We start from the raw sequence: 71,469 nt of genomic DNA on the forward strand, positions 1-71,469 counted from the left end.
GCTTCTCTCATCCCTTCTTTGCACTAGCTCATCCCTAGCTCTTGTAGTCTATTCATATTATCTTATTATACATATTCTAACTTTATAAGGTGTATCAATCAGTACTGTAACTATACAAAAAGCATTTGGTGTATTTGTACCTCATCCAAACATTTGATTTTTTGTTTTTGGCCACTTTTGCTGGTGCGTGGTAGCTGGGTTGCTGACTAAAACGCATCATAGCAGAGGATTTTTTGGGGTTACTGAATGGCAGGACGACTTACAAAGTCGGCCGGAATCTCCAAATCTATCGGATTAATTGCCCTGAAAATAGTAAGAAGGGGACTTGTAGTGCACTCCATGGAATTAACGGCAGAGGCGTCCATGGTGTTAGCGTTCTGTTGGTGTCAACGCAAACGTTGGTACCGGATTCGATCGATACCAAGCACCAGGCCCAGCGTTTAGGAAAATCGAAGAGAGAAAAAAAAGAGGATTGAGATCTAGAAATTTATTCGGTCTCAAATAGTTCGATTCCCCGGTTCATTCAATTAAGTTCCTCGTTAGCAGCAAGACCAAATTAATAAAAGTGCCCAAATACAACCTCCATGTCCCATAAGAGTAAACTAATTTTTTAGTTCCTATAAATTTCAATGTTCCCTCCCAATTAGCTTCACTAAATCTCTCTCACCCTCATCTTTTGTTCTCTTTATGCTTATAAGCCAAATTTAAATATTTAACTTCAAATTTTAAGTTTATTTTTAGATTTTTCTCATCATAATTTATTCTCATTTTTTTCTTTTAGATTACTAACAATACATATATAACAATTTCATTCATAAATTATTTTGTCTGCAAATATATCATTTAATTTATTTTTGCTAAAAAAATGAAAACAGCTAGCCCTCTAATGGCACGCATTCAACTAATTTGGGCCTGACCCAAATTGCTCCCACCCAAACCCTCAACAAATCCTCAGCAGGCCATGGGACATTGGACGCAGCCGAGCGACGTACGTGATGGTGATCCAGTCCGGAAATGCGGCCTGCTGCACCGTATCTCCGTGTTCTACTTCCGTTCCTCCTCGCCAGCCACCGCCATGTCTCTTTCCCACCAAACTTTATTTGGATCTTGCCTCTTTAATTCGATCGGGAGGTCATGATCCATGAGTGAATGAGATTAGCATTGATTGCATAAGGGACGGAGCTAGAATGAAATACAGCGCAGTGTCACTTATTTTCTTTTTAGTGCTTATAGTTAAGTTTATGTTGCTACGGATGTTTAAATTTAAATTAGGAGGGGTGCTTATATGGTAAAAATATATAAACTTTAGCTAAACAATTTTCTAGACCGAGTTCCTGAAAACCCTCTATCCTACATATAGCTCCGCCCCTGATTGCATCGACACTGATGCCTGATGCCTGCTTCCCCTTGTGCCCCGAGGGCTATCAGTGTCAGTTTGAGATCCTGCATTGATAAGCCCTCCTCATCATTGCTAAAAAGTATCAATGGTTGAATAACCGACACCAATGAGTCATTTGAAACCGACACTAATAATAGTTTTTTTAGCACCGTTAAGGCGTTAACGTCATTCAGGTGGACGTGTTGGACAAACAAACCGCCATGCATGGAGGCCACCATGGACAATATTGTCCATACGTGCCATCAACAACGTCTACTCAATTTCCACATGGATATATAATTTCCATAATCAAATGTGGATAAGCACTACATTGACTAGAAATAATCTCAGATCTTCATCGTAGAGCCGAGCCAACAACATTTCAAGGAAACGATCCATATATTATTTCGTCCATGATTATTACAACCACTTCATGACAACCAAAGCATCAACAAAGGCAACAGGGAACAAATTAAACGGATTCATCATTCATGGACATCTCGTACGTATATACGTGAGCAGCGGCGGCCGGCGGCGCCGGACGGCCGGAGACGCCAGCCTAGCTGACGTAGTACATGGGGTCAGGCAGCTTGAAGGTGCGGCTGCCCTCCGGCGCGCCGAGGATGTCGCTCCACTGGTCGCCGATGTTGCCGACGATGGCGTAGCCGGCGTCCACCAGCTTCTGCCGCTCGCCGGACTTGAACGCCGCTCCGGCCTGGAGCGCGCTCGTCGGCTTCAGCAGCAGCTTCTCCCACATGGAGTAGCCCTGCTGCCGGAGGTTCTTCTCCGTGGCGTCCCTCAGGTACTCTCTCCGGCCGGTCAGGATCACCGGCTTGATGCCGAGCTCCAGCAGTCGCTGGTACAGCCGCAGTGTCTCCGGTAGCGCCGGCGCCGTCCCCTCCGCTGCGTAGTTGATGAAGCTTGTGTGGTTGAACGGCTTAGCTCTAATTAAAGAGATTAGTAAAAATAATCAATTAATATCTCCGTATAAACACATTTAATTTCATAATTAAGCCATATACTTTCTCAGTACCTCGTCCCCAAAAGAGCGACTACTTTAGCTAATTTCAGACAGATCATTACTAACGTGCTCTTATCTCGTATATATAGATAGATATCGGTGCTGCTTTCGTCCTATAAAAATTAAATTTAAAAGGAGACATAACCACTATAAAAATTAAATTTAAAAGGAGACATAACCACTGAATACAACAAAATCTGGATTGATGATTTTTTTTTTCAGATTCACTGTACGAGGATGTCCTCGCATCCTCCAAAATTTGGTTTACAAGGATAGGAGCACGTAGCTACTGTAGCTGTCTGCAGGTCTCACGTCGTGTTAAGTGCATGTTTGGTTCCCTCGATTTTTTTTAAATTCCCGTCACATCGAATATTTGAGGAATATTTAGAGATATTAAATATAGACTATTAATAAAACTCATCTTATATTCTGGACTATTTCGCGAGAGGAATCTATTGAGCCTAATTAGTCCGTGATTAGCGAATATGATGCTACAGTAAATATTTGCTAATCATGGATTAATTAGGCTTAAAAAATTTGTCTAATGAAATAGTCTTTATTTATGTAATTAGTTTTATTATCAGCTTATATTTAATACTCCTAATTAACGTCCAAACATTCAATGTGACAAGAGACTTAAAAAAAATCTCTCATCCAAACAACCCCTAAATAGACTACGTACTCCCATCTTTCCTCAACACTATCAGTTGTCAGGTCCAGGTCCAGGTGGTAGCAGGGTCTAATTCACCCTTGGCCGGAGCCTACGACAGCATAATTATACGGACAAAATATTTTCTATCTTATTGACTTAATTTTTTAATTTTTGATAAATGTGAAATTTCTAGCTATTTGTACCTATAATTATTGTTGTTGTTGTTAGGTGAGCCATCGATTAGTATATATTTACACGGTATGAATCCAATTAGACAAGGAACTGTAGGAATTATTTGACGATTTTTTCAACTTTCACCGCATCGCATTTTTGGTTTCTTCAATATATACTTGTACACAAGCACAAAACGTAGCTAGGCGCTGGCCGGTTTCATTTTATACGTTTATAAATTGTATTCACCTACGCACTATATAGTTCATCATTGTTTAACCCTTGATTAGCATGCACCAGCCAAAATATCTTCGCTGTTCATATTGTATTGTGGGTGGAGAAACAACATGGTCAGTCTGTAAAGTAAATAATCTGCACACAAATACACGAATTCCATACAGTGTGTGTCTATATATATATATATATATATATATATATGTGTTTTGTTGTTTTTTAATAAGCAGTAAGAGTTCTGCAAGTGGTTGCTGTGTGTAGGGTAGCAGTTGCGCGCCCATGTTTATCTCCCAATGTTTGCAAAAAATTGAAGTGTAAGCTGGTAATCCCAGCAACAAATTTCTATGCTTTCAGTAAAAGCTGGGCTCATCCCGAGCCTTTTTATCTAAAAAAATAATTTGATGTACTGCATAGGGTATATATGTACGCACCCGAAACCGTAGTTGGCGTAGTAGGGGAGGTTGGACAGTGTGGTCTCGTCAACGTCGAAGATCCAGACCTCCTTGCCGTTGCCGGCGAGCTGGAGGGTCTCGGCGTAGGCGACGGCCTCGTCGACGACGACGGCGGAGTCGCGGCGGTAGTGGCCGCCGAGCATGTAGTGGCCGACGTAGCCCTCGCACTTGGCCGGCACCGTCTCCCAGTCGATGATGTTGTGCGCCTCCACGCCCAGCCTCCAGCTGTCGCAGGGCAGGCCGGCGAGCTGCCCGGCGCCGGAGCCCAGCAGGGGGCGCAGCGCGTGGATTAGCGGCGCCACCACCTCGTCCTCCAGCCTCTCCGTCGGCACCCGGATGCTGATGTCCCACGCGCTGCAGCTCGCCGCCGCGGAGGCCAGTAGGAGGAGGAGAAGCAGCCTCGCCGTCGCCATCGCCGTACTTTTTTTTTGTCGCGTGGTGCTAAGCCGCGCTATGAGTTCTGAAGGAGAGGGCGTGATAATGCATGGTTTATATAGCAGAGGAAGGAAGAGGAGAGGATGGTGGAACCCACCTGTCAGCACATGAAGCGAGTTGGCTTCTCTATTACTTCCTCCGCCTTATACCCGTACATTATATTGGCTCCGTCCCTAAACGTTTGACATCGTTAACTTTATTATATATATTTCACTATTTGTCTTATTTAAAAAATTTATATAAATATTAGTTATTTTTTGTATCATTTCATTTATTATTAAATATACTTTTATGCATATATATAGTTTTACATATTTTATAAAAAAATTGAATAAAATAAATGGTCAACATGTGTGAAAAAGTTAACGGCATCAAATATTTAGGTACGGAGAGAGTATAAAACTAGTAGTCATGCACGCACTATGCATGTTGATGTAAAATTTATCCGTGGAGTCTTATGTATTAATAGTTATAAAACAATAAATTCTTTATAAACCACTTATGTTGACATAAAAAATAATTGAAATGAGGGTTATATTCAGTGACAAATAAACAAAAGCCATCCTGCAGGATCCCTTTCGTTTCCACTGCCATTTCAAAACGAAAATATAAAAAAACACTAAGATTCACTTCTCACTTATTTTAAAAATAAATTATTATGTACCATCACAAGTTAATTCTTCATAACTATTTCTTCTAAAACGAGCAAGAGTCATCCTCTCATCATAAGTATTGACTGTGAGGCAGCTTAATCACAGGGGAAAAAAAAGAAGAGATGACAGTTCTCCATCTGAGATACAAAGAGAGACTTAAAAATATGCATCATGAGCTCAGGAGCCTTCTTTGCTACTTTGGTTCTTCCTAATTATTGAAGCCTAAACATGGGTGACAATTTTGCAATAGTGAAGACAAATTTGCATCATGAGCTCAGGAATTTTCCCAAATAGCATCTAGTCTTCAGTTGTTTGCAATTTCTTTTAAAAATTTTAATGATATGAACATATTATATACACTTGTTCTTTTTTCGTGGTTAAAATTTGGCTACTTTATGGCCAAGAACAGATTATATACACTTGTTCTTTTTTTGGTTAAAAGTTTACTGTTTTGTGCTCATAAATAGATTATCTACACTTGTTTTTTCTTTCATGGTTAAAAGTTGGCTGTTTTATGGTCAAGAACAGATTATGTACACTTGTTTTTTTTGAAAAGTTTACTGTTTTGTGCTCATAAATAGATTATCTACACTTGTGTTTTTTTCGTGTCTGCAGGTTTCCTGTTTTCTCGCGCAAATGATGGTACTTGATGCATACTTTCTGAGCAAAACTGAGGCCATACCTTAGTACAATCATATTCTAAAAAATATAAAATTAAATGTTCCAAAAATGATAGAAGGTTTGTAAGCGTTTTGACATAAATAGACCATGACAACGCCCGTCGTATCCCCGTCGTCCGCGACGCCACCGAGGCAACAGACAGAACCCGACCAAGCTACAGAGGAGGTCAGGGGAGTTGAACCCATGCCGACAATGTCAGTGCTCCAGGCACAAGAGGACCCAGCTGTGGAGCCAGTCCCGGTAGGTCAACCATCGACGACGATGGCAGGCGAACAAATCGAACCTCAAGGTAAATTATAAGACAAATTTGCAATAGTGACAATTTTGCAACACCAACGTCCTGTTTGTGTTATAGGTGCACCGCAGGAACAACAGACCTCGATGTCGGGGGGGGACTAGTGCAATTAGGTCGAGTAGGAATCCTCGGACACAAAACAAATGGCCCACGACAGTGCAGGTGATAAGAGAGGTAGATGTTAGTGGTAGGCCCACAGCGCCGAGAACTGTCATAGGATGGTCTAACTACTGCGGGGTGGCGGCCCGTGAAAATTTCGGCATCCTACATAAGGATATAGGGAAGGTCTCGGAAGCCGAGAAGGAGCGAGCTTGGACGACTATGGAGAAATGGTTCACATTTCCGGATGAAGCCAAAGACAGGCTTAAGCGGAAGGCAATCCAGAAGATGGGTAAAGCTTGGAAGAATTGGAAGTCTAAGCTCCTAAACTAGTACGTCATCCCGCCCGGCAATCGTCTGCCATTCGTCGAGTACCCTCAAATTACGGATACAGTTTGGGAGCAGTTCCGCCAACTGAAGAACACCGACGAGTTCAGGGAGTCAAGTGAGGCACATCGCCGACTAGAATAGCGGAATGAGCACCCGCATTATCTGGGCACGGCCGGGTACATCGGCAAGGAGCAGATATGGGCCCAAGAGGATGCCGCCGCTGCAGCTGCGAATCTCCCCGCCCCATTCTTGGACATTCCAGAACCATGAGCTCGCAACTGGGCAAGGGCAAGAGTTAAGGTCAACCCGGAGGGCTCCATCACATTTGACAACAAAAATGATGCCGTCGTCTATCGAGACCTGGTAAGATCATACCTTAGCATAAGTAATTCCCGTTTGTACGAGGTGAAATATTGTAACAACCTTTCTTGCTTTTGTACAGTTGAATTTGGTTGCCGAACAAGCCTCACAGAGTGAGGTGGAGTCTGTGCCGAAGATGCGCGAGGATGACATTCTAACGAAGGCGCTCGGAACCAAAGAACATCCTGGCCGGACACGGGGAATCGGCGTCGACGTGCCCTGGAAGCATGACCTGCCACAGTATAGCTCGCAATATAGGAAACGAAAAGTCCAGAAGGAAGAGAGAGACGCTCGTTTAAAGGCTGAGCTTAAGGTGGAGGTTATTCAAGAGCTACAGGTAAGCATGGACGCCAAGGTGAAAAAAAGACTTAAACAGGTCCTGGCCGACATGAACATACCCCGAGGCACACCACAAGCTGTTCATCCTACTCCTCGGGCACATCATGATGCAAGCCCTATCCCTGGTAGGAGCAGTTGTGCATCCACGGAGGTGCCGGCCCCTGGTGTACCTATTGCAGCACTAGCGGCAGTGGACAATATAGAGGTAATTGATGTTTTCCTATCCAAATGTACTCCAACACCTTTGCATGTTCAAATATTAATTTGAAACTTTACACATGCAGAACATATCGCAATGTGCCCTATTGGTGAGGGTCCACCCAAATTTTGCTCAGGAAGTCGCTGAGGGCATAGCTTTCAAACCCTCCGTGACAGAAAAGATCCATGGCGCAACCCTACTATCTAGGTATGCCAAGGTGTCCATCGATTCAGTAAAAGATAACTGGTTAGCCTATCCACTACATGTGCCCCCCAACGATGAAATCATGACCTTGGGTGATGCGTGCAAGACATTCATACAGTGGCCTAAGGAAGCCATAGTTGTCAAGATGACTCCTCGTCCAAGTCGACCGACAGAGCTCACACCTCCCAAGTCTCCCAAGTCAAAGCTTTCTATCGAGGCTCCGCGTGGATCGGCAATGTCGTTACCGCATTCACCGGATGCACCTGATATGGATTTGCGCGATATTACTAAAAACATGGCTCCGATCAAGACCACAAGAAAGGCCGATAGCTCCCCACCAGTTGTCAAGGGACCACACAAACATGACCGCGGGGGTGCTAAAGGCAAGGGGAAGGTCGAGGAGTCAGCGTCGGCACCCAAAAGGGGGTAGGCTGCAACTTCAGCGGGAGACACCAAATCGAGGAAAGTCGAGAAGGCGTCGGCCCAATTTGAATTGGGCAAGCCATTGGTGGATGACCATATATTAGTCATGATGGGCATTGATTGCAGAGAGCTACATAAACAATACATGGAGCTGAGCAATGCCAAGCAGAAAATGAGGGAGTCATCCATAGTTGGACATCACGACCTCCAGCCATTCCTGTCGTCGCCTGCATATGTAACTATAGGCTTTGATGACCTCTTCGACCTGTTCAGGATCCAGAAGTTGGACACCAGACTTCTAAAATGCTACTCCTTGTAAATGCAATCCTTACTCATTTCTTAATGAACTGTCTCCTACGTAGATTAGTGCTAATACGTACATGATTTAAGCTTGTGTTGGCTTGAGAGTCGTCGCCTTGGTAACCTAGTTGGGTTCCTTGATCCATCGATGATCAATGAGGTAAATTTACGACACAGCTTCGACGACGTAGTTGAATATATGAACCGGTGTTTATAGGCCCACCAAGACAAGGAGTACATCATGTGCGCACACAACCAACAGTAAGAACACAGTACCCTTCGTGTATATTAAGTCTAAAGTTAAGGTTCTTAGTACTAATGCTAGATATCCACCGTGCAGGCAACATTGGGTTCTATTAGTTATCGTACCTAAATGGAATAGGGTCGCCTATCTTAACTCCAGTAAGACCAAAGAGTATGATTTCACTGAAATTATTAAGGCCTTAAATTCGGCTTGGGGCCCATATGTGGCAAAGGGTGGTAGGCACAAGGATGACAAGAACGAGTTATATCATGACACCAAGTTCGCATGCGCACAACAGATCGGAGACCAATGTGGTTTCCATGTGTGCCACAACATATCGACACTCCTAAGAGCGGTGAAAGATTTCGACCCTGAGATTGTTTCTAATGGCAAATAAGCTTATTTCAGTATCAATTTTATTTTTTTGAACATTTTAACCCCTGACTTATTGAACAGAAAGGTAAAGCTGGCACGAAGATTGTACCCATCAACCCCCCCCCCCTCCCGCGCTATTAGAGGAGAAGTGTGCGGCTTCATTCTTGCTGAGATAATGAACAAGAAAGGACGTTTTCACGCCACTTAGACATTTTAACTTGTTTAATTCAATGTGATGCATAATTAACCATAAACTTGTGATGTACATTTGAGCACAATACAAGTTGTCCTTGTTTTTATATTTCTGTGGTATGAATGCAATGTAATTTACTCTCATATGTATAATATTATGGTTGTTTGTTAAATTTTCTTCAATTTTGATCAAATACTAATTACGTTGGACTTTTCCATTTGTTTCTCGAATTTAAATACGACAGGTCATACATATAAAAGGTATGAATTTGTGGCTTTCATGCATTTTGCTGGGCAAAATTGTGGCATTTCAATTGTATATACAAGGTATGAATTTGTGGCATTTCAATTGAATATGTTGGGAATTACTGGTATATGTGAAGTTGGGCAATATGTCAAGTTGGAGAGAACATGTAAAGTTGGGCAATATTTGAGTATTTGTGACTTACCTGTGATTTTTACTGCTATGTATATGTCTATTCTTCAGAGGGCATGGCTAGCGAATTCTGAGGCTAACCAACTTTTAGCATTTATTTTTTTTCTAAATTTAACTTATCACTGACGGGTTAGAATTAAAATCCGTCATAGGTAGTAACTCCTCTGATGTGTTCTCGCTAACGAACCGTCAGAGGTGACTTGTCTATGACGGTCACTACCCTTTGGGCCTGTCACAGGTGTGTTACCTGTGACGGGTCCTAACTGGCAGAAGGGTACGGGCGATCAACACCTTTGACGGGCCGGAAGGTATGTACCCATCAGAGGTGTGAATCACCTCTGATGGCTTTCCACCCGTCAGAGGTGACTCCACTTACCAGTGACCACTGATCACTGACCATGACCAAAACCGTCACAGGTGAGGGTTTGGGCCTGTCACAGGTGATCATGTCCAGTGTAGTGCCAGATTCTTTTGGAGAAATACCAAAATACTTATACGTTATTACAGAGTAGCACTTAGTTTGTTTAGTTCCCAAAAACTTTTCCAAAAACATCACATCGAATCTTTGAACACTTAAATGAAGTATTAAATATACATGAAAATTAAAACTAATTGTACAGTTATGGAGAAAATCGTGAGACGAATCTTTTGAGCCTAATTACAACATGATTAGCCATAAGTGCTACAGTAACCAACATACGCTAATGATGGATTAATTAGACTCAAAAAATTCATCTCGCGGTTTCCAGCTAAAATCTAAAATTTGGTTTTTCATTCGTGTCAAAAACATCTTCGACATCCGATCAAACGTTCGATATGATTTTTTGTCAAAAGTTTTTGCCAACTAAACGCCACCTAAAATTGGAGACACCGACCGAGGTGATTGGATTGAGACAATTGAGACAGACATTTGAAATGTCATATCTCATGAATACTCCAATAATTAACATTTCAATTATTAGGTGACTAGTACCTATAGTTTTCTAGGTACAGTATATTTCTTGAGAAGCGTGGCTGTTATTATTTCTCTATTCTACCAACCGATAGTACGGTAGGAGATATGGGAAAATGCAAATATATATTTTTCTGGATGCAAGATATATCTGCCGCTAGTGTATCTACCGCGAAAAGGAAATCTTATTTGTTGAGGGTCAGCGTAATAGATATGCCACACACTCAATATCGATGCATACATATATATATATATATATATATATATATATCAAGATTAATATGTGTATCACTTAGTATAAACTATTCTACACCCCGTCACTTCCAAGGCCTCCCAAAGCCCATCTCACCCACCCCTCTTTTCTAGGCCCAAAAATCACCTCACCTTAATTAAAGGTTGGTCAAATAGTTCACCAGGTGGGTTAACCCCTTATGGGCTTCCTCTCATGTTTATCTAAGTCCAACCCTCGTCTCACAGAAATTCTGCAGTAACAGAAAAGGAAAAATAAAGTAACACGATAACTAATTAATTTGCAGTAACAATGTCGAAGTATACCCATGAGGGATTTTTTTAAAGAATTTTTTTCTACCAATGTGGTACAAACGTTTTTAAAAAAATAATATATGAGGTGAGAGATAAAGTTGTTTAAAGTTTGAAATCTTAAGAAATATCTATATGATTTGCATTAGTATACACTAATGCTATGGCAATAGTTGCAGTAACAATATATATTCTATGTAGCAATAACTCAAGTTACTATAAAATATGTGTATTGTTACCGTATAATTAAAGTAACACAGTGATATAATTGCAGTAACATGTGCGTTGTTACTGTCCAATTACAGTAACATCGTGATATAAGTGTAGTAACATCATGATCAAAGTATAATAACACGAGGTGTCACTGCATACTCCTGCTACAATACAACCAATACATGTGGGATAGCTAAAATGTTCTATTCCAAATCTTTAAAGAGCAATATCTCGTGTGTCTTATATTATTTTCTAAAACCGTTTTCACTACCGTGGGTAAAAAAATATGATTTAAAAAACTAGATCCATCATGATCGATGTTGTTAATATAGTTTATAAGGCATGTTATTGTATTTTGGATTCGTGTTATCGTACTTTTCAGATAGACGAGACTAGACAAAGGTGGGTGTGGAGAAAGGTCAAAGGACAGGTTTGACCAGCGGGCGAAGGCTTTGACCTATATATAAACTAATATGTGCACCCCTTTAGAATAAGCTATTTTATACACCCCTCTCCTCATAATACCCAAACCCACGTCCCACTCCCTTTCAGGGGCCCAAAACCTCTCGACTAGCCTCGTGTATATATATATATATATATGTATATATATATACACACACGACACCCGATATACCGTTAAGATTATTTGGAATGGGACATTCAACTATGCATAACAACCCATACAAGAAGAGAAGTGTCTAGAATAAAGGAGTAATCCATGGTTTGACCCAAGGATGACAAGATATCATTCCCTTGTTTCATACATAGGAGTTTTCTGAGTATTACTTTGGAAAAGAGTCAATCATGTCCTATCGTAACACTCCAACGAGTAAATCCATACATCCTACTCTACATGGTGAGTGTGCACATATTGTACATATATTCACATAGTATCTTACTTACACTTTTGTCATCGTTTCACGTAAAGTGTTAAACCAAATATACTATCATGTAAAATGAGTATGTAAGCCAACATAAATATATCTAAATTTTCCATGTGAGACTAATCCCAATTACAGAACTCCTGGGCCTGACGACCCTAATAGGTCGAACCAAAACGAGAACACACCAAGGACCACACTCTCCCCCCTTCAGTGTTGACGAGCTCCACATCTTACTATCACATCGCGGTGTTGTGTTTCTCTACGGGCCAACACGTATGCACACCCTTGCAGGAGTTGAGGCTTAAAGGGTTAACCCGAAGGTGTTATGCTTTGGGTGAACTGGGTATATAAATCGGATCTAACATATCTAAATTTTTCATGTGGGGCTAGTCACACCTACCAAACTATTGGGCCTAATGGCCTAATAAGCCGAAGTAGGAGAACACATATGTTGAAACACTATCTATGGGCTAGGGTATTACACTAATCCACACAGCCCACTCTACATACTGAGTGGACTATATGAACTTGGGAGCTGGGGTGTTACATATGTAATACAAGACCTTCTACAGGAGGAGGGGATGACACACATTTATATATAAGCCACAATACATTCTACACCGAGAACACTTAGGATAGAAGCGTCTTGCTAGCTGCCAATTACCCCTCCGAATATTCCGCCTGAGACTAATCTGTAGTGCTAATAATATGTGTCTTTCTTGCATATTATATTTGGTGTCATGCACCCCTGATCAATATTTTTATAAAATTCCAGTGTCATGATCCCCTTTCAGATATTCAGGTATATCTTGGTACCAGACTACCTTTCATTCTCAAATATCATACCGAGGATCTCAAATGCTGACATTGAACTAGTGACTGATCTAAATTAGGAGTTCTATGTTCTAAACATATTTTTACGCACATTAAAATTTTAAATCTTTTACACTAGAGATAGTTTTTTTTTTGTCATGTAGTTTTTGTTTGTATTGGGCCCGCTCCTTGGGTGCATATATAGTCCTCCAACACCTTAGAATCTTTGCTAAACGCAAATGTATATATATAGTATGTATTGGCAATCCTGCATGGCATGAGGTACCCAATTGTACATGTTCCCGTCCTATCATCCTAGTGGAATGAGAACTATTTGGTTTTGGATTAGCGCATGGGAAATCGGGTGTCCTCTCTCACTTTGTTTGTTTCCTTTTATAACGCTGGTGAAGATCAGGGGCTTATCTTGTAGTAATTAGTTCTAAAGATTGATTCTACTGATCACACAATAAACTCTATCTCTTATTTTTTTAATTGTTAAAATTTACCTCTTATGTTTATTTCGTGTTAGAGGATGATATTATGAATATTTCTCTCTTTCTAATTGCAATCGTATATAATCAATAAAATCCACAACATCCAGCACCTCCTGTATGGTGCCCTTGTTGGCATGATCCGGATCAATGGGAGGAGGGCTGAGAATATGGGGAGTTGTGTCAGCATATCCACCAAGTTAATTTGGTCAAATTCATCGGCTGTCCCATCGCACCATCAGTCGGAATGCGATCATCGATAGAACATTTTCAAAATGCGGCTAGTTAACATTAACAAGATCAAAGCCCTTAGGCCACGTTTGATATATAGGGTGATAAGTTAATTTATTCGGCACGAAAAACATAATAATAGATTAGTACATGATTAATTAATTACTAATTATTAAAAAATATAAAATATATTAATATGATTTTTTAAAACAACGTTCTATAGAAATTTTTTGTAAAAAATACACCGTTTAGCAGTCTGAGAAGTATGCGCGCAAAAAACAAGGAGGATAAGTTAACTAACCAGCACCAGCGAACCCGGCCCAACTCTGCTTGACTCACGAGCTACTTCATTAAGCTCGTTAGACTTGTTAACAAGCTATAACATATTTAAATGATCTCTATACTTTACAAATTTACCATTTCACCATATATTAAGATAAAAATAGACACTGACTAATAAATTACTCACTAAACAAAATAGTTTGGATATGAGTATAACACAAAGCACTGGTTAATAAACTACTAAATATATAAATACATAGTGAAATTTTGTACTGACAAGCTAAACGGGCAGCTCATGCATGTGCTGGTTTGTTAACTCACAAGCTAGTAACTTAACTCAACTTGACTCATTAAGACTATATATTCAAGTCAATCCAAGCCACAAGCTACGAATTTTTTGCAACCCCTAGTCAAACCTGAAGAATTCTAACTTAAAACAAACATAACAACTTGCTAATCCCATTTTTTGCATTTGCATATGCTTATAAGCGAATATTTAAAGTTTAAACCTTAAATGTGGAGTTAATTTTAAGGTCTTTTCATCCATATATATTTATTTCCAGCTTTGGCTTTTAGTCAATATGAACACGTATATATAAGTTTTACTCGCAAATTATTCTCCGTTTGTTAATATGTCATTTGCCCTTTTCTTTTGAAAACGCAAAAGATGAACCCCTACATGAAACAGAGGGAATAGATAATTAGACTTCATGTGACATTGTATTAGACGTGGATTTATGTCATGTCTAAATCTTAGATCTGCAGCTCATGGTAAGATGATAGTAGGTGAAATTTTTATTTTATGTTTAACCTTTTTATTTTAAAGCTAAACCTACCAAAACTTATTTGTTGATTTGAACATTTTTTTAACCATGCCTCCCTGCCTGTGTGACCAAAATAAATGTCAGATCGGTGTAAATGGTATGATAAAGTTATTGGGCAAGCATGGTAGAAGAACATTGCCATGCTAACTCCTCGTTGCACGATAGTGTTATTTGACCATACTAATTGAGGTAACATGGTTAAAAGGCTCAGTTATGAAAATAAGCTTGGAAGGGTTTAGTTTTAAAATTAAAAACTAAAAGTTTCACAAAGTTAATAAAAATCTCGTGAGTGGGATGGGTGTGTATACATCCAAGTGTGGTAATACCAACAACTAACATGTTTCTTCCTGCGAGAAGAGTAAGAACTAAGTCGAAACAGACGAATACAGGACGACATCTTGATCGATTAATTCCATCATTGTTTAGACTGAGATGAAGACAACAAGCTTGCTCAATGGTACATAGATCGACAATTCTTGTACCACTCTCAACCACGTGCTATTACTTATTATAATCGCATCTAACAACAGCTAGTAGTTGAACGAAATAAAGGATAGACCTTGAAGACTATCAGAAACGCAGTTCATGACAAGCATCAAGATCGATGAAGAGCACGTGTGACTAGAATTCATGGCAGCTCGTCACCGATGGCCACCGGCGCCGGTGGCGATCGATGACCTAGCCGATGTAGTACAGCGGGTCGGGCAGCTTGAAGGTGCGGGCGCCCTCCGGCTCGCCGAGGATGTCGCTCCACTGGTCGCCGATGTTGCCGACGATGATGAAGCCGGAGTCCTTCAGCTTCTGCCGCTGGCCGGACTTGTACGCCACCGCGGGCGCGTGGAGCCCGCCGGCGGCGCCGTGCACCGCCGGCTTGAGCAGCAGCTTCTCCCACCCGGAGTACCCTTGCTTGCGGAGGTTGGCGACGGTGACGGCCCTCTGGTCCTCGGTGCGGCCCGTCAGGAACACCGGCTTGACGCCGATCTCGAGCAGCCGCCGGTACAGCCGCCTCGTCTCCGGCAGCGCCGGCGCGCTCCCCTCCGCCACGTACTCGCGGAAGCTCGTATCGTTGTACGGCGTAACCCTGCCAGTGGATTAATTAGTGAAAAATCATTAATCAACACAGCTATGTATAATCGCGTGCATCGCTTAGCAAACTTTACTCGATTAATCACTAATCACTAGTTTGAGAGATCATTACAAATAAAGCACAATCTTTGGATAAATATATAATATTTAGTAGCTTTCACTCGATTCATCTATCGATAAATATATACTACCTCCGTCCCATAATAACCTCATTTTTCGTTTTTCCGTGTTCAACGTTTGACCATTCGTCTTATTTGAATTTTTTTGTAATTAATATTTTTATTATTACTAGATAATAAAATATGAATAGTATTTTATATATGACTAATTTTTTTAGGTTTTTGCACAAATTTTTTAAATAAGACGAATTGTCAAACGTTGAACACGGAAAAACGAAAAATGAGGTTATTATGGGACGGAGGCAGTATAATCTGATAAGAAGAATGTGTGAATATTTTTAGTACATGTTACCTACCTAGTTGTAGGGCTATTGCTAGATCATATGGTTAGTAGTAGGGCTATTGCTAGATCATATACTTACTTCCTAGTTTATTACTCACTCTGTCCCGAAACAAATCAGCTTTTTAATTTTTAGATATAATGTTTGGCTCTTCGTTTTATTTAAAAAGTTTACGATTATAATTTTATTTTTATTAGATAATAAAACACGAATAGTATTTTATATATGACTAATTTTTCTTTAAAATTTCTAGAATTTTTTCAAATAAGACGAATGGTCAAACGCTTGACACAGAAACCAAAAGGTTGGTTTTTTTGGGATAGAGGGAGTACGACACAGAAACCAAAAAGTTGGTTTTTTTGGGACAGAGGGAGTACGTGCTATACTATTGCCCATCTCTAGAATATTTGTGAAGTACTGTCTCCATCTCTAAATATTTAAGACCATTGAGTTTTTAATATACATTTGACCATTCGTCTTATTCAAAAATTTACATAATTACTAATTATTTTTATATCATTTTATTTATTGTTAAGTATACTTTTATGCATATATATAACTTTACATATTTTAAGAATTAAATAAGACGAATGGTCAAACGGTCAACGGCGTCAAACATTTAGGGACAGAAGGAGTATATGTTTATGCTCGCCGGATCCACTACTCCACATCTATGTGATAATTAAACTTTGGATTGGATGTATGACAGATAAAAATATGTACTACTCGTACCAATCAGCAGCAGATCTTATATATTTATAGTGTCCATATGCATCATGCATGGCTCCGTTCAAAACTAATTATTTCTAGCTTATTTGACAAAGGATTAGGTGGAGAAGAGAAGACTGCGACATCCCTTAATAAATGGGAAATACATAGGGTCAGACCGTAAGATGGGGATGAAATGAAAATAATTTTGAATGATACGTGATCGATGATTAAGTTGTATTGTGAAAGTATAAAAATGCTTATATTTGGTAGAAAATTCAAATCTCAGAAATATTTATATTTTGGAACAGATGGAGTATTTGATATACCTCCTCCGTTCTAAAATATAATTATTTTTTAGATTAAACTTTATGCTACAATATAAGCATTTATGTATAAATTCTTATGATTCCAATCATTATTATGATTCTAAAATCAATCAGGTGCTTGAAAAAATAACCTAATAAATTTAAAATTTGATAACTAGATGACTGCAAAAGAATTTTTGACCTTTTCATAGTTTTTACTTAATAACTGTAAATGTTTATATTTTTGGATGAGGGTAGTATATAAGTTTTTCTTACCTATGACAGCTTGGTATGGTACTCATATTAATTACTACTCCTGTCTTATCTGCCTAAAAATGGCCACAATGTGATATTTTTCTTACCCTCGCATAGATATTATGCTTAAAGCATAGTTTATATTATGCTTTGTGATGGCATGGAATATCCCTACGAATCTCACCCAGTCCTACCATATTACTACAGATATACTCTTGCTTGCACATGTACATGTTTTTTCCTACAGTTTTCAGAAAGTTTCGGTGGACTTTTTCTGCTTTGACTTCACATTTTTAATGTCCATTTTTTTCAATAATGCACAATGTAGGCCGACCTGTTGCATTTTTTTTATACCGTGTATTTTGTATTCGCATTATTAATTCAATAGTTCATCATAGTTTAACACTTGGCTAATTGTCATATCAGCGAGCAATTCAGAGTGCCGTCTCGTTTGCCTTTCATATTAATATATTATATATCCTGTCACCAGTTTGTCAGTGGATAAATGTGAGTTAATGTCCAAGCTGGAGTAGAGCGTATGTACGTACCTGCAGAAATAGGCCTTTTAATACATTATACTCAATCCGTGTTTTATACGATTACTTTTTTACATATTTCACCGTTTATCTTATTTAAAAAATATCTATAATTACAATTTATTTTAATTTCATTGTATTTACAGCTAAATGTATTTAAGTATAACGTAAATTTTTTAAATATATTATTTATTAAAATACCGCCGGAGTATATAGATATGGTGTATATGTGTGTGTATATATATTTATTATACGTACCCAAAACCGTGCTTGGCGTAGTAGGGGAGGTTGGAGAGGGAGGTCTCGTCGATGTCGAAGATCCAGACCTCCTTGCCGTTGCCGGCAAGCTGGAGGGTCTCGGCGTAGGCGATGGCCTCGTCGACGACGACGGCGGAGTCGCGGCGGTAGTGGCCGCCGAGCAAGTAGTGGCCGACGTAGCCCTCGCACTTGGCCGGCACCGTCTTCCAGTTTATGACGTTGTGCGCCTCCACGCCCAGCCTCCAGCTGTCGCACGCCACGCCGGCGCGCGCCGCCAGCTGCCCGCCGGAGCCCAGCAGGGGCCGCAGCGCGTGGATCAGCGGCGCCACCACCTCGGCCTCCAGCCTATCCGCCGTCGGCATCCGGATGCTGATCTCCCACGCGCTGCAGCTCGCCGACAGGAGGAGGAGGAGGAGGAAGAGTCTCGCCGTCGCCATTGCTGCTGTGAAGTGGCGAAGCGGGAGGAGGCCGTGGAGTTTAATAGAGGAGAGAGAGGAAGCGGGCAGCCGCTGGGTGGTTGGTGGTGGGGCCCACCTGTCAGCAGGGTGGAACACGTGGGGTGAATCTTAATTATATTCAGTGTAAAGGCTGGGCAGGTTTACACTGGACTGGACGACAAGAATGTCATCGTTATGTGCATGCTGCGTGGTGGTGATGCTCCAATAATTCAGGCCTTTTTTAGCTATAACAGCGCGGTGGTGATGCTCCAATAATTGAGGGCTTTTTTAGCCAGTTATAGCTATAGTTCCCAAGTATATATCTGCTTAATTGCTACTGCCTATGTTTCATATTGTAAGACTTTTTAGGTTTGTCTAAATTTATTAATTGATAAATATATATAATTTATATATATGTCTAGATTCATTAGTATCCATATGAATTTATATAAGGGTAGAAAGTCTTACATTATAAAACAAAGCGAGTATCATATAATCCCTCTGGTCAAAAAATAACCCTTTAGGTTTAAATCTGTATATAAGTTGATATTCTTTTGGTACTGGTAGCCATTTTGTTTCTTTAATAAATGATCCTGACATTGCAAACATACACATACGTATGATTATTTGTATATTTATTAATAAATGAACCATAATAAAAATAAATAATAATAATAATTTGAGGATTTTAATAAGACCAATATGTTAAAACCACATCTAAAATTTTGACTCAAGGGTATCTTCTTCCCCAATAAAGCAGCATCACATCCATCTTGTCTTTAACACCCTAAATTTGCTAGAGAAAAACTAATAAGATGAATACAATATCTCATCCTCTTACGAGATCTTGATGGTACCTATCCGGTATCAATGACAACAATAATGGCTAGTCTTAACTTATTTATATTCCTATAAGAATGCGCGTGAGGGTTTACGGCGAAGAAAATGCGTGTGCAGCAACAATAGAGATAAATGTAGGCCTCAAAGAAACTCAGTACAAATAGTTCCGAACATATTTCCCTAGATAACAAACTTACAAGAGATGCGTGAATCGGTGAATGAATGAATAACTGAAAATTCGTAGCAAGTTAGGGCTTTTGTTAGCAGAAGGTGGCTGCTGGGAGTTGATCGAAACTCGTGTCCAAACGTTTATCTTGGATGTGATATATAGTTTTAGCAAATACTTGATTAACGTAACAAAATAGTCTTTGGTACGTTGTATTAGAATCTAGACTAAATAGAGTGATTGTTTGGCTTTTACCTAAAAGCTAAATGGCATATTTATAAAAGAAAGATAATATATAAATAAAACTTTTATATACGTGTGTTTTAAGACAAAAATGAACGCCAATTTTTCTCCGGCTACAACGGCGGGACACATGATTCCGGCCTGTAAAAATATGTTAGTTGTACTGGCTAGCTAATACTTACCGATCGGTTGCAAGCTGCATTGAGATATTTAATCTAGGAACATGTCTGATTGGCCGGTAGTGATTAGATTATGATAATCGAAGTGGACAAGAATTGTCATCACGTTCATTCGTGGCCTTGTTAAGCAAGCTACTGGTCTCCTAATTAAGTATCTATTCTCTGCAAAATACTCCCCCCGTCGATCTATGGCTTTTAGATATATACCCAAAAGTATTCCGTCGTCTTTAATAGACACCATTAAATTCTTAGCACATATTTAACGTTAGAAATAAACATGCCATGAAAAAGCGTCCCATGCGTGTGCGTCGCGCCGTGCGCGTGTGGGTGTGTGACGTGTGTTCCTGGCCGTGTGAGTCCATGGGTCGCGTCGCGTGTGTCGCGGCAGCGACACGTCGTAGCGTCCAGTTAGCTCGGCGGTTGCTTCAGCTAGGTCGGGTCCGTCCAATAGCGTTATCGTGTGAAGGAGCGAGAGGCTCTCGACCGGATGCTGCGGACCGTGGCACGAGAAGGCCGGACATGGTGATTAGCTCCTGGCAGTCCGTGGCCTATTTGTAGCCACAGTGCTCCGTTGTTATTCTGGGTTGAGTCCATTTCATCACTCCAAAAGGCCTGTTTGGAGAGTTTCTCCCAGCTGCAGCTTCTTCCAAAAACTGCTTCTGTCATAAGCTGTCTCAAATGGTCCACAGCTTCTAGAATCTGTAGTTACAGATTCTGCAAAATGAACTAAGAATCCAGAAGCTGGAAAAGCTGGGTTTAGGAGCTTTTCTAGATTCCCAGAAGTTGGCTATCAAGCAGTTGCTTCTCAGAATCTAAAGCTCCCCAAATAGGCCCATACAGGCCATTCGAGCGGCCGGGGTGTTCGTCACCATTTATGTGTGTGTGCACTGTTCTTCTACCACATCCCTCCGGCGTGAGTGAAACAGAAAATCGAGTGTTCAATTCTAACATTTAATAATCTGTCATTAAAAAAGTCTATTCAAAATTAGGGGCGGACCTAGCCAAAAAATCAAGTGAAGGCACTTATTAGGATGGTCAGTATGCTGAAAACTTTTTTACACTTTTTTTACTTAATTACGCGTTAGTAATACATAAAGTATTAAATTTAAGTGGGGTCCTAGGACCTCACTCAGTATACTGTAGATCCGCTCATGTTGAAAATATGAGAAAATGTTAGCTATAGTTGAAATAAGTTCAGTAATGAATCCCATCACAACAAAATAATTAATAATCATGTATTTTTACGATTAAAAAATGATCAACCGAGTGTCTAAACAATCAACAAAGTCATCTATTCAAATACGAAAGGAGTAGTATATATATTTTATCAAGCATCTATGCATACATACCTCGTGTGTATTCAAATGGCCTATGCATCTATAGTGAGCTATGGATTCATCGAGTATATATGCTTCCACTCTCATTTTGTTGTTTCCTTATGCTATTCCCAATTGCAAGTTTCATTTTGTCGTTTTTAAGATGACACATCAGCTCAAGAGCTATAAGACCATCAATAAAATCACCCCTTCCGATGTGTAGTTTCATTTATTTTTTGTTGTTTCCTATGAAACTTGCATTTAATTTACCACACAAGTTATGGATTGATTGGGCGGAGAGAAGTTAAAATGAAACTAGCTATGCTCCAATGCCGGTTTCAATCAGTTTTAAAGTATTGGAAGTGGTGCACCACCAGTTTTATCTAGGTAAAAGTGATTTCATCTCTCTACTTATAAATCTCATGACATGTCATCAGTTGTGCTGATATGACTCTATACTTGTTAAAAATAAAACCAGCATTATGACTAACCTTAGTTGAACTGGTGTGAACTGATCAAGGCGGTTTTTAGCGTAAATCAATGAACTGAAAATATCGACTCATCATGAGCACCCATAAAACTTGGCCTCCTAAAAGCCCATATACAACAAAATAACCACCAGTTGGATGGTTGAGTGGTTGTGGTATAATCCCTGCGTTGCATCATGGGTTAGATTGAGATCTGTCCCTCTGCTCTGAATAAATGCATGGTCCACGTTTTACACACCGTACGTGCGAAGAACTAATCGCACGTACGCACTTACTGACGGTTTTAATTAGAATGTTGGAGGCACAGCAAATTCTCGTAGGACGTAAGAGCATCTCTAACAGGAGGCTAAAAATTAGTTCCTAAAAATCCTAGATTGGGGGCTAGCCAATAAATTTTGGGATCAAAAAACATTCCTATCTCCAAGAGTTGCCTAAAAACAGTCCTCAAAACTTTTAAATTTTCCTCATCATCAATTAATTGATGAATTCACTTATATTCTGCACCATTGAAACAAAATTTAGCATAGCTCGATTGTCTGAGATAAATTTAGTATCGTGATGGCCATAGAAGTCCCAGCATATTCTGATTTCTGAGTAATGCATCTCATGACAAATAGAATAGTAAAATGAGATTCCCAGTGCAAAGAGAAATGACATTTTCTGTTAACAATTCAACTGCCTTATATACAAACTAGAGTAGAAAGTGCCTTCTAGAATTGATAAAAAAAAGTAAGCAGATCCATTTAGAATAGCAGAATAGAACTGCCCAGCCACACTGCAGACTTCAGAAATCCCATCTTTTTCTTCACCTACATATACATACCTGCCGACAGGAGGACGTGGAGCAGCACCCGGCTGGGAGGGGGACGTTGGAGCAGAGTTGGACGGGAGGGGGACGGGGCGGCGACCGAGGAGGAGGGGTTAGCAGCTAGCCAGGCGAGGGCCGGCGGCCGACGGATGGAGGAGATGGCATCGGCGGCCAGCGGTGGGTGGAAGGTGAGGGGGAGGGGCGGTGGCCGGTGGATGGAGGTGGAGGCACCGTCGGATGGCGGGTGGAGAGGGGCATCGGCGCTCGGCGGTGGGTGGAAGGGGAGGGGGGTGGCGGCCGTTGGTGGCCGATGGATGGAGGTGGTGGGGGGGGCCGGTCCCGGCGGATGGAGGAGGAGGCGAGGGGCAGTGGGCGAGACGCCGGCGGCCGACGGGTGGAGGGGGAGGCGCCGGCGCCTAGCGGTTGGTGGAAGGGGAGGGGGGCGGCAGCCGCTAGCGATCGGCGGATGGAGGTGGAGTGGGGCGGCGGTCCCGGCGGATGGAGGAGGAGGTGAGGGGCGCGGTAGATTTTCCATGACTTTCTGGTGCGGACGCGACAAGAAAAAGCGCGAGCGAAAAAAAATGGCGCATATGTGATTGGGAACGCCAGGCCGAAACGTAAATTTGGGTCAAAAAATACTATTACTTGGGGATGCTAAAAGATTGGGACTTTTTTTGCCAGCTGTTGGAGCGTATCTTTTTCCTTTAATACCAATATTTAATTTTTGGGATCATATTAACCTCTTGTTGGAGATGCTCTAATTAATCTCTCTGTCTCATTGTGTAAATGCATATTTTACTCAGCAAAAAGAATTAATTAGTTGATGGAGCAAACATGTATGATGAAAACTACGTGAGATTACGATACTTAATCTATTAATTAAGGGTTTAAAACACTGGTCCCTAAGGTTACTACTACTTATTAGTAAGGGCTAAGTACAATTTAACCATTTCAACTATCGTGAAAGTACGATTTTCATATCTAAACTATGATATCAGAGAATATTCGTATGAAGGTGCTATCGAGAGTAAGCAGTTGACTATAAGATAAGGTGAATGAAAAAAAATAAAAAAAGAAGTACTCTATACACATAATACAAAGACGAGGGGAGTAAATAGGAGATGATAATTATAGTGAACCTTATGAATAATTTATTATATGTATTAACTCTAATATAAACTTATAGCAAATTAACTTTATGGTTTATCATGTCGTTATCAATAGTATCGTGTCATCAAAACATACTTAAGTGGACAATGAGCATGTGCTATCCATGCAAAATTTTACTTCATAGTTTCATATGCTAATATATATATATCACTTAAATATTACATCCAAGTAATTAATATAAGTTGATTAGATACGTGGAGTTAGAACGAATTACTCTCAATATAGGTGTGTGCACTGTTTTTTTCCACCTCCGTCTGGCGTGAGTGAAAGAGAGAATCGGGGCTCAAATCTAACATTAATAATTTGTCTTATTAAAAAGTCTACTGAAAATCGGGGGCGGACCTAAAAAAAATCAAGTGGAGGCAACTTATTAGGATGGTCAATATATTAAAAATCTTTTTACTTAATTACACATTATTAATATACTAAGTATTAAATTTGACTCAGTATACTGTAGATTCGCTCATGTTGAAAATATGTGAAAATGTTAGTTATAGTTGAAATAAATTTAGTAACGAATCCGATCACAACAAAAAAAATTAATAATCATGTATTTTTACGATAAAACAAATGATCAAACGAGTGTCTAAACGATCAACGAGGTCATCTATTAAAATACGAAAGAAATAGTATATATACTTTATCGAGCATCTATGCATACATACCTCGTATGCTATGTATTCAAAGGACCTATGCATCTATGGTGAGCTATGAATTCATCGAGTATATATGCTTTTCACTCTCATTTTGTTGTTTCCTTGGGCTATTCCCAATGTCAAGTTTTATTTTGTCGTTTTCAAGATGCCACATCAGCTCAAAGTGCTATGAGACCATCAATGAAATCACCCCTTTCCAATGTGTAGTTTCATTTTTTGTTATTTCTTATGAAAATTTGCATTTAATTTACCATACATGAATTATGGATGGATTGGGTGGAGAGAAGTTGAAATGAAACTGGTTGTGCTTCAATGCCGGTTTCAATCAGTTTTAAAGTGTTGGAAATGGTGCACCACCCGTTTCTTCTAGGTAAAAGTGATTTCATCTCTCTACTCATAAATCTTATAGCATATCACCAGTTTTGCTGATATGACATCATATTTATTAAAAAATAAAACCAGCGTTATAAGCAACCTTAGTTGAACTGGTGTGAACTGACTGAACTAGGGGGTTTTTAGCATAAATCAATGAATTGAAAATATCAAGGACTCGTCGTGAAAGCCCATATAGAATAAAATACCCACCAGTTGTATGGTTGAGTAGTTGTACTGTATATGGTCCCATTATATACCGCCTTTGCTTTTATTTACCACCGGTAATTAATTATATATGTTTGATTGTTTGTCTTATTTAAAACCACGTGAATCCAACTTTTACACACATATTAAACTTGCTCCGAAGCCAGCTGACTGCAACAACTATGAGGCGAAAACTTAGCACGGCCATGGCCTTGCTCTACCTTTAGTTACTGGTGCAAATGCTATCAAGCATTCTTTCCCTTGACAACTAATTCATGATATTATTCTCTATGGATTATTGTGGGCTTGCAATTTCCATCCGAACCATAGTTTTGAGAGTTTGGCATCTCCATAAGATCGAGAGATCAGAGAGAGTTAGAAACAGAGGAGGTTAAGAGGAAGAGGGAGATGAGTAGACGGTACCTGTCAATGGAATTAATCAACTGTGGCTCAACAATTATTCAATGTAATTAATTACTGTCAAGCTGGATGAACCACGCATGCACGTGAGGCACACACACCCTTATTTTTGAGCGGATATTGCCACTTTGCCAGTATTATATTCAGGTTCAACGTGCACTAATTAATTGATGCTAATCATTGCAGGAAATCAAATTAATAGTCTTAGTCTGCAATGAAGATATCAAGTTCGATCTGATTGGATTTCTAAACAATATAATTCTCTTGAGCAGTGAGTCCACCCAATAACTAATTCAGATTTTTTTTTTGGCACAGAGAACGGAGGATATATCGATAAATTAACGGCCGAATGAGCGCACCGTGTTAAGTTATTAAGTAACTGTCTAATTCGATATATATATATATATTATAGTCCACATGTGATCCATGCGTCAACTTTTGATGATTCAGCCGTACGTACCACAGGTTGCTAGCACAACCTATCAGCCTCGTCATTTCACTTCTCGTTATACAGTGCCAGTGGCAGACACAACTTTATTTTATGAGCGAAGATATTAGATGAATACAACTAAATACAACATAAATCGTATATTGTATAATAAAAACAAAACATAATCAAAGTAAAAAAATTCATCCGAGATAGTAAATCTCAATTGAAAACAAAGCAAGCAATAATCTTTGCACAATATGTAATTCATTAAATAGAAAGATAATGGTAAACCTACCAATTAAAAAAAGTTTAATTTACGAAACATGAGTAATAGTATAATAATCAATAATCTTTAAAAAATTAGATTAGTATATGAGAAGACATATACCGCTAATAAATCACTAAGCATGTTCAGATATAGTAGGAGAACAATATCTATGTTCTTTAGGAGGGTTGAGCAAATCTATTCTCTGGTCATCTATGGCTTGAAACCTCTTCTTATCTTTACTATAATCAAGTTCTTAAAAATTAATTTTTATTATATCATAATTGAGAAGGGTCTTTCAAAACATATTAATGTAACTGATAAAAGCACGGGTAATTTTATAAGATGATATATGAAAATATGTACTTATGTTTTAATTATTTTTAAGGGCAAACTACTAATATCATCATAAGTTTTGAAATTATCGATAGTAGGATGGTTGTGGAGGTGTGAAGCGACGTGGATTGTAGCTGGGTCGGGCGATCCACCCTGCCCAATGGGTGGGTCCGTCCATGTGCTTATGTTTATAAACCAAAATTTAAATTTTCAACCTGAAATTTAAAGTTGATTTTGAAATTTTTTCATCGTAGTTTATTTTGCATCATTCACTTTTGGATGAGCAAGAACACGTATATAAAAGTTTTATTCATAATTTTTTTTTTAACTTCTAGAAGCCAAACAATGATGACCTATATTGTTAGCAACCCAATTCACCAATCTCTTAGTACGTAGAAGAGGATCAAAGAAAGGGAACTAACAACATACATGTTCCAAAGAATACCATAAGCTTCTAGAACTAGCTAATGTACAGGAGAGAGATCGACACGGTTCAAGCTCAAATGAGGTTGCTGCCGATGGCCTCTCTATTTCCTTCCCTCTCCTAACAGTGCTGTCCTTTTGCTTATGTATTATGTATGTTGGACCTGGTTGAGAAACCTTGGGTCTTGGGCTGTGTCATGGGCTGGGCCCAGCGCTTGCCAAGAAGCATAGTGGGTTCTTAGCATATATCAGCGGTGTATCGTGAAAATATGGACTAACTGCAGGTCTAATATCTAGCACCTAAAAAAAACTAATGACAATATCAATCAATATATTACTTATATCACAAAGTATAGCAGCATAACAAGAATTGTACCGGTTATATAACTATCACTTGAAAAGCTATATTCTTTTAACATTCTTTGAAATAACATTTTCAATGATATATTCATAATCAATCTTCTCCAGCATTGCGAAAACACTCATATCGCTTCAAAAAAAATTTAGAATTTTGATCGGGCCTTTATTTTCTTGTGGAATAAAATCTTGAAGAACTAAACTATTATATATATATACTTAGTGCAGAAGACAACTTAGGCTGATTTCTAATTAAAAAAACCTAAAATTATTATATATACTTAATATATTTTGTAAATCTTGGGGCACATTTTTTGGGCCCTGTTCGGTAGCCAGCCCACACGGACCAGGGACGCCCCTGCATATATGTATTCTTGATATATAAGTTTCTAAAATACTATGGAAGTACCGCACATATCATTCTGGATGCATCATACCATTAGCATAATTAACCGGAGCGTCAACAAGTTATATATAGAAGTTAATTGAGATTACCAAACCCGGCTAATTTTTTTAACCATCAATCAACCCCCTTATTAGATAACACCAGAACACACGATATATATTAACCAGGTTCAGTCAAAACCTACGTCCCCAAGACTCTTGACTTGTTACTGATTCTCCCAAATTAACATGGCACAGTTAGCTTCTATATTTAATACAGGATCTACTTTGTATCACTAATTATGTTTTATCTTGCTTTAACATTTTGCCAGTGATACGCTCAGCTTAAGATGCATCGATATATCTCTATGAACTTTTATGTTTTCCATTCCTCTTAATTCTGAAATGACCGTGGCATGATCATTCTTGTAGTAGCCTGAAAATTCTTGGTTTTTGCTCCTGCCATGTTAACCACGTACGCATCTAGCATAGCAGTCGCATCAAACAACTTCATGTATCTGCTTTGAGAACCATAAGTGAGGCCTTAGTTTATGTTTCAAAATTTTTTTTCAAAAATATCACATCAAATCTTTGAACACCTAAATAAAGATAAATCAAAAAACTAATTGCACAGTTACGGAAGAAATCTTAAGACGAATCTTTTGAGCCTAATTAGAAAGTGATTAGCCATAAGTGCTACAGTAACCAACATATGCTAATGATAGATTAATTAGGCTCAAAAAATTCGTCTCGCGGTTTCCAGCCGGAATCTGAAATTTGTTTTGTAATTAGACTACGTTTAATACTTCAAATATATATTCGAAAACTTGATGTGATGTTTTTGTAAATTTTTTTTGCAAACTAAATACCACCTGAATTGAAACAAGGCCTCAGCTAGGCATGGAGCAAATTTCAGAATTACCCTGAAAACGATCAGTAGGAAGTTGAAGACAACATGGGTTCGTTTGTCCGAGCAGTTAGGGTGAAAACTTTCCTTCCCTTTCCGTAAGCACCTTTTCTAACTTCTAAACATTGTATTTTTTATTTAAAAAATCTATCTAAAAGTTGTTTAAAAATATGTTAATTATTCTTCAAGTTTACGACAACATGTCTTTAAAATGGCTAGCATTCTTCCCAGGCCCAAAGAGCAACCCAAAGCACCCTAACAAAATGCTCCATGAATCTACCGAAGAAACAATCGAAGGCTGCTTTCTGGACAGCGGTTTGGAGTTTGTCAAATAGCTGCACGAAACGGCAAGTATGATTGGCTTATGATTAATTAAATATTAGTTATTAAATAGTTAAAAAATATATATCTATATTTTTAAAGTGACTTTATATATAAAGTTTTCACGCGAAACATATAGTACAGCAATTTGAAAACAATGCTAATGGAAACTGAGTAGCTATCCATAAAAGCTAATAAAATGGCCCGAAAGACTTCAAAACACTGTCGGACACGAACACACTTGTTTGGGTTTTTCAGGTAAAAAGCCAAATAGCATATTTGCAAACTAAAAATAATTTATGAATAAAACTTTTATATACGTATTCTTAGCGATTAAAAAACAATGCTACAAAATAAACTTCGATGAAAAACCTCTAAGTCAACTTCAAATTTAAGATTGAAAATTTAAATTTTGGATTATAAATATAAGTATGAACAAAAATATAAGATCTTAGGCTAATAAGAAGATCGATTAACACTCTAGACCACGTCCAAACAGTTAAATTACTAACAATAAGTAGTATTATACCCATGTTAATGCAATGGCTCAATATAATAGTAAAAATAAGATATCAAAACATCTTTCAAATGCAATCATATGGACCAAACATTTGAAGTTGTTTGTCTATCAAATATATGTTAATATGATTATTATTTTAAACAGACTCTAGCAAAATAGCAGCAAATCACCCATTAATAGTGACTATTCTAATTTGCGTATTCAATATAGGTTGGCATGCATTGCAATTACGAGTTTTTCAAGGTTGAACTGTAATTCCAGACCTATAAGATCAAGTTCACACATTACAAGGATAATTTTAATTAAATAATTTATTTACCTTATCTAAAATTAACACAAAATTTAAACTCGATAAGGCTAAATTTAATACAAGTTAATTTATACAAACATGTTTTACCTCCAATACAAACGTCATGTTTTCTTATAATAAATGAAAATTTATTGACGTCTGAATATTTCAAATGAACAAAATAATTGTGTAATTTTGAAATAACACGTAATTGAAAGTCTAGATTTTTTATGAGTTTAAAATCAAATTTCATTCTGTCTCTTATATTACATAAAAGATATTTAAATCAAATACTAAGTGATCACATAATACATAGCAAATATTTTTCACACGATTCTTTCAGTTTAAAAATATATGAAAACTTTTAACTAAGTGAAATTACTAATTATATTGTCATTGGTTGTGCTTCCATTTATTATTATTAGGAAGTACACTCATATTTTAATGATTAAGAAAATATTTTACAATGATGCATTATTTGATAGATCAAAAAATTTAATTATTTCATGTAAAAGTTGTGTTAACAAAATATTTCTAGCCCCAAATACGCATTCCTATTTATATCTACCCTACAGTGCACTAACATATTTTACTCATTATACAACTTTCATTCATTATTTATTCAATTTCTAACAACTAAAATTATCTTTGTAGATCAAATAGCTAGGATCCACATCTCCTTGTGTAGACTTTTCTTATATCAGAGATTTCCTAAAATAGAAATTATCTTAGAAATTATAGAGTTTCGATGTTAAAATTATATTTCTAATTAGAAATAAGACAACTACTTTCTATATATTACACTTTATATAAAGACAAATATATAATTCTTTAACTATTAGTTCTCTACAAATATGCAATGTATACCATTAAAATCAAAGTTCAACCTCTAATATATAATTTTATTGATGTTAGTTCCGTACAATTACAAACAAGAAACATACACACAGCAAAGTCATTCCCAATAAGAACAAACAATACTACTCCCAAGGGGTCTAAGAGCGTAAGAAACAGATTAGGCACTATCTGAATCTGCTGAAGATGTTATAACAAGAATCTGCTGTATATTCAACACTACTAAACATTTACCAGCAAAGTTCATCTACTGCGGATCTAGTAGGATGCTATCCATGTTGACCTTGGTAGTCAGGATTGTCAGGAGGCCAGCGTTGGTGAGGGGAATCCACCTTCTGGAGTTGATGAATTGAAGGTTTCTGCATGCCATGAATGAAACAAGTCAAATACTGAATTTAAACTTCGAATTTCTAAACGAAGTGTCACGATGTTGAATGATTAATGGTAAAACAACATAATCTCAATGGAAACAGAGCAGTGGTGTATAGTGTACTAAAGTTTTCACAAGAACTGGAAGCAGTGTTAAAAGTTTAAGCAACTTTTCAAGAGTATATAGGTAATAAACATACTCCTTTTGTGATTTCTTTCTGGCAGGCCGTTATCAGTTCTTCCAAGTGAGCAGACCTTTGGCCAAGTTTTTGCTGAAGATCATTCTGCGTCTCCTATTATTCATGTTGAAATGGAATAACAGAATCATTTTATATTTACATAAATATACAAATGGAAGATAATACTAGTGATTTAGCTATACGAAATAAATCTGATCCTGAAACATTCCATTTCTACTAGTATGCAAGGAATGGGCAATGTAACCTAATTAACACATTATTCTTTTGAGTAGTCCTGCTTTTCTGGAAAGCAATGTAGCAGGGATTGAGGTAGTTTCACATGGAAATTAAGATGTTCAATTTCTGCAAATGGGGAACACATGGAGTGAATTACCTACATGAAAATGTTCACCTTGGAATAGCATCACAGGAGAACGAAACTGGTTGTCGATGACACGTGGAACCACTGGGGTGTGCTGCACTAAAGGCGATGCCACGGTGGATCCCGAGCTCGTCAGGTCACTGGTAGAGAAGGAAGTGGGCACTGAAGCTGCGTCCAAATGGAAGCTGCCATGGCTGTCACGCTGCTCTCCACCCCGATCAACTCTCACTTGGGTTACAACGTCCTGCAATGCCATGTGTGTAGAAGTATACTCATGCGAGTGATTTACAAAGTTTTTGTGCACCACTTGTAAATTACTCTCTCATATTTTTTTTAGTTACCGCCGTCGACTTTTTTATTTACATTTGATCATTTGTTTTATTCAAATATCCAAAATTATAAATCATATTTAAAGTTACTTTAGTACTAAATCAAATCATAACAAAATAATAAATAGTTATATAAAATTTTAAATAAAACGAATGGTTAAACGTTAATCTAAAAGTCAATGGCATCGACTTAAAAAATGGAGGAAGTAATAAAGATGAATGCAGCTGGAACTATTTTCAGCAAACTGTTGGATGAATCGAAGCTTGCTAAATTACCTCATGCAATCTCTTCCTGGTAGGCACAGAGACGAATCGGCCATCACCCTGCTTCGGCTTCGGCACCTGCTGCTTCTGCTGCTGTCTCAGTACATCCATGGCAGCAGCACCTGAGCTGGCCACACATCCATGGAGCCCATCTCGTATCGCCGCCGGCGCCTCCGGCTCTGCTGCTGACGTTGCTGCTGCGGTGGCGCTCCGAGCCTGCGTCTGGTAGAAGACCTTGGAGACGATGAGCTCGCCTTCTCTCTCGTCCTCCAGCTCGCCGAGGTGGTACTGGTGCATCACCCAGTTGGTCTTCTCCGACTTGCGCTTCTTGCCGAAGTTGGTGTAGAGCACCAGGATCTTCTTGCACCCCCTGGGCTGGCCTCGCACCATGATCGCCCGCGTCTTGCCGGTCTTGTGCCACCGTGTCTCTGCGGCGGCGACGCTGCTGCTGCTCTTATTGGCCTGCAGTCGGTCGGCGGCGTCAGGCTGATCGGCGCCGGCGGCCAGGACCTTCCTCCGCTTCCTCGTGCCGGTGGTGTAGGCCTTGGCTGACCGGTGGAAGAAGTGCTTGCTCAGGCCATCCCTCGTCACACCTATTTTGGTTAATGGTCATCAACCATAAAAGTTATTTGAGAACTCCGGTTATCATCCCAAAATAAGTTTGTTTTTGAGTTTTTATACAATGTTTGATTATTCGTCCTATTTAAAATTTTTCTAGGATTATTTTTTTGTTATCAGATGATAAACATAAATAGTACTTTATGTATAACTAATTTTTTAAGTTTTTCTAGAAATTTTTAAATAAGACGGATGGTCAAATGTATGTTGGACATAGAAATCGAAAAATAAAGTTTTTTGGGGTCAGAGATAGTACTGTTTTTGACATCAGCAAGTCCTTCCATATGCAATTTTTATTGATAATTTCAATTGTAAAACATCCATATATAAACCTTTATGAATTATAATTTTATGAGAATACTTTTCACCTCAAATCAACACTTTTGACTTTTTCGTGTTTTCAGCCCGAGTAATTAAAAAGATATTGATGTTTAAAAGATTTTGAAGTTGGACTGGAGATCGACCTTGATAATTTTGGTGTAAACTCTAGCTATTATATACACCGGCTGGTTTCCTTTTTGGTGGTAGATATTCATGTCTTAGTATTATTTAGTTTGTTTATTATTTTTTATTGTTAAAAGTAGTTTAAGTATTACTTATAAATTTTTATATTTGTACTAAATTTTTGAATAAGATGAGTGGTCAAATATTATAAATAAAAAGTCAAAATCCCATATAATGTGGGACGGAGGGAGTATTTGGAAATTGATAAGCACAAATTTGTACTTTTTTTTCATGCATTCAATCCAAGATTTAGAAAGATATTGATTTTCAAGAGTTTACGAAATTGGACTTAAACTAGGTAAGATTGTTGTCAACTCCAGCTACTACAGTGGCTTCCTCTATGATGATAGATATTCATGTCTACTGGCTCCTTCCAATAGTGGCTAAAGCCTAATTAGATAATTTAAATTGAGAAAAGACTACAGCCTCACTAGCTGCTACCTCCATTCTAAAATATTAGAATAAGATCAGTTTTGCCTATTCTAACTTATCCTTAAAAAGCTTATTTCTAAGTAATTATCGCATTGAAGCCTATGAACGCAATAAATATATGTATTAGAAACAGATAAAATATAGCATATAATTATATTAATATTTGCTAAGTTGGAGGACATTTAAGCATTTTATCTTTTGTACTGTTATGTGTGTGATAAGTAAAAAATAAAGTTATTTGGGACAGAGAGAAGAAGCACGTAAAAACTAAAAGCTGTCTAGGCACAAATCTTGCATAGACAGATAGTATCTTTGTGCACAGCAAGAAAAATTTAGACAGCCTAAGGGGACCTCCCTTGTTTCATAAGTACAATCCAATTAGGTACAACAGAATAAAAAATAATTTATAAATTTGACTGGTAGTGGTAGATGAATGTCGCATCCTAGCTGTTTCATCAATAGCCACGATGTTACTAAATAAAACCGGTGAAATATTGAAAAACCTTGATGAAAATTGGGTTTTTGTTTGAAATTTTTTCACTTAGCCAGTTTATCGAATGGATTCTAGATGCAGACAGGCTCGACAAACTTGTAACAGTCAAAAGAAAGTCGAGATATAGTAGCTACAGCAAATTTTAACAGGCTCGATAACCGATCCAGTCATTATTGTTTCATTTTGATACCTACGTGTTGAACCATGCTGCCTCTATCCCAGGAGAGAATTCTTCATGAGAAATAACAGTCGAGCAATACATACTACAGTAAGCACCTACATTTTAATTGATCTCATTGATAAGGTCGGTCAAATGACAAAGGGTGTGTTCATCTCTATTTTTTAGCCTGATGCTTAACGATTCTAAATCACAAACCGACTTACACAATATAGCTCTTTATTAATTGATTAATTAATTAATTAATATCCAAAAGCTTCTTTCAATAGCTAACCTATGCATTGATCTAACTAATCAACTTTCTTTTGACTTCTGTCACCGACATAAATCAGAACACATGTAGCAAGTAAATTTCCTTTTGGATTACTCCATGCCGACATAACATTTTTACAGCTAGCCAGCCTAGCCTGCCATGCAGCTTCCAGCACGTACGTGCTTGCACACTACGGTAGTGAAATTCAGTTTGACTTTGATATCCTAAAAGAACGAATTAATAAATAATATCCAGCACACACTCTGAGAAGATGAGGTCGATCGATCGATCGAGGTATTGTATTCTCACCTGGGAGGTTCTCAGGATGGGTGTAGCAAATGCCTTCTTCTCCATGAATGGTGTGTATGAACTCGTCGATGAGAGGGTGCGCCCCTGAGCCGCCATCCTTCACCTTCGACTCCAGGTGCTCGATCAGCTCCTGGTCCGTCGGATCGAACCTGACGCCGGCCGGCAAACCGGCCATGTCGAACTGCATGCAAAGAGACATTATATTCAGAGCATATAAGTCCATGAAACTATTAACATCAGATCCAAGAGAGGACGAACAATATCCGTCATTGCATATGAACAGAAATTGATCGTCCCAGTTCAATTTTACATGTGTAGGTTTGCTAATCAATAAATTGTTTGTGTAATGGATGCATGCATATTGTGTGATGTGTGTGTATACCAACCGGCTTGTGGCGGTCAGCTGGCTCGTGGCCGCAGCTGGGGCAGCGCCGTGACGCCGCGGTGGTCGGCCGGCGGTCGTCGTGCTCCGTCCCGATGCTTACGGAGACGCTGCTCATTCTTGCTTTGATTCCCTGCGGCCATTTCGTACGTGCATCGTGTACGTGTTAGTAAGGAACATGGCACCGTTCAAGAACGCAAGCAAGAAGAGCACTGATAGATCAAACAGATCGATCAAGGCATGCATTACTGGGTGTACAGTGCCTGACAACCACATCAACTGTGCGATGGACAGGAGAAACATATATCTCAATCTTTTCGTTTCTGCTTATATTTATAAGTTAAAATTTAAAATTTAAATTTAAAATTTAAAGTTAATTTTAGTGTTTATTACCGAAGTTTATGTTTTGAATATCACTGAGAATACGTATATAAAAATTTTATTTACAAATTATTTTTGGTTTGTAAATATATCGTCTGATTAAAAAAATCAAATTATTTTAATACCTCCCTCCGAGCACATGAATTTCATAGGAAGTTCATGCATAGATACATATATTTAATATTTATATGGTGCTTTTGTTTGGATCGATTATTTCAATTAGTCTAAAAGTTGAGAAAATTCTCATGTTTCCAAGAATGCCTAATTTATTTTTTGAGAACAAGAATGCCTAATTTATAGCTTGACATCTACACAAAAGAAATCATTTTTGTTTTTCGGAAACAAGAGAAATCATTAGAGAAAAGGCTAGCCAGATCAGGTTTTGAGTAGGCTTGCCCACTTGTATGCCTACAGCCAGTTGCCCAATTGCAAGCAAGGATCAATTTTTCAGTGTTTTTTTTTCATAAAGATATTCTCCCTTGCTCGGTAAGAAACTATTTTGGCTGTAAAATTCAAACAACCCACCAAGGAAATTTTATTTAAATTTCATGGATAGACCCAATTAACTTTTCTGATCTGAAATTCTCGAATTTCGAATTTTCGTTTGTGTTGATCAGTGCCCCAGATTAATACAGCATTATTTATTACCAAGACAAGAACCCTGCAACTAATTAATGTCCATCGTGTACATTTCTCATCAAGCCCTATATACAAATCATAAGACAGTCACATATATGACGTGCCAAAAAAATGGCTTGAATTAATCAAGTAGCAAAAGAAAGCTAAGACCTATGCACAAAATTCGTGACTAGTGGACCAGCTCACTGCATGCCTTAATTTGGGCATGGCCGCTGTCTAGCTCATTGTTATAATTAAGTAACACCTGATCTGATATATTGCTTCTCAAGCAAGCAACATGATTGTTTTTTTAAATAAAAACTTTAATTATTAAGCACACATATGCAGAGATTTTTTTAAAAAAAAAAGAAAAAAAAGAAAAAGAAGAAAAGGAAACAGAGGGCAAAGGGGGAAGAGATGCTGCTGATCGATGATCAGCAAGATCCTGGGTGTTTAAGGAGTGTGTCAATCTCTTAATTCTCAAATCTTAGAATTCAGCGATGCGATTTCAAATACATATGTATACATATATACGTCGTAACATCGACCGAGACGTGGATGCAAATAGCAACAGGATCCAAAAAGAAGAAGAAGAAGAAATGAAGAACTGAAAAAGTTCAGTACCTGGCAAGCTCGATCGATCTGATGTACAGAAATTGGGAGGGCTTGTTTGTTTGGCAATGGAGAATCGAGAGCCGGAGAAGCAGCAGCAGTAGTACTCACGTTAATTATAAACGAGACAGAGAGAGAGAGACGCGGTTTCCTGAATTGGCAAGGGGGGTGGGGGGGGGGGGGTATGGGTGAGGTTCCTTGCAAGCCAAGCCAACACCAGGGGGTGGGCCCCACTCGAGCAGCCGAGGCTTCCGCAGCAAGCAGCTTCAGTGGGCCCACGTCACCACGCCAACATGACGTTGTTAACTTTTAGTCTAGACATTCGTTTTATTTAAAATATATATATAATTATTAATTATTTTATTATAATATGATTTATTATTATAGAAACTTTAAGTATGCATTATAATTTTGCATATTTGAATATAAATTTTGAATAAGATGAATGGTCAAATGTAATTCTAAAAGTCAATGGCATGCGTTAAAAATATGGAGCGAGTATACGTCAAATTTCTGCGCGTTCGCACGTATTGTATGCAGGAGTACGTATGTATGTACTTGTTTCCTCCGTTTTCAAATACATAACTATTTCCTATGTTCATGGTATATTATATTATTCTTACTGTTATTTATTCCTTGATCACAGAATAAACAAACTACTTCGGAGTGTTGTTTTTTAGATAAAAGATGATTGATTAGTTGATTTATTTTAATAGTAATTTAATCGTATAAACAATAGAATTAAATATTATAATAAAAATCTACTTCAAATATGTGAGATAATAAATGACATATTTACAAAAGAAAAATAATATATAAATAAAATTTTTATATACATATTGTTTGTAGTTAAAAATAATGCTGAAAAATAAACTTCGATGAAAAACCTGAAAATCATTTCCAAATTTAAGGTTAAAAGTTAAATAACATAGCAATAAGGACATGCTAAGTGTGAGATGCTCTTGCCTGACATTCTCACACTTAGGTTGTGTTTTTTGAATCATATTTTAATTTTTTGCATGCATTCTGTCCAAACTAAAACTATTAAACATTAAACATTGTACTTTTTATAAAATGTTTTTATTTTTTATTTTTAAATTGATTTTTAACTTTATAGTTTTTCATTATATCTATTAAATAGATATCAAAGAATCAGATAGTGTTGATCTTTTATCTTCATTTAGGAAAATAACACAAACTCAATACTTTCAACTTAAAATCATATACTTTCTATTGAAAATATGAAACTTTCATCTTAAAAATCAAAACTTTTATATTGGAACCCTTTAATTTTTAATCAAGTTTCTACCCAATCTCAAAGAAAATTTCAAAACTATCCACACATACTTCTAACTTCCAAAGTTTGTATTTGTGCCATCAAACTTTCAGCTGAAAATAAAACTATTACAAAGTTGCTTGTTAACACTACAGATAGCAATATTTCAATTGTAATAAAAAGGAATACGCAGGCATGGAGACCTCAGCCTACATGTGGCCCATACATGACCTACGTGGCCTTAATCTGGATCGGCTGGCCCTAGGGAGCTCAAGCAGACAACACGCGGAGCGCTAGTTGAAATCCTCGGGCGTACGCGTGAATCACCTATCTCAACGAATTCTCCGGCGTTTGATCATCCGTTTTATTTGAAAAATTTTCAAAAAATTAGAAAAAAATTAGTCACACGTAAAATACTATTCATGATTTATCATCTAATAAAAACAAAAATATCAATCACAAAAAAAATTTGAATAAGACGAAAAATCAAAAATTGAAGGTAAAAATGAAAAATTGGTTTATTTTAGAACGGAGGGAGTACTGCGTACATTAGGATAGGGATGTATTATATTCGTTATGAAAAACGAAACACGAAAGATTATCTGATTTTTTTATACCTATATAATGATATAAACGATGAAATTAACTACTATAGTATTAAAAATATATACTCTAGAAATATGAGATGGCGAACTTGTACATAGAATTCTTTTGGAAAAAAAAACATCATTTACTAGTTCGGTAAGCACGTAGGCAAAAGCCAAGAAAAAAAAATCAGTATGGTATGTCACAAAACAAACGCAGCACTAAAGTGTTACAGTGGAATATCCTCAAAACCACTTATTTCTAAAATTATTGGAAATTTCAGCGGTCTTCTCTATAAATAGGGATATCCACATGTAATTGTAAGAGACATGCATCCCATTGTTCAATCTATGACTAATAATATATGGTCAAAATAGAGATATAACCAAAAGATTATTACAAAACAAAACCACCACATAGATTAAATAATATTATGAAACTAAAACTATAGTTTAAATTGTGTGTAACTATATATAAGTAAACAGTGATGCTATTTTCTGGTCATGCATGCTAGTCTCATTGTGTAGACATAAACCAAATCAACACAAGTAAAAAAATAATTAGAAAGTACAATACAAAACATTAAAAAAAAGACAGAACATATAGTGAACAAATAATTAATACAAATATAGATTTCTTTTCTTTCAAACTGGAATTGTTTTATTTGAAACAAAACACGGGAATTCAAAACAATGGTTACCATGAATTGAAATAGTAATTTCCATCTTAACAATTCTGAATACACCATTACCATTTATGGGTAACTCTAAGTAGGCAGATCAATGCTTACCCACAGTAACATGAATAAATGACCAAATTGCACATGCATGACTCCTATGGAACATGAATTATTTAACCAGCATAAATATTGAGAATATTGAAATAAGATTAACACCATAAACATCATACCAACTTGAAACATGAATAGCACAAAACCATTATCAAAACATATACACACATGAATGTAATACATGAGGAAAAATAAACAAGAGTTCATGCATCACAGTCAACAAGTTCGCTATGCATGTGCCTATAGCGGTAGTCCCTATACTGTTTCATACATAACCTTATAAATAACCAAACAAAACGTGGCAAATAATAACTTTGTGACATACAGAAAAAATATCTTATTTTTCTCTTTCTTTCGCTTTAAATAAAAATCCATGTTAAAAAAAAGAGAAGGAAGAAAAAAACACGGACAGATCTCCACTTGGACACCGTGGATGCGCCCTCCGCTTTCCTTGCCGACCGGCGCCGCCACCCCAACCATTGCCGTCCATCCTCTCCCCATCGTCTCCAGCAGATTAATTCTTTGCTTTACCAATTAATTTGTTTCTGTGTCTGCTATGGCCGATTCCTTGCGTTCTGATGATCAGCTGTACCATTCTTGATTTGCTATTGCCGTGTGAAAGGGCACGTAGTCTAGTGATTACAGTGACCTGAGTAACACCTAAGGTCCTGTGTTTAAATCTCTATAGGAACATGAATTTCAGATTTGGGTATTTGAGAGGCTAAGTCCTCTATCTGGGTTAAGTTCCCAAAGTTCTCAAAATAAAAAATGACTGCATATATCCGAGTGGATACAGAGGCCGGGTAAAAATACTCTTCTCTAAAAAATATATATCGATCAATGACCAGGTAAAAATACCTTTCTCTAAAAAATATATATATATATCGATCCCCGTTGCTGCTACTCCTGATCGATCTTTTCTACTGCTGCTGCCATACGTATGTTGTGAATTCATTCTTTGATTTTGTCAAAATTTAGTGGACCACACTACAAGAGTAATCCCTGGATAGAAGCTAGTTGCGAATAATTTAAATGGAAATCAACTTTATTTTCTTTGACCGGTAGGATGAATCAAAGTTTAATGTGGTCTAAAGTAAAGTTGTAGACCTTATCATTATCATTCTAATGCTAGAAAACTTCACTGTGGACCTAGTTAAAAACCAATAGATAATTTCATAAAATTTTGTTTATAGACACTCTTTGTATTTATTTGGTTTTGTTGTACAAAATGAGACCAACGTGCATGGGCATGAATAACACCATTGTTTACGTACATCTAGGTAGAAGGCAATTTAAACTATAGTTTTAGTTTCATAATATCATTTAATGGACATGGTGGTTTGATCTTGTAATATATATATATATATATATATATATATATATATATATATATTGTCATGTCTTAGCGTCTATGTTGATTATATGGTGCTAGTCGTAGATCGAACAATGCGGATGTTCCTATTGTTAGTTTCTCTTACAACTACCTATCATGGATGAACCTACTTACATAGGAGACTGTCAAAATTTCTAATAATTTTAGGAGTTAATTTCAAGCATGTTTTAGTGTAGCACTCCAGTTATGTGGATACCTGGTAAATTATAGGAAATGTACTCTTCTAGCTTATCCAACAACAAAGCAAGTAAACAATGAAGCAAGTAGGGAGGTGGCTCCTTGTATCTATCATATCCAACTATAAAGCAATTAGTGAGCGTGACTCCTTATATCTTGGATCAATATGACTTATGTTTGTCTTTGGATTTTGCATACACTCCCCTCAAAGGAGGTCATTATATTTATAACGACAAGTCACTTCTTCTAGAAGTAGGAGTCAAACAGTCTCTCTTCTCGATGCAAAAGTCATGCAGGAGTTAAATACTAAGTCTTTAAGCAATATGACCAGATAGGTTGAATCATACCTAGATTATACTATTTATCTGATTATTATGTTTTCTTTCTCTATCATGTGATTTCGAATGTATAGGAAACTTTACCATGTGATTTCCAAGTATAGGAAACCTATCCGTATCTGCTAAGGTAGGTGGTATTTTCAAAGGCATGTCATTCCACGTATATAAGGTATGCAATATTCATGACACTAACATATTATGTGAAACATTTTAAATAACCTGTCATAACACAAGAACTTAAACGTGCAACCAAGTTGAATTTCAGTTGAAACATTCATTTCTTGGGTATGAAACATCGAATTTTAATGGTTGAAATAATTTTTTCATCAAAATATAATCATGCAAGATTTTGTTGTAAAGATTTGATTATAATAAATATAATCAGATAACTAATTTAAGAGATAAAATCGTTTGAAGATTAAATTTGAAGTCATCGTCCTTTCATGCTGTAAGGAAGAGGCGATTTTTTAGCGTAGGCGCTTCCCAAACTATTAAGTATTAAGTTATATGTTTTTTATAATTTTTCTGCAGACAAGTTGTTATAGAATTTAGACTAATCTATTTTAATTTTTTTATTAATACTTAATTAATTGTGTGCTAATTAATCATTATGTTTTGAGTGACGCCCAGACAGGGCTCCCAACCCCTCCTCCCAGATGCCAGCACGCAATCGGTGACGATTAAGGTGCAATGCGGCTGGTAGCCAACACGCATGCAGTGACGATTGAGGTACAACGTATTAACTAATAGCCGGACATATACAATTCAAAAATAATTTGTAGGCAAAAATTTTACATGTGTTCGTATCGTACTAAAAGCAAAACCGTAAAATGAACTACCATAAAATGAACTGTGATGAAAAAAAAAACTCTATAATCTACTTCAAAACTAAGTTTCAAATTTTAAATTTTGGCTTATAACCATTAACAAAAAAGATGAGAGCATAAATACCAGCACAATAAAAAAATCAATTTGCCAAATGCTGAGTAGAGTGGAATACAACTTTAATGCTTAGTTATTACCAGAATAAACAATATTGAATTTTGGGAAAGCCATTTTAATATTAAGAAATTTTGATAAGATGAATGTGAACATAATGCTTGGTTTAATAAATTCTTTTATGCTGTTTTAGGGGTGGAATTTTCATTAACTACCGTAATTGGTAGGTTTAAGATCGTTATAGTATGCTTTTGTTTGTGGTATTACCAAAAATTGCTAATGCCAAAATTTGATATTTTTTAATTCAACAAACCAATCATACCCAGTATTCCGTCAAATGCAATCTGCTTATATATATATGTTCATTGGGAAGAACCAATCTAAGCCCTCGAATGTATGGACCAGATAAAATCCCGTCCTATCCACATGGATGGACCAAGATTGAGACCCATCCAAAAGAGGGCAAGAGCTACGACATGCGAGTAAAACACTACTAGGGTAACCGAACTCACTTTTACATGAACGGTCATTGTTTGGCTGAAATTAAGCATATGCGAAATACGTTATAAACAATTAAATAATAATTTAGGGGTAAAACCTTTTATATTACATGTTCTTGACGATCTAAAAACAAAATGCTAAAAATAAACCACGGTAAAAAAAACCTCAAAATGGACTCCAAATTTCAGCTTGAAAATTCAAATTTTAGCATGAACGATGTAGGGTGCAAATGAATTGATCAGATAACAGGTAGGGAGGGAGGGGCCGACTGACCAAATAGCCTGTGCTTTAATCGTTGTTCATATGACGTGAAGTACAACAACATGCATTGCATCCGTATTACAGGGCTGCCAGTGATCAATCAATTTCTTTCAGCTGAAACGCTCTGCAACTGGTATAGAAAAGCCACAATGCTGCAGAACAGTACAGGTGGCCTGCCGTGTGCCACGAAGGACTCTTCATATCATCAAGGGGAGTACATGTATGCTTTTCTTCCAAAAGTATTTACTGCCTTGGATAGGAAGGATATCAAGAATGGTCTGGTGCACCGGAAACAACATTTAGAGAAAATGCATAGCAAGGATAATTGGTTAAATAGCATGTTACCACTGGAAATTGCCATTTCTTTCTGTTTTTGTGGGGCATAGCATTGCCTTTCTGGACTTGCAAAAACTATTATAGGAAAAGCCTTTCATTTTATTTCGCAGCAAAATTATCACCGTAAAATTTTGCAAACCCCCCCCCCCCCAAAAAAAAAAAACCAGCAAACATGTTCATGTCAAATAACTTAATTTAAACAGCCATGGAATTCCTGGCAAGAAAATTCACTGATGTTTAGTAGTTGCCCTAAACAGTTAATAATGTCTAAACGGCATTCACTATCATAAGAAGATGAAAACAGCAAACTATATTTGGAAACATCACAGTACCTCATGAATCTACAGCAATTGGAGTTGCAATGGAAGCTTCATCCTTGGATACTTCAGCCATTGCATGCGCATGGATGTCATTTAAATTTGGCATCTCCTTCTCCCTCCAAACTGCATGAACTTCATCTGTTCGGAATCTTTGAGTAAACGTGGACTCCTCCAGAGGAGTGGTCATACCATGTGCATATGCCAGCAAACCAGTGTATGCAATCATTGCTCCGTTGTCAATACAGTATCTATCATCAGTTGCAAACAGCCTACCCCCTCTTTCTGCACACATTATCCTCATCATCTCTTGCAGCCGTTCATTGCACCCAACACCACCAACAATAAGAACATCCTTCGAATCACAATGTGCCATGGCACGTTCAGTGATTTCAACAAGCATAGCAAAGAGAGTTTCCTGGATAAATTGGCCATTAAGAATCTTAATTAAAATTTATATGACTTTTCTTCATTAAAGTATCATAATGATCTACACAACCAATGATAATAAATATATATCCCAGGGCAAGAATCTTAATTAGAATTATAACATAACTATTATGCACTTCTCTTAGTACAACACACATGTACCTGCAATGAGTAACATAGGTCTGCAGGGGTGCACTCATTATTTTTAAGCTTCTCAACTGCTGTAGCTTCAATGAAGCTCAGTATGCCACTAAATGACACATCCATACCCTTTACGACATAAGGGAGATCAATGAACTTCTCTCCCTTCTTTGCAAGCTGAACAACAGAAACACAGGTTCAACACAAAATGGGAAGTCAGAACAATACAATACATTTTGTTGCACAGCTCAACCTTGGTTAATGATTCAAAATAATTCTCTCATATGTATTACATGCAAAATAACTTACATTGTTATCAGGGTTAGTTTAAAATTAAGACATGTTGTAATAGACCATCTCTTTAGAAATAAATATAATAATCCAAATATTTTAAACTGCTAAAAAAAGGAAGATGAGTTAGAACTTAATATGGTTTATTAATGTACTCCTGAACGTCATACAAGCAACAAAAGAGACAATGAAACATAACTGACCCAAATTGATCAAGATTTTCTTGGTGGCTGATGACTGCATTGTCCAACAACACAGAGGATACTAAATAAGGCTTAAGTAGTAATCAAGAGCGCACTCAAACTTTAAAGCAATAGAATCAAACTATGGAATGCATGTTATTTGTGCTGATTTTGCTTGAAAAAGGGCATTGGTGGATATTTGTAAAATAAAACTTACATTGATTTCAAACCTAACCAGAAGCCTTACACAAACAAAACTCAAATAAGCAAAGGCAGCCTTTATTATTACTCTAGAATCTTATGCCAGTCAAATATCAATTAAAAAATATTACACTAGCCCAATTCCATACTGTTTCTTTTGTTTGAACATATGATGTTCTCATAGAAAAGATGTTTTATTCTAATGTTTTCAATAAATTTAGGGACACATTTGTAAATCTAGGACAGGCAAATGGATTTAGGTGAGTGTTGACAAAATACTAGGGCTACCTAGTAATCAGCTAAAGAAAACTATGAATAATATCTCCAACCAATGATATATCAAGAAACCAATTTGTCACATAGGTATCGATTGTCCCTCTGAACACTATGGAAGGCAGCTAACCACCAGTTAGCAAAACAAATCCAGCGAAAACAGGCACCAGGGAGGGTTATGGTGCATGCAGTGTGCTGATTGAAAATATAATGCAGATGAAAAGATGCCAATTATCTCTAAGCGGCTTCATCATGCACTCCATTCCTTTTTGTAGCATCATCTCACATGGCTACATTCAGCATATGCAGTAACAAGTGCTCCTTCTCAATCAAATAAGTTAGCTCATACAAGCAACCAAACAACATCTCATAACATTTGAGACAACTACTTATGGTTAACAAAACAAAGTGCAGCCAAAAAGGTAGCTTAGCTTCCATGATCTCAGGATGAAGCCATATATGATCGCATACCAGTTTTAGAGCTTCAAGGACTAAACATCCAATGAATATATTAATCCTAAATTGTTGTATTTTCTTGCTGCGTAGTCAAAAAGGATTCATTTGGATGGTTTTTTAGCTGTCTTAAAAGTACTAAGATAATGTTTGGTTGCCCACATGAGCTACTTTGTGTAAAGGAGAAGGAGCACAGGTGACCACATAGACAGAATAGAACAATGAGAAATGGTGCCACATGATCAATCTAAACACATATTACAAGGTTAGATGTGCCCATTGCCGGAAACCAAAAATACAATCCATTCAACCAAATATACCACACCATCCCATCCTATTTAGCACGAGAAATTTCATTATATGACACTCAATTCGCACATCTTTCAGATTTCACCATGCAATTCACACACCTTTATTTAACGTTGGGGATGCATTTTTTTTATTTCATGTCATTTCCTCCCCATTTCTCAAGTTGAGAAGAAAGTAGTGAAATTGAGAAAAGGGAGAAAACGGCATGAAATGAAAGAATTCAGTCCCATTGAATTCCAAAAGGCATACGAATTGAATGGCAATTCCTGAAAAGCACACAAATTATATTGCAAATAATGAAATTTCTTAATTAACACTATGCTCATATGGGAACCAGTTAGATACCTATAGTTGAAAAGTTCGACCATTTCAATGAATAGGTCAACTTCTCAATGGTAGCCCGTGCCTAGGATCAACGAACAGCTCATCACACACCGGAGAAAACATTGATGACAATTTCTACTATCCAATCATCCTGCTCCTACTTTCTCGACACAAATCACCAAGATTTAGGCCATGTCAATCATCGATTCACCATCATTTGCATATCCATGAAAGTGGTGCATTGATATAATCACAATGGCAGAAATGAGACCTAAGTGCACATACTAATAGACAGCTACAACCATAGCAACATCAAGACGGGATATAGAAAATACTTACGCCGGAATTTGATCGAACACATTACCTGCTCGATGTTATACCCAGGGCTAGGGTCGTTGGATAGCTCGAGGACCCTTGCGAAGCGGTCCAGGCAGTTCCCCACTGCGATGTCGATGGTCTCGCCGAAGATCCTGTACCTCCCCTCGCTGTACGCGATGACCTGCGTGTTCCCACCGGAGACGTAGAGCACGACGGGGTCGACGGCGCCGGTGACCGCGCGGCCCATCTCGATGTGCGCGACGCAGTGGTTGACGGCGACGAGCGCCTTCCCCCAGAGGAGCGAGAGAGCGCGGGCGGCTGCGGCGGCGACCTGTAGCGGCGCGCCCATCCCGGGCCCCTTGGTGTAGCAGACGCAGGCGAGGTCGGCGGGGGAGACGCCAGCCTCGCCGAGAGCGGCGCGGAGGAGCGGGAGGAGGTGGGCGAGGTGGTGGTGCGCCGTCTCCCGGGGCAGGAAGCCGTGGCCCGGCGGGGTGACGTAGGTGTGGCGCGGGTTGGAGAGGATCTCCCCGGAGAGGGAGACGACGCCGATGCCTATCTTGTTCGCCGACGACTCCAGCCCCAGCGCCAGCAATCCCGGCGGCCGGCGCCTCGCCGGCGACGACGTCATGGCGGCGGCGGCGGTAGGGTTTTTGGGGGAGAAGAGATGGTAGCAAGGCTCTGGGTGAACTGTTTCTGTAAGCTATAAGCGGGCCGGGTGGAACAAATTCGGCCCAAAATAAGATTCTCTCGGCCCAAATCCGATTCTTTCGGCCCAAATCGTAGAGATTCTCGGCCCAACGGCCCACTCGGTGTGCCGTCTCCTCGGCTTCTTCATCATAGTCGCTACTAGGCGGGAAGTGTAGCGCGCAGTGGGGAGGGGAAAGGACGCTTCTCCCGCGCTCTTGAAGAGCCAAGAAACCCTAGCTGCTGCGCCGCCGTTCGCCATTGTTGCTCGTCGCCGTTGGGCTCTCCCCCGCCGTCCACCGTCGCATTCATCGCCGCCGATCAATCAGTCGAGGTACACGAGGAAATGTCAAACGTATGTCCAAAAGTTGAAACCCAGAGGTAGTTTTTTAATGGTTTTGTCTGTTAAAAAAAGGGGCTCCATCTGTTTTGAAGTGAATTACTTTCTAGTGCAACAATTAGTTTTTTCTTTTGGTTATTTGATAGTTTTTCTCTTCCATTCAACTAATTAATACAAATAGTGTTTTCAGATGAATCACTTGTTGACCTCAGTTGTCCGTGAAGTTTAATTCAGCTCTATACAATTGATTAATCAAGTAAGTTGATCCCTCCATTCCTTTGTTCCCTGTGATATTGGTTTTATTCCTTTTTATGTTAAGGCCCCGCTTAATTCGCGAAAATAAAATTTTTGGATATCACATCAGACATTTAACTGTATGTCGAAAAGGGTTTTTGGAAATGAATGAAAAAACAAATTTTATAGCTCGCCTGGAAACCGCGAGACGAATCTTTTAAGTATAATTAATCTATCATTAGCACATGTGGGTTACTGTAGCACTTATAACTAATTATGGAGTAATTAGACTCAAAAGATTTGTCTCACTATTTCTTCCATATCTGTGCAATTATTTTTTTGTTTCATCTATGTTTAATACTCTATTTAGATGTCTAGAGATTCGATGTGATGTTCTTACGAAAAAATTTAGGGAACTAAACAAGGCCTAAGCTGATAAACTACCAAATTTATTTTCCAGGAATGGAAAGGTACTTTAAACCTATAAAAAAATCTGCTGGGACCACAAGGGATGTTTTAGAAGATGAGAATCCTAAACCAGAGCTAGCAAAGAAGCCTCGTGTAGGTGTTGTGCTTAATCCGGATGATATTATTGCTGATCCAAGCCTCCGTAAGCCTATTGAGGAATATGATGTGGGAATAAGAAATCAGATCAGAACAAAGTATCTGCTGATGGGTCCATGTCAGCCATCTGGTCACAAATTTCCTAAAAAATAGCAGGGAGATAGGTTAAGGAGTTTTAAGGAAGCATGGTTCAAGAAGTTTGATTGGTTGGAATATAGTGTGGAGAAAGATGCAGCCTATTGTTTCTACTGTTACCTCTTTAAACAGCCTAGTGTTGGTAAATTTGGGAACGATGTCTTCTCAAAATCTGGTTTCCAAAACTGGAAGAATGTCTTAGAATCTTTTGCTGGGCATGTTGGTGGAGTTAATAGTTTTCACAATAACGCAAGGCGGTTTTGTGAGGATTTCAAAACCTCTAGACAAATTGAAACTGCTGAGAAACCCTGTATGACTGCAATTTTAGATGTTGTAAGATTTCATCTGTCCCTGGGTATTCCCTTTTGTGGATCTGGAGAATGTCCCGGTGCTGGAGACTTTCTAGAAATGCTTGACTGATACAGAAATTTATCCAAGTCTATTGACCTTGCATTTAAAGAACATGTCGTTGTTTACAAGGAATTGATTTCTCCAGAGATGCAAAATATTTTGGTAAAATCATGTGCAGAAATGACCATACAGACCATTGTTAATGAGATTGGAGATGGTTATTTCTCTGTACTTATTGATACGCCTCATGATACACTGATGCTGGATAGAATTTCTGTTATTGTGAGGTTTCTCAACAGGCAAGGGCAGGTTATTGAAAGATTACTTGGGGTGGAACATACAAGTGTTGATACAGGCCCTTTAATGAAAGTATCTTTGGATGGTTTGTTAGCTTGTCATGGTTTATCCATATCAAAACTCAGAGGACAAGGATACAATGTAACCTCAAATATGAGAGAAGAATTTGATGAGCTTAAGTCAATAATTCTGAAGGAAAATCCACATGCTTATTATATCCACTGTTTTGCCAGCCAGTTACAGTTGGTGGTAGTATCAGTTGCAAGGAACAATAAAGTAGTTTGTGGTTTCTTTTGTTACGTTGATAAGATTGTTAAGGCAATGGGTGATTCTTGCAGAGCCAAGGATGAAATGCTTCAAGAGCAGTATGGAAAGATTATAAAAAAATAGTGAAAAGTGATACTCTGCCTGAAATAGGAATGTACCCAAAGAATGTCCTTGTAGGTCCTGCTGCTCATACACGTTGGGGCTCATACTGTACAACTTTACTCAATCTACTTACAATGTGGGATGAAGTGTTGGATGCACTAGTGAATATGTACGATAATGGTATTTATCCTGAACAAGGAAGTATACCGTCAGATATGATAGAACAAATGGAGAGCTTTGAATTTGTATTTGTTTTGCATTTAATGATGCATGTGTTGATCTCGACTAAGGATTTGTCATATCTGTTGGAACATAAGGGTAAATGCATTATGAACTCACTGGAGTTGATCGCTCCTGTGAAAAATACTTTGCAAGACTTGAAGGAGAATCAGTGGGTTGACCTTTTGGAAGAAGTCAAGAGCTTTTGTGTTTTGAAGTCTATTCCAGTGCCAAGTATGGATGATAGAATACCAGTTAGGGGATACTCGAGGCGTAGGGGGCTATTTGTTACTTGCTATCAGCAGTATTATGTTGAGACTTTCACTGCTTTGATTGACTTAGTTACTTGTGACATAAACAATAGATTCAGTAAGACTTCCATGGATCTATTGAGATGCATTGCTTGCTTTGATCCAGATGGCTCCTCCAAATTTGATAATGATGTGCTTCTTAGTCTTGCTGATCTTTACTCTGCCGATTTCTCTATGACTGACCGCGAAATGCTCAAAGAACAACTTCACATGTTCATTATTAGTGTGAGAAATACTTCTGATTTTTCAAGCTGCAATGATCTTGCAACTCTTTCCCTGAAGATGGTCCAAACAGAAACACATTAAGTATTTCCACTGGTTTATCAACTCATTGAATTGTTCTTAATTCTACCAGTGGCAACACCCACAACTGAAAGGGCCTTCTCAGCAAGGAATATCTTTGAGGAAGAATTTTGTGATAACAGGAATGGTGACTGGTTGAGTGACCTGATGTTATGTTGAGAGAGAGATTTTTTCAGGGATCAAAAGTGAAAATATTTTACAATATTTTGAAAGCATAAGGAGCAAAAGAATTTAAACCATCTTAGTGGTATGCTTTACTAATCAATATCAATCTGTTGTCCATTTTCATTATCTAATATCCAGTATTACTACATCTATGGTTTTTTCCATGTAGGTTGCTTTTGGTCATACAATCCTGGTTTGATTTTTCTTTAATTTGGTGAAGGTGAGTCATGATAGTGTGCATATATACAGTGTTCTTTTTTTTCATGTTAGTAATGACTCAATTCTCACTAATTGCACTTCGTAAGGTGAACTGTGGTCCAGTGGCCACAATTATCACATGTCCTGTATCTAGGGAGATTTTCACTGCAAACACCTGCTGTTCGATGGCAATATTTCTCACCATAAAGTTAATGTTCTCATCAGAAGCAATATCAATTGGTTTTAATAATTTTTTTATTAAAAATGTTTCTCATTTATTCATAATGAGAGTATATCCCAATTGCATGTATTTCTAAAACTGAGTTACCATTATCATCTTCTGCGGTAATCTTTGTTTCCTTTGAGACCTCGGTCCTTTCCGATGCTTTATACCATCAATCAGCACTTGTGAATCTTTGGAATTATGTAAGTATGCATAAGAAGGTGCGCTTGGACTCTTGGAACTTAAGGGTTTCTATGTTATGTGTTGTGCCCCCATATTGTAGAACTTCTGACTGTTTATTGGTGCTATCAATTATCAATTTTCTGACCTAGATGTTTGTTCCTATTGTGAGTTACTATTTGGCTAAAGGCAGACAACCCAAAATGATCAAGCCTAAACTACCATTAGGATGGTGAGACACAATCAGACAAATATGCTCTGAAATGAGCAATAATTGCCCAACAGTTACTCTCTACAGATGATCTGACTTGGGGGCATTTATCTGGCATGTGTACTGGCCTTAATGTTTAGCCCAAGCAGTACCATTTCCATGGCTAAACTTGCAATGTAGTCGATGAGGCAATAACATAGAAAAAAGTGAAGTACGGGTCAGAGTTTTGGTCACAAAATCATGTCTAAGTAGCTCCTTATGTTTATCCCTCACTTTTATTTTTTCCCTTTTTATTCCTCTTTGGCTCTTTAGTCCGTCCTGCGATTCATTGCTGTTGAGTGTTTTTCTCTCTTAATGCAAAGATGCTCTAAAGATATGGAATGTTGGGACCTTACATCGATGCTCTTCATATTCCTTCTCTTTTTTTTTGTCATTTTGTAAATGTAGATAGCTTCAGTTCCCTTTTTTAAACATAATTTCTCCATAGTTGACCCAATCGATAATTATTTGATTGCTGTACTGTAAATATACAACTGAAGGGTCTTTTTTTCTTTGCAGAGGCGACAGTACCGAGATTCAAGCTATGAATGTTGCTACAAAGATCTGTTGTAAGAAGGGACGCATGTTGCTGGGTAACTTTTGGAGCTGGCTAACTTGTGCACAATCAAAGGTATATTATCTTGATCATATATATGTGTTTCTAAGAGTTCATTAGTTTTAGTATTGCGCTGGTAATGTAGAAACTAGGAAAAGTAAAACCACTTGACTTCTAAATGTTGCAAAATTCCTCTTTGGATAAATATGGTGACTGACCATTACATTCCAGAAAGAGCTTCATGTTGGCCAACCTGTTGTCTAAGTTTGAGGGATGTAGATTGCCCCTCTAGAGTTTTCAAGTTTCTCCAGTGCTTAAAGTTTTTTTATACATCCTTTTAATTCTGCAGAAAATTGCGCATCTAAGAAATTCTGCTACATAGTTCCCGGATATGAATGGCGTTTATAGAATATTTTTAAGCAAAGCAGGAATATATTTGATGGTATTTCTCTCGAAAGAAAAACTTTGGTAGCTGTTGGGTTATGTGCTATAGTGTGTGTATGTGATAGGGCCCATTAGGCCCAACCATCATGTATATATGTAACTTGAGACTGGAATGAGATTGTGCTCTAGAAAGTTCACACCAAAAATCTTGGATTACTTCACGGTATCAGAGCAAGGCTAGCTCCGGCGACGGCGACTGCATGAGGCTGAACCCTAGCTGGCGGCGCTGCTGCCGAAGGAGTGCGGCGCACTGGCGCGTGGTGGCGGAGCTCGTTGCAGGCTGCTGTTGGAGCTCATCACGAAGACGGTGCAGTGACGCCGGCGGCACTGGTGCCTGGTGGTGTGAGGAGCGAGGGTAGTGTTGGCTGGCGCTTGAGGTGTGCTAGTGGAGGCTGGCACTGGAGGTGTGCTGGTGGAGGCAGAGGAGTGTGGGCTGAGGATTTGGTGAGTTTCTTGCTATTGCTGTTGCAAGAAAAATGGAGTTTGTTTGTTGGGTGGCTGCTGCTGTGAGGAGTGGTTGCAGCCTATGGGGCAGAGGTCAGATTAGGGTCTTACAACAAGAAAAAAGAGGAACACAAGTTTGGACGCAGAGCTGCACTTGGTTCTGCTGGTCATTTGAGAAGAAGAAGAAGAAGAAGAAGAAGAAGAAGAAGAAGAAGAAGGCAGAGGTGTTGCTACTGTTGTGTATGTTGTAGGCGCTAGGTGGTTGGTGGTGCTGTAGGTTTGCGTGGCTAAAATTAAATTGAATAATGGGGGAGAAACAAACTATTGATCTGCTGCTCAATAAATTAGCCTTAGAAATAGAAGAAATAAGGAGGGAGATTCAGAAACAGAAGGACAAATCAGCTGTTCTTGGCAACCTTGTCAATTTTACCTCTTTAGACACAACCACACACTCAAACTGGATATTAGATTCAGGAGCATCTAGACATGTCACAGGGGTGTCAAGTGAATTTATATCATATTCTCCATATCAAACCACATCTAAGGAAACAATTCAAACTGCTGATGGAACTTTACAACCTGTGAAGGGAGTGGGAGCAGTTCAGTGCACTCCTTCTATTACATTGTCATCAGTTTTATATGTTCCCTCTTTTCCTGTTAATCTAGTATCCCTAAGCTCGTTGGTTGATCACATGGACTGTCGGATTACTCTTAACCGAGAGAATTGCCTAATTGAGGAGAAAAGAACAGGAAGGAAGCTTGGAATAGGCATCAGGCATAATGGGTTGTGGTATTTGGATAGAAGGGGGACAAATGAGGCACTATGTAGTGCTTTGTTAGTTAGCACCAGTGAAGAGAATGCTAAGTTAATTCTCAAGCACTGCCAATTGGGGCATATGTCCTTTGATACTATGTCTAAGGTATTTCCCAATGAGATGAGTAAGGTGGATAAGAGCACATTGGTGTGTGATGTATGTGAGTATGGAAAACACACACGAACCACATACATAAGCAAAGGACTTCGAAGCATATTACCATTTGTGCTGATCCACTCGGATGTGTGGACTTCTCCAATTGCTTCGGTAAGTGGAGCGAAGTACTTTGTCACCTTTATTGATTGCTACTCACGGATGACTTGGATGTATCTCATGAGACACAAAAGTGAAGTGTTGAAATGTTTTAAGGACTTCTATGCTTGGGTTAGAAATCAGTTCAACACTTGTGTTAAAGTGATTAGGAGTGATAATGGGAGAGAATATGTGAACGATGAATTTGGGAGTTTCCTTTCAGCAGAGGGAATAGTACATCAAACCTCTTGTCCTGATACACCCCCACAGAATGGAGTAGCTGAGAGAAAAAACCGGCATATCTTGGAGGTGGCTCGTCCTCTCATGTATACAATGAATGTACCAAAGTTCTTATGGAGTGAGGCAGTTATGACAGCCACGTATCTTATCAATCGCATGCCATCATGAATACTTGGGATGAAGACTCCGTATGAGTTGATATTTGGAAAGAATGAATTTATTGTTCCGCCAAAGGTGTTTGGGTGTACCTGTTTTGTTAGAGATCATAGACCTCTAGTGGGAAAATTGGATCCTCGAGCTGTCAAGTGTATTTTTATAGGCTACTCTTCTGGACAAAAGGGATACAAATGTTGGAGTCCATCTGAGCGGAGAACATTTGTTAGTATGGATGTTAATTTTAGAGAATCTATCTCTTTCTATGGAGAAATGACAGATTTGAGCTCCTTGTTTACTGATCTTGACAATCCAATTATTGGTGAGGATGGACAAGAGGGGGGGAATGGTTCATTGGGTACTAAAGAAGACCTGCAATCAAGAAGGATGAAATTTGTCGGTGGCTCAATCCCATGTCCTATTATTGATCCCACTCATCAGCAAAATTGGAGAAAACCACATGAAGAAGAAAATCTACAAGTTTATACTAGGAGAAAGACAAGGTCTCAGCAAGTGGAGCAGCAAGAGCCTTCTCCCATGGATGGAATAAATGAGTCGGTTGAGCAGCAACATTCTCCAGTTGTTGCTGAAATAGATGATCAACTATCGGACCAAGGTGATCCTATTCATATTTCATCTGATATAGGGGACAAGGATACTGAAGCAGGGGGAGAGGATACTAATCTCCCAATCGCTATAAGAAAGGGCATAAGAAGCAAAGCAGGAAAGCCACCTATAAGATATGGCTTTGAGGGTGAGAACAATAACGACATAGCTAACTATGTCTCATATACATCACTATCTCCTACTTATAAAGGCTTCATTGCATCATTGCAATCTGTTGTCATCCCAAGAAATTGGAGAGAAGCAAAACAAGATATAAAATGGCGAGAGGCTATGTTAGAGGAGTTGTCTGCTCTTGAGAAGAACAAGACTTGGGACCTTGTACCTTTTCCTGTAGGGAAGAAGGTGGTGAGCTGCAAGTGGGTATACACAGTGAAGCAAAACCCGGAGGGAAAAATAGAGAGATACAAAGCTAGACTTGTGGCAAGGGGATACAGCCAAACATATGGCATTGATTATGATGAAACCTTTGCACCTGTGGCGAAGATGAGCACAGTGAGGACATTGATTTCTTGTGCGGCTAACTATAATTGGCCCTTATGTCAATTAGATGTTAAAAATGCATTTTTACATGGTGATCTTCAAGAGGAAGTTTATATGGAAATTCCACCTGGTTTCAGTACATCACAAACCGAGGGAAAGGTTCTAAAATTGAAGAAGTCCTTGTATGGACTCAAGCAGTCACCAAGGGCCTGGTTTGATCGGTTTAGGCGTGCAATGTGTAGCATGGGCTACAAACAATGTAATGGGGATCATACTGTGTTTTATCGACATAAAGAGTGTCGAATCACAATTTTGGCTGTATATGTGGATGACATCATAATCACAGGTGATGATGATGTAGAGATTTTCACGACTCAAGAAGAACCTAAGTTTGGAATTTGAGGTCAAGGACCTTGGACAATTAAGGTATTTTCTTGGTATCAAAATTGCTAGGTCACCAAAAGGGATTGTACTTTCACAACGAAAGTATATCTTGGACTTACTTAGTGATATTGGTATGCTTGGCTGTCGAACTATCCCAACAACTATTGATCAGAATCATAGATTATGTGCTCAATCAGGGGAACCGGTGAACAAGGAGAGTTATCAAAGACTTGTTGAAAGACTTATCTATCTTTGTCATACAAGGCCTGATATTTCATATGCAGTAAGTGTGGTAAGTCGATATATGCATGATCCTAGGATAGGACACTTGAATGCAGCTTACAGGATCTTGAGGTATTTGAAAGGAAGCCCAGGAAAAGGTCTGTGGTTTAGGTCAAATGGTCATTTGAATCTAGAAGGCTATTGTGATGCTAATTGGGCTAGTTGTGTTGATGATAGGAGATCAACTTCAGGCTATTGCATGTTCGTTGGGGGTAATTTGGTGTCCTGGAGAAGTAAGAAGCAACCAGTGGTGTCTCGGTCCACTGCTGAGGCAGAATACCGAGCAATGTCAGCTAGTTTGAGTGAGATGTTATGGATTCGAAATATACTATCTCAGTTAAAAGTACTAAGAGTTGATCCTATGAAACTATGGTGTGACAATAAGTCAGCTATAAATATTGCCAACAATCCAGTGTAGCACGATCGTACTAAACATGTGGAGATTGATTGGTTCTTTATTAAAGAACGACTAGATGAAGGACATCTGAAATTAGGGTATGTAATATCAGGCGAACAAGTAGCAAATTGTTTAACTAAAGGGTTAGGTGTTAAAGATTGTATCTCAGCATGTAACAAGATGGGTATGATAGATATATACCACCCATCTTGAGGGGGAGTGTTGGGTTATGTGCTATAGTGTGTGTATGTGATAGGGCCCATTAGGCCCAACCATCATGTATATATGTAACTTGAGACTGGAATGAGATTGTGCTCTAGAAAGTTCACACCAAAAATCTTGGATTACTTCAGTATCTAATTGTCAAGATCATTCATTCATATTTCACTATTTCTTCTGGAGATCCCCACGATTGTTCATGGTTATGTCAGCAAATAAAACTTTTGCTACACTAGGTAGTATTGTGCTACATATAATGTTGTTTTCTGGTCTTGCCTTATTTTTGGTTATACAATTTTGAATATTTTCTATGGCATTTTTTTCTTAAATGATCACGTTTGTCAGTCGAGACACTGTTGTTTTGGTTCTCTAGAAAGCTTCTGAAGTCTAGATGGCCAGAATTTTGAAAGAAATGAACAAATGTTCTGTTTCTGAAACTAAAAGGAATGTTCTCTTCTGTCTCTGAAACTAAGGCCTTGTTTAGTTTCCAATTTTTTTTCAAAAACATCACATCGAATTTTTGGACACCTAAATAAAACATTAAATATAGATGAATCAAAAAACTAATTGCACAGTTACGGAAGAAATATTGAGACGAATCTTTTGAGCCTAATTAGTCCATGATTAGCCATAAGTGCTACAGTAACCAACATGTGCTAATGACAGATTAATTAAGCTCAAAAGATTTGTCTCGTGGTTTCCAGGCTAGCCGTGAAATTTGTTTTTTATTCGTGTCCGAAAACTCCTTCCGACATCCGATCAAACATTTCACGTGACACTTCTCCTAAAATATTTCTCGATCTAAACACCCCTAAAACGAATGTTCTTCTGCGTTCTACAAGACCAGAAACTTGCATGTTTTGACCTTGGTCCTTGATCTGCTTTCCCATCATTATTGACCTGAATCTTGAGCATTGACTGTTACCGCATCTGGTTTTTTCACCCCAGGTGTGTAGAAAACACTGAACATGATTAGCATAGCAAAGTGACAAATTGGCTTCTCTTCTGTTGTTTTTTGTTTCTTAAATCTTAACCACTCTTCCATGGTATACCCATGGATGAGTCCAATTGGGAATGTCCAGGTGGATCAAGCAGAGACTGACCATTGCATTGTGTCAAAAGAATTATATGCTGTGACACCATGAACAAATTGTGTGACAGGTTACTGTAGATGGCACTATTCATGCTATGAAAACAATAATTTGCCCAAGTATAGTTTTAAGCAGTTACCTAGATAAAATATTTTCTCTAAAATATAGGTATATTTGTACAATATTAAATACAAAGCAGCTATATTTTGAAACTGGTGAAGAATAACTTTAAGGCGACCGATGTATCAACATATCCTGTAAGGCTAAAAGGTATGGATTATTTTTAAAAACGATTAAGAACAGTCTAAGCATTCACACCCTCACATGAAACGCATCTAGAATATCCCAGGAGTGCTCCACACGCAGAGCAGCAGCACACTGCTGGATTTCCCTGACCTGGTGAAAGCCGGCCCATTGGTAAGGACCATGGAACATCTAGACCTGTGACAGCACACCATCTTCCTCCTCCACAAAGGAAAGCAGAAACATCCCATGCATTTTCTTCTACTGTTATGTACTCCATCACATGTCCATTTCATGCCTCCAGAAGAGCTTTGACTTCTTTTAATAAGATTATTTTCAGATTTTTTTTCTCGGTTTTTACACGCCGCTTTTCCTCTGTCGACATGGTCGCAGCCACACCGGATGGCCGCCGCCGTCGACTCCACCGGGCTGGGGGAGGGGCCCCATGGCAGTGAGCTAGAGGGAGGGGTAATTTGGACAGTACGAAAATAAAGTGGTCTTCCAGATGAAAAATGGTATTTCTGGGATAGAGGAAGAATTGTATGGCATCTATGTGAATACAGAAATTTTAATGGTATTTTTATGAACTGACATATTGCAATGATATAAATCTATTTAATCCATAAAAAAAGTTGAGCATGATGTTGTGATGGTGACAGTGACATAAGAAACATCTATGCAGCAAGGAAGCAACATGGGAAGCAACACAAGAAGCAACAAAGGTCTTTTCTTTTGGTGGTAGCTTGAGGCTGGCCCCATTTTGCAGCCTTGAAGATGACAACTGCAATTCTGCAGAAGCAACTGCAGATTGTCTTTGCATCCGCAATAAAAATTGGGGTTGGACGGTTGGTTGGTAGGATAGAGGAGGATGGTTGGCAACGGAGGCGCCGGCGTTTCTCTGCAGCTGCTTTGTTTAGTCATAGAAAGAGACCCATGGTTTTAGATATCTTCCTCCAGGTCAAAGTATCACTAGAAATTTTGATACATGAGCACGCTTATAGCCAAACGTGTGGGGAATCAAAAGTTGGTGGATTTGGTCCGGGGACTGATTTCTCCCGTAGCCTTAAAAAGAAAATGAATTATTCATCGTCCCGAAAAAAATTGTTTTGAACTCTTACAATAATTTTTGTTTATTTTTTTTTTGCAAAAGTCTTATCTTTCCGTTTCTGCTTATACATATAACTCAAAATTTAAATTTCAACTATATATTTAGAGTTGATTTACCAAAATTTATTTTTTGTCTTAACTTTTATATTACTTAAAAACACATATAAAAATTATTTATAAATTAGTTTTCGTTTGCAAATATGAATTTCCCCTATTTTACGGTTTGTGATTGCATCTGAACTTCCTTACGAAGGACCATGACTACTAGAGAACATTAAGGAATTTTAGTTAAGGTAGTTGACAAAATATGGCAATTATTAATAAATGTGAAAGTTGAACTGTATGGTCTAGATTATGATCAAGCAGATTCTAGATTATAGCTAATAGTTGGAAGAATTAACTGCTCTGTTTCTAGATTATATTATATGGCACGCATGTTTTTTTTCTAGATTCATTACACTGGTGCTACGGATGTTCTTAGGCATGTAACAAATTATTTTTTATTTTTCATAAACAGATGAAATTTGTACACAAAATAATTTTGATTATCTTTTCTGCATTATAAAAAGACCACCACGAATGCAATTCTGGTTTTTCTCCTCGAATACTCAATTATCATCTCGCTTTCACCACAAATAGTAAATACTAGGTCACTCATCTGACTTTTGAGATGGGAAACATCGCTGACGTTTTTTATGTTTCTTCCAATCAGCAACCAAACACAGCTTCCACAAGGCAAGGTTTGCTTCTTTCTAGGTCTTGACAAATACAAAAACAAAAATTCTCTGTTTTTTTCTAATCCAACTTGAGATGATTAATTTTAACCCTCATATACTCCAAGTAATGGCGTTTGTTGCAAGCAGGAACAATTCATAGGAAGACATGTAACCAACAAGAATTTGCAGTTGACATCTAAGTATTTTATTACACGGGATGGAATAATTGTGCTGCAACTTTGCATTCTAACGGAAAGAAACGGCTTCGTTTAGCCGCAGGCTAGCATGAGAAAACAGAAAGCCAAAAATGGTTGCATCACTTGCTCAAGAAAAAATATTCCAGAAAACGTATAGTTGAAAAAAATATATATATTACTAGCTAGCGTCATTCTAGTTGATGGCACAACAAATATAATTTTGAAAAGAGAAAGTCAGTACTTGATACTGCTATAACACAGTTGTTAAATTTCTATCGCAGTCGCCAATATGGTTTAGGATAATTGATCTCACGGATGTTTAAATTGTTACTAGAAGCAATTAAAATAATATCATTCTCAAAACATCTTTTTTTCTCTTCTAATAGCATCCAATTGGATCTTTCATATCCCTAAGGTTCCCATAAGAAAAGAGGTCCCATAGGGAGAATCTGCAGAGAGAAGGCTAAGTAACATCTATCCAAAATAAAGTTTTTTTACTATTCTTAAAATAATACCATAAGATACTATATTTTCCATGTAAAAGAAAGTCTAATGCTTTCAGATATTATATATCCGAGATGTTAAATATTAATTCAGTACTTCGATATATTTTTTGAAATAGCGTAAAATTTCGTCTGCAAAGTATCGTAGGTTGACAGGTACCCCGCCCATGGCAGTCGGCTAGATCGACTTGCCGACTTGATAAGCTCTTTCTCAGTGATTGATAGCTTATAAACACAAGACATCATGAAAACCTAATTGATTAACTACAACAAGTTGGTATATTTCTTTTTCGTGATACAAAACCAAAGATGGATTCCTGTCAACGCGTTATTTTCAGGGGACTATAATTTTATTCTCTTCTGCAGAAAGGAACAAAAAAATAACTATGTTTCAGAACTGTCTTTTTGTTCAGAGACAAAAAATTTTGAAGTCAGTCCAAATAATCACATCAGTATATACTTCAGAAACTACACAAAACATGTGCATATTCTCCTTCTAGTGAAACTATGAACTGCATATATAGCTCCAACAAATTTGGCGTCCATTGTTTTCTTACTTCTTGGTTTCGTCTATGAAAACCATATACAATTCAATGGTATCAAACAAACGGAGATTCTTGCAAGTCAAATTAATCTTCGGTTCTTCCTATTAATTCTAGGGTTGTTCTTAATTTTGTAGTTTATGGTATCCAATGGGCATGCCCAAGGGAATACTAAAGATGCAAACACAAGCCATGGGAATTGATCAATACTTGAAATAACATGTAAGAGTTCAATTAGGGAAGGTTGTACGTCTCGTGCCCATACTCGAGAGTGTATTCTACGTGAGGTTCCAACTGAAGCATATGCTTAATTGCTACACATGGTTTTTTTCCTTTTTCAAGTTTGCAAATGGAGCTAAGTCCCATCTTAATATATATACTCATTCAATTTTTCATGTTTAGTGCCGTTCATTTTTAAACATATATTTGACCAATTTTTATTAAAAAGATATTTATTTTATTATTACAAGTTCTTTAGGCATGCAATTTTTTATATATTTACATATTTTTTTAATATCATGAATATTCAAATTTCTGCTTAAAAAGTCAATGTTGTCAAACTTAAAAAAAAAACTGGGCTAGCCAGTAGTTTTGCCTATATTACTATGGAGTTATAAGATTTTTTAACATACCCTCAAATAATCATAAGCCATTCGTTGCTTTAGTTCTACGTGCTGTGATTATATTATACTACACCTAGGTGTAGTAAAAGTTTTATAGGGATAAATATAAACTAAAATATATAATATCATAATAAATTTACATGTCATATATCATGTTAAAATAGATGAATTGATAAATATATATTACCAAAGTTTTAAATAACTTTTTAATATACTTATTAAAAATACATAGTACTGCCTAGTAGTGTGAGGTATCGTAATATTGTCTTTTTTAATGATCAGTTTGTCTTAGCGTTATTTTTTTGGTAATCTTTTGTGAAATACATTATAAACACAAACATAGATGTCGATAACACGCGCGCTTGCCCTAGGAACGTATACCCGCCCACTCTTACCTTCATAAACATACATACATTTAGTCTACCTCTATCAACACTCTAAAGACTGTGTTCGCATGTTTTGATATTGACTGATAATCGTTTATCATTAAAAAAGTAATTAGCTAAGAACATAATTACCTAGACACCTACTTAAATCTAGGACTGGACTGGAACCTAAATGAATTGGTGTACAACAAAGAGCCTAACCGGCTAAACTGATATTGTTCGTAGTCTGATTTGATGCAATTTTGACCCTTTGTTTTTGCATTGACCATTATTTTTCAGTGCATCCAACCGACTTTTATAGGAAAAAAATTAAATGATATATTTATATACAAAATATAATTTATAAATAAAACTTTTATATATATAGCGATCTAAAACAAAGGCTACAAAATACACTACGATGATAAAACCCTAAAAATTAACTCAATTTTATGGACTGAAATTTAAATTTCAGTTTGTAGGTATAAACAGAAATTAAAAAAAAAAGGCCGGAAGGCATCCTGCAATAGCAGTGCACACAATATGCTGCAGAGCACATAGTCACCTTTTTCTCGTGCACATAGTATAACAAAATAGTTATAATTTGCTCCTTTCTTTCTTTTATTATTGGGCTAAATTTGACTGTAGATTAATCACGACAGCACCCTTGGACCAATAATTAATTAATTAATTAATGTTTTTGGGTCCTCGGCGCCGGCGGCCAAGACTCTCTTTTGTTCCTTCTTGGCCGTTCCGCTTCGTCGTCGTTCATTCCATTTCCGATGGCTGCATCCGTCGTTGACTGATGGCTCCCAGTGGGTCCCACGCCCCAGCATTTCGTCAGGTGGGGCCCACCAAGGCCTCCTTCCTCTCTCTGGTAGCATTGGTGCGTAGGTTAGCTTAGTCAACATTTCACGGCTCTTTACAGCCAGTCAAAACTCAGTTTTTACCTTATATAATCAGATCAGATGATTCTTCTAGTTCCCACAAATATAAATTTGGTTTAAAATATGTAAAAATATGTGTTCGTCCGAGATATTGTTATTCTCACAGAAGTCAGAACTAACACAACGTAAGTACTAGCTCCGTTTAAAAGTGCCCGGCATTGAGTTCTATTCATCTATATAAACTACGTTTGTATTTTTTTAGGTATATATTTAAATACTACTCTCTCTAATTCATAATGTTTCATAATATAATATGTTTGATTTTTTTACTTATAATATTATATTATGAAACGGAGGTAGTAGAGAAGTACCGTATTATCAAAGCGCAATGTATGCAAGAAAATTTTGTCCACTGTGGTCTAACCATTTAAAAATTTTATTAGTTGTAAAAGATAGTGACAGCGCCAAGTAAATGCAAACGAAGGGAATGGGAATATTTAGAAAAGCATAAAGCGTCAAGGTATATACTCGCGTCAAAGAGCCAACCAAAAGCTTGTACTCCCTCTTTTTTTAAAAAAAACAAAATGCACCAGCGGTACTTAAAATTGTATGCATGTGTCATCTAGGTCCCTGAACTCTTAAGATGTATTTTTGGGTCTTCAAACTTGTCTGGTGTGTCATATAGCTCTAAACGGGCTCTAACCCACTCCATCCGCTGATGTGGCATGCCACGGTGGCGCCTACGTGTTGGTGGGGTTGTGTGGCCTCATATGTCAGTATATGTCTCCTCTTTATTTTTATCTCTCCCTTCTCGACTCCTCCACTAACATGTGGGACCCATATAGCCCCACTAACACGTAGGCGCCACCATGGCATGCCACATCAGCGGATGGAGCGGGTCGGAGCCCGTTTCGACCTATATGACACAGCAGACAAGTTCGGGGACCCAAAAATACATTTTAAGAGTTCAGGGATCTAGATGATACATGCACATAAGTTTACTGACCGCTGATACACTTCACTCTTTTAAAAATATACGGTGTATATTGTTTTGTTAGGACAAAGATTTATTCAAATATTATTTTATTAAGATATAATTTTAATTAAAAATTTAATATCATTATTTTATATTAGAAATTATTCTTTTGTGATTATACGTTTGTGGCACGTAAGTAATATATTAATAGACCAGTATTTTTTTACAGAATAGTATTTTACTCGGCCTCTATATCCGGTTGGATATATGCAACCATTTTCATTTTTTTTAATTCGGGCTTAAACCCCTCAAATAACCCAATCTGAAATAACCACTGGGCTACCTATCATTCACATACCATTATTTAATAAAAAAATATTATCTTAATAATCCACGGTATATTTTGAAATAGAGGTAGTCTTTTCAACATTGGGTCGCGGCAACAGTCCCACCGAGTGAGAGGATATTGGGGTGATATAATTAATAAGTTTGTGATCTTATGATATATTTAAGAGCATCTCCGAGAGATATCTAAAATTGATCTATAAAATCAAATTTTGGGAATTGGATTAGAACATATATTTCCAACAGGTTACTAAATGTATTTCTAATATTTACTCATGTCTAAAATTATCTCAACTTTATTCTAAATTTAGGACAAAAATATGGGTTTCTCGTACCAGTTATTCATTTTTAGAATTCTGTTGGAGGAGTGCGTAATTTTTATGCTCCATATTTTTTAGATGAATCCAATACAAGTTTTTCGATAACCAAATATTAGCATTAGAGCAATTAGATGCTCTAAGGGCATGTGGGTTTAGATAATATAGATGAACAATTTGAATGACAAAGAACACATGCAGACTTATTCATACCTTAAAAAGAATCAAAATACTAATCCCTAAAAAACCCCATAACAGTAGAGAAAAACCAAAGACAGACCAGGGTCCAAATTAATACATCCTAGAAATCGTTCATCCCTCGCTTTTTTTTTTGAAAAAAAAGAACAGGTTCAAGAGAAGAATAAAAACAACAAGAGTCGGAGAGAACAGTGAGCAAAAGGGAATCTTCCCTCGAGGAGTAATAAACAAGAAAAAGAATCCGAGTAGAAGCATCCAATGGCCGAGAAAACCCACGCGCAGTCGCCACCTCCGAGCCCGCCGTTTGTGTCCGACCCCGCCTCGGCCTCCCGCGCGCGCCGTATAAATCTCGCGCCCGATTAACCGCATCCCACACCAACCCCGATTCCGATTGCTACCTCAAAGCAAACCCCTTCAAATCCCCACCACCCCATCGGTCCTCCGTCCATCAGTTCATTTGTTCATCGGTTGATTCATTGATTCTTTGGTTGGTTGGTTGGCTTGCTCGCTCGCTCGCTCGCTGCTGCGATCAATGGAAGCCGCCACCGTCGTTGCTGCTCCGGTTCCGGCGGCTGACGCTGCTGCTGCGGCCAAGGCGCTGGAGAAGAAGCTTCTTGCCCTCGAGCTGGCCCCGTCGCCGGCGCCGGCGAAGAAGAGGGTGGTGGTGGTTGCGCCGCCCCCTCCCAAGAAGAAGCTCGTCGGCGGCCCCGGCGGGTACGTCCTCGAGGACGTGCCCCACCTCACCGACTACATCCCCGACCTGCCCACCTTCCCCAACCCGCTCCAGAGCCACCCGGCCTACTCCGTCGTCAAGTGAGTACTCTTCTTCTTCTTCTCCGGCTCCGGCGCGGCGCGGCGAGGAGGGTTTTGGATTTGGTGTCTGATAGAATATATGTTTTTTTGGGTTCCAGGCAGTACTTCGTGATGGCCGACGACACGGTGGCGAAGAAAATCGTGGTGCACAAGGGGAGTGCGCGCGGGACGCACTTCCGGCGGGCCGGGCCGCGGCAGCGGGTGTACTTCCAGCCCGACGAGGTGTCGGCGGCAATCGTGACGTGCGGCGGGCTGTGCCCGGGGCTGAACACCGTCATCCGGGAGCTCGTCTGCGGCCTCCACGACATGTACGGCGTGACCCGCGTGGTGGGCATCGAGGGCGGGTACCGCGGGTTCTACGCGCGCAACACGGTGGAGCTCACCCCGCGCTCCGTCAACGGCATCCACAAGCGCGGCGGCACGGTGCTCGGCACCTCCCGCGGCGGCCAGGACACGGCCAAGATCGTGGACAGCATCCAGGACCGCGGGATCAACCAGGTGTACATCATCGGCGGCGACGGGACGCAGAAGGGCGCCGCGACGATCAGCGCCGAGGTGCAGCGCCGCGGCCTGCGGTGCGCGGTGGTCGGCGTCCCCAAGACGATTGACAACGACATCGCGGTGATCGACCGGTCGTTCGGGTTCGACACCGCCGTGGAGGAGGCCCAGCGCGCCATCAACGCCGCCCACGTGGAGGCCGAGAGCGCCGAGAACGGCGTCGGCGTCGTCAAGCTAATGGGCCGCAACTCCGGCTTCATCGCCATGTACGCCACCCTCGCCAGCCGCGACGTCGACCTCTGCCTCATCCCAGAGTCCCCCTTCTACCTCGACGGCAAGGGCGGCCTCCTCGAGTTCGCCGAGAGGCGCCTCCGCGAGAACGGCCACATGGTGATCGTGGTGGCCGAGGGCGCCGGCCAGGACATCATCGCCAAGAGCATGCGCCCCGCCGACACCCACGACGCCTCCGGCAACAAGGTCCTCCTCGACGTCGGGCTCTGGCTGTGCGCCAAGATCAAGGATCACTTCAAGAAGAAGGCCGACTTCCCCATCACCCTCAAGTACATCGACCCCACCTACATGATCCGAGCCGTCCCCTCCAACGCCTCCGACAACGTCTACTGCTCGCTCCTCGCCCACAGCGCCATCCATGGCGCCATGGCCGGCTACACCGGCTTCACCGTCGGCCCCGTCAACGGCCGCCACGCCTACATCCCCTTCTACGTAAGCTCCCTCTCCCTCTCCTCCATTCTTTTTCGCCCTCCCAACATTCATATATAGCTTGAATTCGATCTGAAATGGGGCGGCCATGGATTGCAGAGGATCACGGAGAAGCAGAACAAGGTGGTGATCACGGACAGGATGTGGGCGAGGGTGCTCTGCTCCACGTACCAGCCCTGCTTCTTCAGCCTCGAGGACGTCGAGAAGGCGGCGGGGCAGCAGGACGACGACGAGCCGCTCGTGCCGCTCGTCGAGGGCGAGAACTCGCTGGTCAAGCCTCCGCCGCCCTTCTTGTCCAGCGCCGCCGGCAATGGCGCCGCGCTCTGCAACGGCGCCGCCTGAAGAGGCGCGGAGTATACCAACACAAAGAATTTGAAGATGATAATTACACGAATATAATTGTAATTGTAGGATTTTTTTTTCTCTTTAGATTATTTTTTTGTTCGTTCCTTTTTGGGCTTGCCGATATAGAGAAAGGATTGACAAAATGAGAATAATTGAATTGATCATGTGCCAATTGGTTGCAAAAATCTTTGAGTGTTTCACCCCAATTTCGCATCCGTATCAACACAAGCCAAAGTTGTACAAGATTTAGGTAATCTTGGAACTATCGATCAACAGAGATAAAGGGAAATTTTACGGTAGATGTACCAATTTTTTTAAAACTAAAATGCATCAAATTTTTAATACCTCGAGACATCTAACAAGCTTTTACACTACGAAATATGATATATCAAGAGATCTTCTCAAATGTGATGAACTCATATGAGCATAATTTCATCTCTAAAATCTGGGTGCCATAGGAATCAAGTGAGATTGGTTCCTGTACAAATTTAGTAAGATTAGAGATATACGTTCAGTTTAGGTCAATTTAAACATTATTAAGTAGACTCTGTTATGAATAGGGAAAAACAACATAAAGTCTATTATACCTACCACAACCCTACCCAAAATCAATCAACCACGAATCTAAATCAATTCACCTATTTGCTTACATTGGACAGTGGTATTAGTGGAAATGTCATCCCGCTATCATAAAAAATACAAAAAATGCTCTCCGGACTATCAAAGCAAGTTCAATAGTATAGCCAACTGCTAGTTTCAAATCATCTATAGTCAATTTAATAGTCAATTCATATAATAGTTACCTACAAAGCATTAATAATATTTCCTTGGTTGTGTTTCTCGTTCGTTATTATCAGTATGTGCACATATCTTTCAATGATTTAAAAAAATATCATTTAGTGATTTGTTATTTGATAGATCAAGAAATTTACTTATTTTACATAAATAGATTATGCTAACAAAGTATTTATAGAAGCACATATACTCATTCTTATTTACTAGAGATTTATGTATGATATTCTTGTCTGGGATTCAACTATTTGGGTGTCCAAGGCTAAACAATAGTGGTTAGAGCCTTTACTGATCTTTTGATTATCGTAACATGTCATAGTGTACACCAACTTTATTGTCTTGGTATTATTGGTGGTGGTCTAATGGTGTTTCAGCCTGACTTGTACTATTATGTGTGTCATGCTGATATTGTGATTGAATTTTGATTCTAAAGTCATGCATTATATATTTTTAGAAACAATATTATTAAAATTTAATATATTTATCTTTATATAAAGTCTAATATGTAAAAGTGTTTGCCTTCCTTTTGATTGGAGAGAAAATTACTAGTCAAAACTCTACTATTGGTAAGATAATTTCTATTTTAGAAATTCTCTAAGGATGTAACATCTAATATATTAAATTCAAGATACAAAGGGTAAGGCAACATCTAATATGCCATTAAATTAATGATTCAGTGGAGTTAAAAGAAAAAAACATAGTCCAAATTGAGTTAAACGGAAAAACAAGTGATTAAATTAATGATCTAATGGAGCTAAAAGAATAAAAGAAGACAAGAATCCAAATTGAGTTTGACAGGACCGTGTAAGCAACAACAACGCAAGCACCAACCAACCGAAGGAAGTTATATAGATTATACGTAGTATATTATAATGGCTGCATTACGTAAACGAGTACATGTTTACTAGGACGAGCAAACTTTCTTTGCAATGGGTCAAACTTCCATTGCAGGTGAAATCTTCGAGGGCCCAAACACGTTCAACGGGATAAAGTGGGCTGAATTAAATCGTGGGCCGTATTCCGTGGTGAGCGGCAGGTGGGCCAAGTTTCTTTCTAGGCCGATTCTTATATGGGCAATAAAATATGTGGGAATTCGTCCAAAGGAATAAGGTTAGCCCAATTCAGCTGTGGGCCTAAATTTTCGAGAGAATTAAAATTCAACGGTTGGCCTAATTTATTCATGGGGGCACTCGTGGGCCAAACTTTTCAGGTAGAATTTTGGTTGAATTCAATTGTGGGCTGTATTCGTCGATGGGAAGTATTTGGGCCTAATCCATTCGTGGGCTATTAGGCGGAAAGAAGTGGGCCTAATTCTTTGACGAGAATAGAGTGGGCTAAATTCACCAGTGGCCTTTGATAAGCCGAATTCGTCAATTGGAAAGAGATGGGTCTGATCCTGGCAGACCGTCACGGTCAGTGCCGATCTGGGCCGGAGCTCCGGCCGAATATTTTTCGTAGAAGTAGATGGGCCAAATTCACTTGTGGGCAAAATATTTTTCACTAGAATAAATGGGCCAAAATTATTAGTGGGCCGAATATTTTTCACAGAAGAGATTGGGCAAATTCACTTGTGGGCCGAATATTTTTTACGGCAAAAGATGGGCCAAATTCACGTGTGGGCCGAATTTTTTGACAGAATAGATTGGCCTAATTCACTTGTAGTCTGAATATTTTTCATGGGAATAGATAGGCCGAATTTACCTGTAGGCTGAATTTTTCCACGTGAATAGATGGACCAAATTCATTAGTAGACCGAATATATGCCTGGGCTAAATTTAATTCTGGGCCAAATATTTTTTACGGGAAAAGATGGGCCTAATTCACTTGTGCGCCAAATTTTTTTGAGGGAATAGATGGGCCCAATTCACCTGTAGACTGAATTTTTCCACGTGAAAAGATGGGCCAAATTCATTTGTGGGCCGAATTTTTATGTGAGTGAATAGATGGACCTAATTCACTTGTGGGCCGTATATTTTTCACTAGAATAAATGGACCTAATTCACTTGTAGGCCGAATATTTTTCATGGGAATAGATGGCCAAATTCACCTGTAGGCTGAATTTTTCCACGTGAATAGATGGGCCAAATTCATTAGTAGGTCAAATATATTTCGTTGGAATGTTGTGGGCTCTTTTACGGGAAAAGATGGGCCTAATTCACTTGTGGGCCAAATTTTTTGAGGGAATAGATGGGCCTAATTCACTTGTAGGCCGAATATTTTTCATGGGAATAGATGGGCCGAATTCACCTGTAGGCTGAATTTTTCCACGTGAATAGATGGGCCAAATTCATTAGTAGGTCAAATATATTTCGTTGGAATGTTGTGGGCTCTTTTACGGGAAAAGATGGGCCTAATTCACTTGTGGGCCAAACTTTTTGAGGGAATAGATGGGCCTAATTCACTTGTAGGCCGAATATTTTTCATGGGAATAGATGGGCCGAATTCACCTGTAGGCTGAATTTTTCCACGTGAAAAGATGGGCCAAATTCATCTGTGGGCCGAATTTTTTTTGAGGGAATTGATGGGCCTAATTCACGTGTGGGCCGTATATTTTTCATTGGAATAGATGGACATAATTCACTTGTAGGCCGAATATTTTTCATGGAAATAGATGGGCCAAATTCACCTGTAGGCGGAATTTTTCGACGTGATAGATGGACCAAATTCATTAGTGGGCCGAATATATTTCGTTGGAACCGGTGGGCCAAATTTACTTGTGGACCGAATATATTTTATGGGAATGCATGGGCTAAATTTAATTGTGGGCCGAATATGTTTCACAAGAAAAGATGGGCCTAATTCACCTTAAGGCCGAATTTTTTCACGTTTCTTACGTGTGCTGAATTTTTTCACTAAATAGATGGGCCAAATTCAGATTTGGGCTGATGTTGATGGGCCAAATTACTTATGCGTGCTGAATTTTTTCGCTAGAACAGATGGGCCAGATTCAGATTTGGGCTAAACTTTTCGCTGGAATGGATGGGCTTAGATGATAGACCGAATTCATCGATTGGAAAGAGATGGGCCTGATGCTTGCCGGCAGTCACGGTCCGTGCCGATCTAGGCCAGTGCTCCGGCCGACGTCGCGCGGACGCGGCAGCGGCACGCCGGCGCGTGCCCCCTCCGCCCCCACCATGGAAGCACGGACGATGCGGCCGTGCCGGAGTGCACACGAATTTTTTGGATTTTTAATTTTATTTATTTAATAATTAAAATAATATTTTTATTTTAAAAA

At 38.6% G+C, this 71,469-nt stretch overlaps 6 protein-coding genes across 10 annotated transcripts; 2 read left to right on the forward strand and 4 right to left on the reverse strand.

Moving 5' to 3' along the window:
* Positions 1-1,758: 1,758 nt before the first annotated feature.
* LOC102717988 (acid phosphatase 1-like) lies at positions 1,759-4,363 on the reverse strand. The gene is made up of 2 exons (XM_040524459.1): positions 3,888-4,363; positions 1,759-2,322 (listed from the first exon to the last, which is right to left on the reverse strand). Exons 1-2 carry the CDS (start codon positions 4,319-4,321, stop codon positions 1,938-1,940), a joined length of 819 nt encoding a protein of 272 aa, XP_040380393.1. The 5' UTR covers positions 4,322-4,363; the 3' UTR covers positions 1,759-1,937.
* A 10,732-nt stretch (positions 4,364-15,095) lies between these two features.
* On the reverse strand, positions 15,096-18,755 carry LOC102718268 (stem 28 kDa glycoprotein-like). Its single transcript, XM_015837423.1, has 2 exons — positions 18,315-18,755; positions 15,096-15,784 (listed from the first exon to the last, which is right to left on the reverse strand). The coding sequence occupies exons 1-2, from the start codon at positions 18,749-18,751 to the stop codon at positions 15,382-15,384; spliced, it is 840 nt and encodes a 279-aa protein (XP_015692909.1). The 5' UTR covers positions 18,752-18,755; the 3' UTR covers positions 15,096-15,381.
* An 11,981-nt stretch (positions 18,756-30,736) lies between these two features.
* On the reverse strand, positions 30,737-37,094 carry LOC102714833 (NAC domain-containing protein 75-like). 3 transcript variants are annotated; one of them, XM_015837448.1, is made up of 7 exons: positions 37,019-37,094; positions 35,400-35,528; positions 35,014-35,194; positions 32,239-32,819; positions 31,650-31,877; positions 31,273-31,365; positions 30,737-31,062 (listed from the first exon to the last, which is right to left on the reverse strand). In XM_015837448.1, exons 2-7 carry the CDS (start codon positions 35,511-35,513, stop codon positions 30,973-30,975), a joined length of 1,287 nt encoding a protein of 428 aa, XP_015692934.1. In that variant the 5' UTR covers positions 35,514-35,528; positions 37,019-37,094; the 3' UTR covers positions 30,737-30,972. The 3 variants fall into 3 exon arrangements, with proteins under 3 accessions (XP_015692934.1, XP_015692936.1, XP_015692935.1); XM_015837450.1 differs by lacking the exon at positions 30,737-31,062 and having other exon boundaries at positions 31,279-31,365; positions 31,664-31,877; XM_015837449.1 differs by lacking the exon at positions 30,737-31,062 and having other exon boundaries at positions 31,279-31,365; positions 31,646-31,877.
* Positions 37,095-43,255: 6,161 nt separating this feature from the next.
* Positions 43,256-47,501, reverse strand: LOC102718832 (probable tRNA N6-adenosine threonylcarbamoyltransferase). Of its 3 annotated transcripts, none has more exons than XM_015837279.2 (4): positions 46,887-47,501; positions 44,511-44,666; positions 43,935-44,337; positions 43,256-43,512 (listed from the first exon to the last, which is right to left on the reverse strand). In XM_015837279.2, exons 1-3 carry the CDS (start codon positions 47,466-47,468, stop codon positions 43,936-43,938), a joined length of 1,140 nt encoding a protein of 379 aa, XP_015692765.1. In that variant the 5' UTR covers positions 47,469-47,501; the 3' UTR covers positions 43,256-43,512; position 43,935. The 3 variants fall into 3 exon arrangements, with proteins under 3 accessions (XP_015692765.1, XP_006654135.1, XP_015692766.1); XM_006654072.3 differs by having other exon boundaries at positions 43,256-43,544; XM_015837280.2 differs by lacking the exon at positions 43,256-43,512 and adding an exon at positions 43,785-43,816.
* A 1,059-nt stretch (positions 47,502-48,560) lies between these two features.
* Positions 48,561-51,011, forward strand: LOC102715114. Its single transcript, XM_006655005.2, has 6 exons — positions 48,561-48,731; positions 48,819-49,130; positions 49,236-49,770; positions 49,890-50,629; positions 50,700-50,774; positions 50,982-51,011. The coding sequence occupies exons 1-6, from the start codon at positions 48,561-48,563 to the stop codon at positions 51,009-51,011; spliced, it is 1,863 nt and encodes a 620-aa protein (XP_006655068.2).
* Positions 51,012-65,547: 14,536 nt separating this feature from the next.
* On the forward strand, positions 65,548-67,682 carry LOC102719110 (ATP-dependent 6-phosphofructokinase 6-like). The gene is made up of 3 exons (XM_006654073.3): positions 65,548-65,879; positions 65,978-67,100; positions 67,197-67,682. Exons 1-3 carry the CDS (start codon positions 65,599-65,601, stop codon positions 67,437-67,439), a joined length of 1,647 nt encoding a protein of 548 aa, XP_006654136.1. The 5' UTR covers positions 65,548-65,598; the 3' UTR covers positions 67,440-67,682.
* The last annotated feature ends 3,787 nt before the right edge of the window (positions 67,683-71,469 follow it).

The sequence above is a fragment of the Oryza brachyantha genome, chromosome 5 (genome assembly GCF_000231095.2).
Source record: "Oryza brachyantha chromosome 5, ObraRS2, whole genome shotgun sequence".
Classification (NCBI taxonomy): Eukaryota; Viridiplantae; Streptophyta; class Magnoliopsida; order Poales; family Poaceae; genus Oryza; species Oryza brachyantha.

What these genes read in the sequence shown, in the direction of transcription:
- LOC102717988 (XM_040524459.1), bottom strand. Translation starts at nt 4,321, where the DNA reads ATGGCGACGGCGAGGCTGCTTCTCCTCCTCCTACTGGCCTCCGCGGCG. An exon ending in TACGCCAACTACGGTTTCGG is followed by an intron (nt 2,323 to 3,887) that starts GTGCGTACATAT and finishes CTCTTTAATTAG; the next exon opens with AGCTAAGCCGTTCAACCACA.
- LOC102718268 (XM_015837423.1), bottom strand. Translation starts at nt 18,751, where the DNA reads ATGGCGACGGCGAGACTCTTCCTCCTCCTCCTCCTCCTGTCGGCGAGC. An exon ending in TACGCCAAGCACGGTTTTGG is followed by an intron (nt 15,785 to 18,314) that starts GTACGTATAATA and finishes ATCCACTGGCAG; the next exon opens with GGTTACGCCGTACAACGATA.
- LOC102714833 (XM_015837448.1), bottom strand. Translation starts at nt 35,513, where the DNA reads ATGAGCAGCGTCTCCGTAAGCATCGGGACGGAGCACGACGACCGCCGG. An exon ending in CAGCTGACCGCCACAAGCCG is followed by an intron (nt 35,195 to 35,399) that starts GTTGGTATACAC and finishes CTTTGCATGCAG; the next exon opens with TTCGACATGGCCGGTTTGCC. An exon ending in CCAGGAAGAGATTGCATGAG is followed by an intron (nt 31,878 to 32,238) that starts GTAATTTAGCAA and finishes ATGGCATTGCAG; the next exon opens with GACGTTGTAACCCAAGTGAG.
- LOC102718832 (XM_015837279.2), bottom strand. Translation starts at nt 47,468, where the DNA reads ATGACGTCGTCGCCGGCGAGGCGCCGGCCGCCGGGATTGCTGGCGCTG. An exon ending in CTGGGTATAACATCGAGCAG is followed by an intron (nt 44,667 to 46,886) that starts GTAATGTGTTCG and finishes TCTGTTGTTCAG; the next exon opens with CTTGCAAAGAAGGGAGAGAA. An exon ending in ACCTATGTTACTCATTGCAG is followed by an intron (nt 44,338 to 44,510) that starts GTACATGTGTGT and finishes CAATTTATCCAG; the next exon opens with GAAACTCTCTTTGCTATGCT.
- LOC102715114 (XM_006655005.2), top strand. Translation starts at nt 48,561, where the DNA reads ATGGAAAGGTACTTTAAACCTATAAAAAAATCTGCTGGGACCACAAGG. An exon ending in TAAGATTGTTAAGGCAATGG is followed by an intron (nt 49,771 to 49,889) that starts GTGATTCTTGCA and finishes ATGTCCTTGTAG; the next exon opens with GTCCTGCTGCTCATACACGT. An exon ending in CAACTCTTTCCCTGAAGATG is followed by an intron (nt 50,630 to 50,699) that starts GTCCAAACAGAA and finishes TAATTCTACCAG; the next exon opens with TGGCAACACCCACAACTGAA.
- LOC102719110 (XM_006654073.3), top strand. Translation starts at nt 65,599, where the DNA reads ATGGAAGCCGCCACCGTCGTTGCTGCTCCGGTTCCGGCGGCTGACGCT. An exon ending in CCGGCCTACTCCGTCGTCAA is followed by an intron (nt 65,880 to 65,977) that starts GTGAGTACTCTT and finishes TTTGGGTTCCAG; the next exon opens with GCAGTACTTCGTGATGGCCG. An exon ending in ACGCCTACATCCCCTTCTAC is followed by an intron (nt 67,101 to 67,196) that starts GTAAGCTCCCTC and finishes CATGGATTGCAG; the next exon opens with AGGATCACGGAGAAGCAGAA.